General features: G+C 40.4%; 1 protein-coding gene across 1 annotated transcript; it reads right to left on the bottom strand.

Annotated features, from left to right (window-relative positions):
* Positions 1–4,338: 4,338 nt before the first annotated feature.
* Positions 4,339–50,565, bottom strand: LOC122334895 (kinesin-like protein KIF6). The gene is given in 13 exon segments (XM_043232779.1): positions 4,339–4,427; positions 10,178–10,283; positions 12,470–12,573; positions 18,950–19,036; positions 19,142–19,285; positions 20,260–20,466; positions 22,159–22,190; positions 22,193–22,290; positions 26,854–26,963; positions 27,137–27,284; positions 35,585–35,659; positions 49,938–50,044; positions 50,424–50,565. Coding segments are annotated over 13 exon segments (1,317 nt in total). The 5' UTR covers positions 50,511–50,565; the 3' UTR covers positions 4,339–4,415.
* Between the last annotated feature and the right edge of the window lie 21,524 nt (positions 50,566–72,089).

The raw sequence follows: 72,089 nt of genomic DNA on the forward strand, positions 1-72,089 counted from the left end.
GTCAATTAATTGATGGTAATCTCAGTCTTTAGTCTCCACTCCAGATCAGGACAAAGTGAACTGTGCAATTTCACTCCTACCAGTTGAAGGTGTGCAAATTTAGTTCCTGTGTCTGTCCAAACGGTGAAATTCACGCAAAGGTTTCAAAGATTCGCTTAAAGGAGGCTCGCCAGTCCAACTCCACACCGCAGTTATATGAAGAGTTGAGACAGTTCAAGAATAGTTCTCACTTCAGCCGATTCATCCAGGAAAGGAACTCACATGGAACAAGAGCAGAACAAAGGGAAGAAAACCTGGCCAAGGAACTAATATACATGTACATCAAATGAACCAGGACATTTGCAGATGAACCCTGTTTCAGACGTCACTCTCAATTGCCTTCAGCTTCTCTGACCTTAATCTCTTTCATTTCGGTGCCTTGAATCTTCCGAAACTGCATCTCACATCTGCTCACATGAGAGGCTCACGAGGAAAAGGAACGATAGCGAATCCTCTGCTCTCTAAAAATTGCCGCGATCGCGGACCCCTATGACGTCATTCACCCGCGACCTCATTGCCGAAGTGAAAGAATGCGCTATTGGTCACAATTATAATTTGACATTTTATATATTTTTTTCCACAGTCATGTTTATGTTTCGGTTCTTGTTTTTTTTTTTAAAAAAACAACTATTATTTAATTAATATTATTGCTGAGTTAATGTACTAGTATGCACTTGTTTATGCATTAGTAATCTGGGTTACATATGGTTCAAGAACATTGACCAATGCAGAGAGAAACTATCACCTGTATGGTGGAAAACCAAAAATGGGCTACAACAGAAAAGTTTTGCAATTTCCTATATTATATACCTACCTTCACAATGTACAGTGATAACAATCCCCGCACTTATGTATTGTCCTCTGCAAAACTAAATACCTCTACACGCAGATGGGTTGCTTAGCTTGCAAAATTCCATTTCACTATTCGCTATCACCCAGATAAAGAGAATGCTGACACTTTATCAAGAATGCCAGTTGATACAGAAGACCGCATTGAGGGAATGTACAGTGGAGCTTATGTCAGAATGTGTGGGAGCCACAATACAAGCTGTGGAAGGATAGCATGACCCAGATCCCAGACTACACCTCAAAACAACACAATCGAATACAGTTAGTGTTGCCTAAGTCTAAGAGTACCATCTTGATGAAACTGCATAATGAAATGGGTCACCGAAGTCTTGACCGCAGCCTCATCAATGGGATTGCTGTTGAGCCAGTCTCATGCATCAAGTTCCTGGGAACCCATATCTCGGAAGATCTGTCCTGGACCACCAACACCTCCAGCCTGGTCAAGAAGGCTCACCAGCGTATTTTCTTCCTGAGGAAACTTAAGAAGAACCAGCTATCCTCAGCCATCCTGGTGAACTTCTATCGCTGTACAATAGAGAGCATCCTAACGAACTGTGTCACAGTCTGGTATGGGAGCTGCTCTGTTGCTGAGTGTACTGCAGCGGGTGGTGAAAATTGCCCAGCGCATCACAGGAACTCCACTTTCATCCATTGAGGAGATCCAGAAGAGACACTGTTTGCGTCGAGCACGCAGTATTCTTAAGGACTCCTCTCACCCTGCCCACAAACTGTTTTCCCTCCTGCCATCCGGCAGGCAATTCAGATTCCCCCAGACTAGAACAAGTAGACTGAGGAACAGCTTTTTTACCAGAGCTATCTCACTACTGAATTCTACCCCACTGATTTCTGCCCCACCCACCCCCATCCCTACCCCATTAAATAAAAAAAAATAAAATAAAAACACAATGCACTGTTTAACATTCATCGCACTCCACTGTACATAAACATATTGTAAATGTATGTACATATCCTTTGTACATACTCTTGTAAATTTGTATACACATATCCTGTATATCCTGTTTGTACATAAACATCTGTAAATTGTTTATCACATATTATCACATATTTATCTTCTGTACATATTACCTATATGTGCACTTTATTTGTGTAATTTTCTATCGCCCATCAGGGATCTGAACTGGCTGCAATGGTGCTGGATGTGTCAGCTGAGTTTTATCATTAGACTAACAGGAGATGCAAATGGCGACTGTTGACTGTACCTGAGAGTCCATCTGTGGCCAACAGTAAAGCTCCTGTAATCTCTGTTTTGTACAGTCTACTCACTGATGAGCCTCATATGCCAAGGAAATCATAGTGTATCATAGAGCAACAGGGACTAATAGCCTCGTTCCTCTTAAAATGAAAGCATCTTTTACTGAAAGTTCACTTTGAAATATACAATCAGGTCCTGACTCACTGCTTTGATGGAGCGTGGCCAACCAGGTGTGATTTTTTTTTGTTTTGCAGTTTCTCCAGTTCAGGACAAAGCAGCACAGACAGTTTCAAAGTCATTTACTGAAAGGAAGCACAAAGTTGAAAAATTCATGCAACGATCAGCAGAGGAACCACCAGGTGCAGGTATTGGAAGACGAGACAAGCAGTCTGTTATGTAATTCAGGGAACCAGGCCAACACACAATGTAATCAAAACAATTGAGACATGATGCCCAGCGAGCCATCCGCATTACAGCTCTTCCCATTCCTCTTATAGTTAGTAAAGCGGTGAGTGCCTGGTGGTCTGTGCGTATGTTCGCCATTTCTCAGTAGCCCACTGTCACACATGTGGACTCCTTTTGTTGTTGTTTTGTCTTGTGCCATTTGTTTGTTGTGACCTAATTTCAGTGTATTGTCTAATTGTATTCAGCTGTTTCTTGTTTACGTATTTACATTGTGTATTTAAGACCAGTTTGTTTGAGATCATTTTGTCTGACTTCATCGTTGATATGTGTGTTTTTATTTTCTGTTTGCCCGTCTGTCTGCCTGCTTGTAAATATATTGTTTATTTCATATTTGGAAGATTAAAAGACTTGTGTATGTTATCTGCTCGTCTAGCGCTCCTTCTCTCACAAACCACACCATGACACCCACACACTTCCTTCTCTGCTACTGAATATTTTTTTCAGCATCAGTAAATTAGCGAGAAGCGAAAGCCACTGCTTTTTCTGTTCTATCTGACTGTATTTTGGTGAAAACTGCGCACAACCCATAGTCACCCATAGCAATTACTAGTGAAGTGTGGAGTCATAAATGGCAAGGAAAGGGCTGGATAGTAACATCTGTTTAACGTCCTCAAAACTACTTTGAGCCGTAGAAGTCCAAACAAACTGTCCTTTTTTTAGCACACTCACGTAATTGGGGCAATGACTATTGCAAACCTGCAGAGATGCTGCGTCTGATGGAGGTGGAGCTTTATGGACAGCATCCAGATGCTCCTGATCAGGTAAGATGCCATTAGCGTTGATTAAGGGTCCCAGGAAAAATCAGTGAAGTCTAAATGTTTAAAATTTAAGTGTTTAAAACACTTAGGGTCAAGTTATGCTCCTCTACTGTTCTTCCATACACTATGAGATCATCCAGGTAATTCTCCAGGGGATGCACATTTGAGCATATTCTGGGGCCAGCTGTGTGCCAGTGCATCCATGCAAAGAGTAGACACAGTCAGAGAATAAAACATAAACACCATCAAACTGATGTAAGCCTCCACTCTTCCAGTGTTTCTCTATGGCTGTCTGTGCAACAGGAGGAGCTTACTGGTAGGTTAACTGGTTAATGCAATGCTTCACCATTTTTTTTATGTTTTTTTCCTTTAAATACAGTGTCATTTATTTATAATGTTTTGAAGATACCTTTATACCACATCAACCACTAAAGTGAACACAAATTACACAAATTATTGTGAGGCGTGAGATGAAGCATGATGCAGAACACCTAGTTTCTCTGTGTGACAGTTTCCTAGTAACTGTCGCAACTGTAATGTGGAGACCAACAACGGAGCTGGGCATCCAAACACAAAGGCTTTATTTACAGATGTGGTTGAACAGACAGGGTCAATCACCAGCAAAACGGTATAATCCAGGCAAGGCAAAGGAGTATCCGATAAAACAAAATAGAGTCAGGGCAGGTGGCAAACAAAAAAAAAAAAAAAAAAAAAAAAAAAGGAAACGGTCACACAGAGAAACTAGGAAACACAGAATGAAAACGTCACAACTAGGAACTATACAAGGGAATGGTTGAACAATAATCAGCCTCAAGGAGTGGGTGTAGGCATATTTTCTGCTAGACACAGGGGAACACATGACAAAACCGACTAATGAGAGCAAGACACACAGAACCAGGGAAGCAATCAGAACATGACACATTTAACCTAAGAAACCAATGAGAACATCACACAGATGCAGATAGCAAATGACATGACATGACACGAGGGGAAAGGGGCACATGGGAAATGGAGTCCAAAACATATGACAGTTTAGGGTGGAGTGCCATCTGAGTTCATTGTCACTTCAGCAGGTGATTGTGACAGCAACCTTAAGGTTGAAGCTAAAATAAATATTTTCTTATTTTCAGTACGATTAAACAAAAAAATTAGAAATCATAGTAAATAAATGTTTAATGAGTGGCTGATCTGATTTCAAAGGCGTCCAGTGCGAGATATTTCTGCAGTCTTCCATTTTTAGCAAATAAAGAAAATACTGTCTGTTGACTTTGTTGCACAAGTCAAAATGTTATCATGTCAGAAAACTAAATATTCATCCTATGTAGCACAAGTGCTATACTCAAAAAATGTACAGCCCTGCCTAATGTGGAACAGCCCGTTTGTGTACAGAGCAATTTTTGTATTATTTAGGCCCATGTAGGTTCTTTGTAGGTAGCCCTGCAATGTAACTAAGAATACAAACATTGACTGACCATTCTTTACACAGTTGAATTGGGATGGCTGAAACCAAAAGAAACCTTTCCAGAAACTGTTAGATATGGCCCAGGGAACCTCAAATCTGGCTCAAAAAAAAACATTTATTTTCATAGTTTAGTGTTAACCTTAATCAAAGACACCTGAGTATGTTTTTAGGATGGCAGCCACAGTGCTTGACTCTCAAATGCTTGTATTGTTTTTGTTAGATTTTCCTGTTTTTTGGTGCTGGTCAAACTCTAAGGTCACGCAGACGGGGGAAGCTTGTGAAACAATGCGGATTCCGAACATCGTTGCCCAGCAAACCAGCGAACCTCCGCTCTCTACCCAACAAAATGGACAAACTTCTTCTGCTCACCCGGACTAATAGGGAATTTTCAAACTCTGCTGCTCTGTGTTTACAGAAACCTGGCTAAATGACACCATTCCAGACAGCGCATTAAGTCTGTTGGGCATTCAGCTGTTTAGAGCGGATCGCGACACAGAATTAACGGGGAAATCATGCGGCGGGGGATGTGCTTTTACATCATTGAAAGGTGGTGCACAGATGTAAAAGTATTAAAGAAGATGTACTGTGCTGATGTAGAAGTACTCTTTGCTAACTGTAAACCTTTCTACTCGCCGCAGGAGTTTTGCTCGAGTTTTGTTATTATGGTGTGAGTTTACATTCCTCCGCAAGTGCACATGAGCCTGGCTTTACAAAAATCCGCCGATCTGATCTCAGAAACTGAGTAACAACACCCGGACTCTGTTTTAATCATTCTCGGGGACTTTAATAAAGCCAGTCTCTCACATAAACTGCCAAAATTCAGACAGCACGTTACTTGTCCAACCAGAGACAGTAATATACTTGATCACTGCTACACCGTAATAAAGGATGCATATCATTCTGTCCAACTAGCTGCCTTGGGACTTTCTGATCCCTGTTTGGTCCATCTCATATCGACCTACAGGACTGTAAAAAGATGGACTAACGAAGCAGAGTGGGATTTACAAACCTGCATCTCTCTCACTGATTGGACTGTCTTTAAAGCTGCTGCCACAGATCTGGACGAGCTCACAGTAATATCATATATCAGTTTCTGTGAGGACATATAAGTTAAATGAGTTCTGATAGGAATGCATAACAACAACATACCATGGTTCACTGCTAAACTCAGTCAGCTCTGTCAAGCCAAAGATGATACTCGCAGGATAGGGCACAGAGTCTTGTATAAACAGGAAAAGTACACACTAGAAAAGGAGATCAGAGTGGCAAAGAGGAATTATTCTGAAAAGCTTCGCACTCAGTTCTCCTCTAGTGACACAGCTTCTGTGTGGAAAGGAAGCTTTCAAAGGACCCCAGCACTCAAATCAACAACTGGCAGACGACCTGAAAGATTCTACTGCAGGTTTGAAAAGATACCATTCTCAACTCCTGCAATCCCCCTTTCCCCCACACCTGCTCTTCAACTCAGCGAAGATGACGTGTGCCAGGTTTTCAGAAAAAACAAAAGAAGAAAGGCACCAGGCCCAGACGGTGTGACTCCAGCCTGTCTGAAAACCTGTGCTGACCAACTGGCCCCCATCTTCACACAGATCTTCAACAGATCACTGGAGCTGTGTGTAGTGCCTTCATGCTTCAAATGCTCCACCACCATCCCAAAGAAACCCAAAATTACTGGACTTAATGATTTCAGATCTGTGGCTCTAACGTCTGTGGTCATGAAATCATTTGAACAACTGGTCTTTGGTTATCTAAAGGACTTTACTGGACCCTTACTGGACCCCCTGCATGGGACTGCATTATGTTCTGCAACAACTAGACAGACCAGAGACTTATGAGAGGATCCTGTTTGTGGACTTTAGCTTGGCATTCTACACTATCATCCCAAACCTCCTCCACCCCAAATTAAGCCTGATCTTGGTGCCCACCTCCGTCTGTCAGTGGATAAGCAGCTTCCTGACAGACAGATAGCAGTTAGTGAGGCTAGGAAAATTCTCATCCAGCAAACAGCAACTTTAGCCTCTCAGGGTTGTGTCCTCTCCCCACTGCTCTTGTCCCTCTACATCAATGACTGCACCTCTAAAGACGCCTCTGTCAAACTCCTGAAGTTTGAGAACAACACCACAGTCATCGGCCTTATACAGGACGGTGACAAGTCTGCTTACAGACAGGAGGTTAAAGAGTTGGCTGTATGGTGCAGTCTAAACAACTTGGAGCTCAACACGCTCAAAACAGTGGAGATGATAGTGGACTTCAGGAGGAACCCCCCCTTCACTCACCATCATGGACAGCACTGTGGTAACAGTGGGACACTCACGTTAACTTTGAAAAAGGCCCAGCAGAGATTGTACAGGGAGTGCAGAATTATTAGGCAAATGAGTATTTTGACCACATCATCCTCTTTATGCATGTTGTCTTACTCCAAGCTGTATAGGCTCAAAAGCCTACTACCAATTAAGCATATTAGGTGATGTGCATGTCAGTAATGAGAAAGGTTGTGGTCTAATGACATCAACACCCTATATCAGGTGTGCATAATTATTAGGCAACTTCCTTTCCTTTGGCAAAATGGGTCAAAAGAAGGACTTGACAGGCTCCAAAAAGTCAAAAATAGTGAGATATCTTGCAGAGGGATGCAGCACTCTTAAAATTGCCAAGCTTCTGAAGCGTGCTCATCGAACAATCAAGCGTTTCATTCAAAATAGTCAACAGGGTCGCCAGAAGCGTGTGGAAAAACCAAGGCGCAAAATAACTGCCCGTGAACTGAGAAAAGTCAAGCGTGCAGCTGCCAAGATGCCACTTACCACCAGTTTTGCCATATTTCAGAGCTGCAACATCACTGGAGTGCCCAAAAGCACAAGGTGTACAATACTCAGAGACATGGCCAAGGTAAGAAAGGCTGAAAAACGACCACCACTGAACAAGACACAAGCTGAAACGTCAAGACTGGGCCAAGAAATATCTCAAGACTGATTTTTCTAAGGTTTTATGGACTGATGAAATGAGAGCGAGTCTTGATGGGCCCGTGGCTGGATCGGTAAAGGGCAGAGAGCTCCAGTCTGACTCAGACGCCAGCAAGGTGGAGGTGGAGTACTGGTTTGGGTTGGTATCATCAAAGATGAGCTTGTGGGGTCTTTTCGGGTTGATAATGGAGTCAAGCTCAACTCCCAGTCCTACTGCCAGTTTCTGGAAGACAACTTCTTCAAGCAGTGGTACAGGAAGAAGTCTGCATCCTTCAAGAAAAACATGATTTTCATGCAGGACAGTGCTCCATCAAAGCGCGTCCAAGTACTCCACAGCATGGCTGGCAAAAGGGTCTAAAAGAAGAAAAACTAATGACTTGGCCTCCTTGGTCACCTGATCTGAACCCCATAGGGAAAACAGTACACCTCTCTGAACAGTGTCTGGGAGGCTGTGGTTGCTGCTGCATGCAATGTTGATGGTGAACAGATCAAAACACTGACATAATCCATGGATGGCAGGCTTTTGAGTGTCCTTGCAAAGAAAGGTGGCTATATTGGTCACTGATTTGTTTTGGTTTTATTTTTGAATGTCAGAAATGTATATTTGTGAATGTTGAGATGTTATATTGGTTTCACTGGTGAAAATAAATAATTGAAATGGGTATATATTTAAGTTACATTTACATTTAGTCATTTTGCAGACGCTTTTATCCAAAGCGACTTACAATTGAGAGTACAATTGAGATTCATTTTTTTGAGAGACAAACAGACAGAGTAAGTGCTTGTAACACGCAGTCACAGGGAGTGTTCAAATTAGTACATGCCAGAAGGGAAGGAATAAACAAAGGGGAGGAGAAGTGAGTAATTTTTTTTTTTTTTTTTTTTTATGATGAGGTCAGGTATTGCTGATGTAAGTTTTCAGCTGTTTCCTAAAGATTGACAGAAATCCAGCATTCCGGTTATGTATGGGAAGATCGTTCCACCAGCCAGGAACAGAGAACGAGAAAGTTCTGGAGAGTGATTTCGAGCCTCTTTGAGATGGTACCACGAGCCGTCACTCGCTAGCAGATCTCAGACTTCTAGAGGGTGTGTAGATTTGTAATAGTGAGTGGAAGTAGGCCTGGACAAGTAGCTGTGCAGCTTGCTCTGTTAGAAAGGGCCTGATCTTTCTGATGTTGTGTAGTGCAAACCTGCAGGATCGAGCAGTCTTTGCAATGTGATCTTTGAAGGTTAATTGGTCATTGAGGATTACACCAAGAATGTCTAGTTGCCTAATACTTATGCACAGTAATAGCCACCTGCACACAGAGATATCCTCCTAAAATAGCTAAAACTAAAAACTACTTCCAAAAATATTCAGCTTTGATTTGATTCAGCTCAAAAATACTACTTGCCTAATAATTCTGCATTCCCTGTACTTCCTTTGTTAGCTGAGGAAGCTCAACCTGCTACAGGAACTGCTAAAACAGTTCTACTCGGCCATCATTGAATCCATACTCTGCACTTCTATAACTGTCTGGTTCAGCTCAGCTACCAGTTCTGACCTCAGAAGACTACAGAGGGTAGTCATGACTGCTGAGAGAATCATTGGTACTCATTGGTACATCCCTCCCCACTCTCCAGGAACTGTACTTATCCAGAATGAGCAAAAGGGCTAAGAAAATCATTCTAGACCCCTCACATCCAGCACACTCCATTTTTGAACTGTTGCCGTCTGGTCAACGGTACAGAGCACCGAGTACCAGGACAGCCAGACACAGGAACAGTTTCTTCCCCCAGACAGTCCATGTCATGAACACTTGAAAACACTATTATACACATTATTTAACATACAGACTTATTTACACTTCGATTTGCACATAACACTGTACAAAAACATAATTCCTGCTTATGTCTATAGTACATATTTTATTTTTCCTATTTTGTATATAATTATCTCTCTTGTCTTGTCATCCTGTTGCACTGTAGACCTTCTGTCACTAAAACAAATTCCTTGTATGTGTAAACATAACTGGCCTTAAAGTAGATTCTTGTTCTGATAATTAGAAAATCACAGGTGGGTGAATTTGATCAAACTCTGATTTAAACTGTGGGAAAACTGACCTGCGAACAAAAAGCTTCACTAAAGCTTCTCCAGCAATTTTCTGTAAAATGTCCTGCATTAAAGCCATGTGAATTCAATGTGAGAAGAGTCAATCTTCTTACAACAGCTTACATTAACATTCCAATTTTTTTTTTTTTTTTTTTTTTTGTGGATCATAGTTTCATCTGGCACCAGTAGTCATGTTGGAAGTACCAAACACAACAGAAGATGAAAGGCTAAAAAACTAGGAATGTAAAAAATTTGATTTGAGAGAGAATGAATGACATTGATGAGCAAAGCGCTACGCAGAAAATAATACTACAATTGATAATCAAAATGAAGCCATACCTTTAGCGTAGAGAAACAAAACTGGATTTTTCTCATATCAGGCCCAAGGTTTAAAGTTACTTCACTGTCAGGGTCCTCCAGATACACATTTATCTGCTCTTCCAACCTGCAAAACAGGAATAATACTCATGTCTTCCACTGTAAAACAATTGCTTAAACAAAACAATAGGAATACTAGCACCTTGTGGACAGTGCACCAACATATAACACTGTTTGGTCCCTGCTCATGGGTCATTCCAAATCCTATTACTCCTTTCCCCCTCCCCTTTTGCTTCCTAAATACTGTCCTATCAAAATAAAAGCAAAAAAGTCCCCTTCCCAAAATCATCTTGAAGTACAATAACAAACCATCAATTCATTAATTTTAGTGAGAACTGGCTACCTAAGGTGGCATGATCAGAGAGGTGGCCCAACAGGATCAGAAAGGGGGCCCAAAGCAATCACAATTCTAGGAACCTGAGACAGTTCGTTGTGCATGGGGCCCAAAAACCTGGCTGTATGTCTCTCCATCAATGTAGCAAATTTGGGAACAAAATGTTTGCTTTATGTAAATGTTACAGTTAAGTTAATGATCTTCATCTTGTCAAATACTGTGACAAAAGACAAGATGGCCAGGTGCACGTGTATGATAATACCTGGGGTAAAAAGACTTGCTGTGATAAATGGAATCATGAATTCTGCTGTCTACAAAAATCCTGAAGGATAATGTTCGACCATCTGTTTGTGACCTCAAGCGAACTTGGGTTGTGCAGCCAAACAATGATCCAAAACACACAAGCATGTCCACCTCTGAAGGGCTGAAGAAAAACAAAATGAAGACTTTGGAGAGGCCTAGTAAAAGTCCTAACCTTAATCCTATTGAGATGTTGTTACCTGACCTTAAAAAGACAGTTCATGTAAAAAAATCCTCCAATGTAGCTGAATTACAACAATTCTGCAAATATGAGTGGGCCAAAATTTCTCCACAGCATTGTAAGATATCACAAATGCTTGATTGCAGTTGATGCTGCTAAGGGTGGCCCAACCAGTTAGGGGACTAGCACTTTTTCCACACAGGGCCATGTGGGTTTAGATTTTGTTTTCCCTTCGTAAAAAAACTTAAATTTAAAAACTGCATGTGTTTAGTTGTATTATCTTTGATTAATATTTACATTTGTGTGTACAAGTGTGACAAACAGGCAAAAAATAAAATAAAAAAACAAGAAGGGGGACTTTTTTCACTTCATTGTAGTTGGAAATTAGCACAAGACCACGAGAACCAGACGAGCTCTCTGCTCAATATGACTATTGTTTCAGCTTGGAATTATTATCACATAACGCTGTTGTGTCTTGCCATAGGAGAACTGGTCCGCTGATTTAGTGTGGTTTCTCCCAAGATTTTTTTCCCATTTCTAGATAGCGTTTTGGTTCCTTGCCACTGTTGTCTTTGTATTGCTTAATTTGGAATAACTAGTCTATTGAATTAAATTAAACTTAAAAAAAAAAAAAAAAAAAAAAAAAAAAAACTATGGTTGTCATGTGTTGAATTAACAAATTCAAACTATGGTGGTACCACCTCACTGGAAAGGATTAACTGCCGATAATTAATTGCCAGATAAAAAAGGACACATTCTGAGGTCTTGTTAAGGTAATCCTTTTATTTTATTTTATTACGAAATATTTATTATTTCACAACTTAAAACATTGATCTAACCTTTTATTGGATAATGATGTTTCATCATCATGAAATAAATGAAATATTTTGATATATTTGACAATTATTGGAACCCCTATACATTTTTAAATATCAAAATATCAAATATTTATTACCATTAATATTCACAAATTTGAGCAGTATCAGTGAGTATGAACATTATGCAACCATGGTTTCCTGTTTCACAGAAATATGAATAGGAGAGAAAACAAAGCCAAGACTACCTTAATCATCTATTATAATTAGAAAAACCAAAGAATATAATTCTGATGTGTAGCAAAAGATACCTAAGCTTTACAAATCACAAAGTAGCTTTAACAAAAGTGGGGTTATAACACAGGGCCATGCTTGGATCTTCTAATCATACAATAATCAAAAACAACACAAATGGGTCACTGAGCAAAAAAAAGCTTCTGCTATGCCCATTCCAGTCCTCTGAACTGAACCCTATAGAAAATGAGTGTGATAAACGGAAGAGAAACAGCACCAACATGAACTGGGAATCTAAAGGGTCTGGAGTGATTCTGAATGAAAGAACGTTCTCTAATCTCTTGTCAGGTGTTCTATAACAGAAATTGTAAGGAAGTTCAGGTACATACTGCTGGACTTCTTCTTGAGTTAGCTTGTCACTCCTTTGTTCTCCAATAACCAGAGCCAGCTCTTCCTTCAAAGACTGGATTTCCTTCTTCAACTGGACAATCAGCTGCCAGACATACAACAACAACAAAAAAAAAATGTTAGCTGTGTGTCGCGTATCTGGACTCTTTTGTTGTTGTTTTGTTTGTCCCACGTGCTCTGTGTGCCCTACTTTTCATTCCTCTGTTAATTGTATCATTGTCTTCAGATGTGTCTCATTAATTTAGTCAATTACTTTGTGTATTTATTCCCTGTGTGTTTAAGTTCAGTTTGTCCGATCTCTTTGTTAATATGTGGTTTTGGCCTGTCTGCAGCTATATTGTTTATTTCGTCTGTAGAAGATTAAAAGACTATTCATTTTCTCATCGAGTGCTCCCTCTTTACAACCACAGCGTGACAGAAGAGCAGACCTTTAAAAAGTTTAAATAACGGTGTGTTTTCCCTTTTTGTTTTTTATTTTGCCCTAATGTTTTCCCTGTACGTTGACCCTAATTTTCGCATCCTCCTGCAGGGGGATCGCTTTCTCGAGGGCTACACAGAGGAGTTCATCGCCCTCACGAACCTAACGCCCTAACGAACGCGTTACCCGGACAGCTTCCTGTGCTCCACTTTTCACAGAATCAACACCTCCACACGAGCAAAGCTGTCCAGGAACGGCCCTTGAGAGAGCGTCGCCACTTACATTGGAGAATTGCATGACACCAGCACCCCCTCAAACCAGCCCCACTCCGGATCCACAGCCCACCACTTCACCGCAGAGCCTCAGCCAGTGCCCACCGTTGACAGGGGTACAGAGTTAGCCGCGACCAACGAGCCATCGCCTGAGAGAGCGATAGAAACGAAGATCGCTGCTAGACCTGAGCCAATTAAGTCAGACCAGATGCGCGAGAAAAAGCGTGAGAGTATAGCATGAGCGCGGAGTGGAGCTCCACCCACTGCACAACGGCTGAGGGTGAGCTGATAATCCTTCTGGGGCTGCTGGATCTATGGGAGGAGCTGGATAACTGCACTGTGGGGTTAGACCTGGCAACTCCCCTTTGTCCTGAATCCCCACTGGTCCCATCTGGCCATCCTGAAACCCCGCTGGCCCTGTCCAGCCGTCCTGAATCCTCGCTGGTCCTGTCCAGCCGTTCTGAGCCCCTGCCTCAAGGGCACACTCCAGAGACTGTTCCCCAAGGGCGCCCTCCAGTGCCCACGCAGCCCGCGCCTCCTCCAGTGACCACACACAAATTACCTTTTGTATTTATTCCCTTTGCATCAATTCAGTTTGTTCAATTTCGTCATTAATATGTGGTTTTGTTCTGTCTGCCTGCCTGCAGCTCGAGTGCTCCCTCTTTATAACCACAGCATGACAATAAGAGAGTGGGAGTCTCACATTGTTTTTAAGAAAATTATAAATAAATGTACAAGATTTCACACAATGTTTGTCTACCCCCACTTGTTTTTACAAAGCTTTTCAAGCCTTATTAATTGTACGTCATGTTTTATTTCATTTTTTTTTACCATTCCATTAACTGTATTATAATAAGTAAAGGAATAAGTGATGGGGAAAAATTATACTTGTTGATTTAAAACTAAAATTGGTAGTAGGTGGCAGTAAGTCACCGTTTAAATTAACAAGGCCTCATGTCATTCATTCATTCAGCAAGGAGGGTGTAGTTATGGGTTATTAATTACTGAATTTCCAGTTTGTTCAATGTGATTCACAAAAGCACAGCTGTTTCTTAGAGATGCACACCAGTTCTGTTTTTGAACTGAATCCCACATTAAAAACATAAAACACATCATATTACACTTTTTGTTGGTATTAAAAATCAAATGTCACATTTGAAGTCTTCCAGGACCAGAAAGGTCTTTAACTCCCACCTCTGGCAGAGCTTTGGTCAGTTCCCAAGGGAGGTTGGAGACATTGAGTCCTTAAAGTTGCCTGTTGTGACAGCAACCCCAGAACCTGATGGTGGACACCGGAAGTAAGGGGTGCTGTAAAGCTGAAAAAGGAGTCCTATGGCTGGCTGGCTCGTGGGACTGAAGCAGCTGATAGGCACCAATGGACCAAGCGGACTGCTGGTTTGCTCAACCAGTCTACATGTGCTTTGTGGATTTATAGAGGCATTTGACCATGTCCCTCCCAGTATTCTGTAGGGGGTGCTCTGGGAGTATGGGGTCCGTGGCTCTTTGCTATGGTTTTCCCGATTACTGTATAACCAGAGCAGGATATTGTTGCGTATTTTTGGCAAAATGTCAGGCTTATTCCTGGAGTGTGTTGGGCTCCGGCAGGGCTGCCCTTTGTCACCAGTCCTGTTCATTATCTTTATGGGCAGAGCACTCTTAGAGAGAGCTTGGTCACTTGGGAGGAGTTCAGAGTAGACCTGTTGCTCCTCCACATCGAGAAATGCCAGCTGAGGTGGCTCGGGCATCTGTTCCAGAAGCCTCCTAGGGGAAGTATTCCGGGGATGTCTTAGGTCTTGCCTGTGGCCTCCTCCCAACAGCTAGGACATGCTAAGACCTAGGACATGCTGGAGGAACTATGTCTCTGAGCTGGCCTGGCAACGCCTCGCTGTTTCCCCAAACAAGAGCTGGAGAAAGTGTTTGAGAGTGGGTGGGGAGGGTGAGTATGTTCCTGTATTTCTATATCTCAATCTACAGTCTGCCAATATTTGTTCATTATGCTATTAAGTGATACAAATTAGCATATTTAGATGCATCCTATTATATGCACGCTGCTTGTGTAGATGCAATATTTTTTTTGACTCTATTACTCCTGTCTGCTGAGAGGTTCATTTGTTTGTAGCTCCGTGTAGCTTTGCTCTTCAATTTATCACCTTCTGTTCTCTAGCGATCAAATATAATTTAATTGTCTACATACTTCTGATACTATCAAACTAATCTAACTATTTTGACTGCTGTTAGTTCGCTCATTTTAATCTACAATTTATAACAGTATTCTCAGTACTTCTCAGAGGGCAGGATTTAAGTATAACTCCTTTGAAGTTTTGGTGCTGCATATAACATTATCTATAGAATCATGTGCTAGTGATAAATCCCCTGTCATGTTTGTACTGGCCACTGTATACAGGCCACAGCTCAGATTTCATTAAAGAATTTGCTGATTTTCTAACTGAGTTAGTACTGGCCGCAGATAAAGTCTTAATTGTTGGCAATTTTAATAGCCATGTTGACAGTGAAAAAGACGCATTAGGATCAGCTTTCTTAGACATTCTGAACTCTGTTGGGGTTAGACAACACGTTTCTGGACCTACACATTGTCGAAATCATACTCTAGATCTAATACTGTCACATGGAATGGATGTTAAAATGGTTGAAGTTCAAGCAAAGTGATGACATTTCAGATCACTAGTCTTGATTGAACTCTGTATAGTTAAACCTGTAAACTCTGCACCTTATTACAAGTATGGTAGAACCATCACTTCCACCACAAAAGAATGCTTTCTAAGTAATCTTTATTCCTGACTTATCTCAATTGCTTAGCACATTCAATACGATGCAAAAACTTGATGATATAACTCGAAACTATGCACTCTCTTTTTCTAGCACTTTAGATACAGTTGCTCCTTTGCACTTAAAAAAGACACAATCTGACTCCAAGGTATAATGAAAACAATCGCAACCTAAGAGCAGCCCGGAAAATGGAGCGCAGGTGGAGAAAAACTAAATTAGAAGCATTTCGTATTGTCTGGCGGGAGAGTATCCTGTCATACAGAAAACCATTAAAAATGGCAAGATCTGATTATTTATTATATCTCTTTTAGAAGAAAACAAACACAACCCCCTGTATTTATTCAATACAGTGACTAAATTAACGAGAAAAAAAAACGTCAACAGGTGCTAACATTTCCCAAGCAGTAATGACTTCATGAATTTCTTTACTTCTAAGATTGATACCATCAGAGATAAAATTGTAACTATGCAGCCATCAACTACAGTTTCACATCAGTTGGTGAGCTATAGATCCCCTGAGGAAAAATTACACTCATTCTCTATTATAGGAGAGGAAGACTACAAACTTGTTAAATCATCTAAACCAGCAACATGTATGTTAGACCCTATTCCATCTAAACTATAAAAAGATTTGCTTTCAGAAGTCATAGATCCTATTTTGACCATTATTAATTCATCATTGTCATTAGGATATGTTCCCAAAACATTCAAACTGGCTGTAGTTACGACTTAGTTACGAAACCACATCTTGATCCCAAAGACTTAGTAAATTACAGACCAATCTCTAATATCCCTTTTCTGTCAAAGATACTAGAAAAGGTAATATCCTCACAACTGTATTCCTTTTTAGAAAAAAAATGGTATCTGCGAAGATTTCCAATCAGGATTTAGATTACTGGGACTGCTCTCATTAGAGTTACTAATGACCTGCTTCTATCATCGGATCGTGGTTTTATCTCGTTATTAGTGCTATTAGATCTTAGCGCAGCATTCGATATTATCAATCACAACATTCTCTTGGATAGACTAGAAAACTATGTTGGCATTAGAGGAAGCGCCTTAGCATGGTTTAAATCATATCTATCTGACCGCTATCAGTTTGTAGCACTAAATTAGGAGGTATCATATCGGTCACAAGGGAAATATGGAGTTCCTCAAGGCTCAATGCTAGGACCGTTACTTTTCAACCTCTGGGAGATATTATCAGAAGACATGGTGTTAGCTTTTACTTCTATGCTGATGATACTCAGCTCTATATTTCAGCGCAGCCTGGTGATACACACCAAATTGAGAATCTAACAGAATGCATAGTCGATATAAAAAACTGGATGATGAGTAACTTCCTAATGCTAAATTCTGAAAAAACAGAGGTGCTAATAATTGAAGCTAAAAACCCCACATATAATAATCTAGAATACAGTCTAACACTTGATGGCTGCTGTGTTAATTATTCATCATCAGTTAGGAACCTAGGTGTGCTGTTGGACAGCAATCTTTCCTTCGACAACCATGTTTCCAGCATCTGTTTTTTTTCCATCTTAAAAATATATCTAAATTACGACCTATGCTTTCAACCTCTAATGGAAAATTATTAATTCATGCATTTATGACCTCGAGGTTAGATTATTGTAATGCTTTATTGGGTGGTTGTTCTGCATACTTGATAAACTTCAGCTAGTCCAACACGCAGCAGCTAGAGTCCTTACTAGAACTAGGAAGTATGATCATATTAGCCCAGTTCAACACTGCACTAACTCCCTATCAAACATCGGATAGATTTTAAAATCGTATTAATTACCTATAAAGCCTTGAATGGTTTAGCTCCTCAATACTTGAGCAAGCTCTTATCACATTATAGTCCTGCACGTCCACTGCGTTCTCAAAACTCTGGCCATTTGATAATACCTTATGAATATCAAAATCGACTGCAGGTGGCAGATCCTTTTCCTATCTAGCACCTAAACTCTGGAACAATCTCCCTAACTCTGTTCGGGAAGCAGACACACTGCCAGTTTAAATCTAGATTAAAGACATCTTTTTAACCTAGCCTACACATAACACACCAACACACTTTTATTATTCAAATCTGTTAAAAGATTTTTAGGCTGCATTACTTAGATCCGCTGGAACCAGGAACACTACTCCTAAAGCACAATGTACTTGTGACATCGTAAAAAGAATGGCATCTAAGCTAATATTAGTCCTGTTTCTTTCTTAATCTGTTTCACAGTTTGTATCCAGACTAGATGGTGGATCAGCACCCAAAGATTATATTCATCAGAGACCAGAACACCTAGATGCGCTCTGTGGACCGATCACCAGATCCTGACACGCACACACACACACACACACACACACTGACACAGCTGCGTTTAAAACTGAACTGGAAGTTAAGTGCTGGGTGACCGGTCAGAGGAGAACTGTCCCCAACTGAGTCTGGTTTCTCCCAAGGTTTTTTTTTCTCTATTCTGTATGGATGGGGTTTTGGTTCCTTGCCGCTGTCACCTCTGACTTGCTTTGTTGGGAATACTTCACATCTAGTTATTATAGTCGAATTGATTACAGAGACCATCTCTGCATTTAATAACAAATTATTCACTGTCGTCATTATACATCCCTGTCATTGTATTCTTCTGCTTTATACTGTTCAGTGCTTTGATGCAACCTGTGTTGTTAAAAGCGCTACATAAATAAAAATAATTGATTGATTGACCACTTACAGCACTCCAGTTTTCCAGTGTTATACTAGAAACGGCATGTTGCTTTTGTAAGAAATAAATGATTGGTTTTAATGTTACTTTAGGGTGGGGTAGAATTAAATGACTGGCAAAACTCATCATTTTGTTCACATACTCCCTCCGTTCATCTCAAATACCCCCCATTTGAGAACCACTGGATTAGACAACGACTGCCCCAAATTACAATTTGGGATTACAGGATATTTTTTGAAGTACAAAAAAGCCATATTATAATGTCTAAATTACCAGAGAAGGATCCAGTTCTTCATTGAGTAAAGCATCATTCTTAATCAAAGCCACCCTTTGAGCAAAACGGCAGGTGGATATAGACTCCTGAAAAAAAAAAGTGAGTGATGTGCAGGAGTGCTGTGAATACTTCAAACCCATACATTGTCTTGCACAAATAAAAAATTTAATTGAGATTAAAAAGAAATGTACATCAATATTCCTCCTCTCTGCACACACAGTAGCAATCATGGTGGTCATGCAGTTACCGCCCAAACTGTCTCTAAGCACAGAGGTCATCATGGAATTGCGATAAGGGATGTGGGATCTATTCTTCTCCGACAAGGCTATGATGACCTAAAACAGAAAGCAATTTTTTAAAATTTAAACTCATCAGTATACTTTCAGTATACTATGGAGATTCAGGTAAACACTCTGTTAGCTCAATGGTTTATATTTTGAATTACTAGACCAGACTTGAAGTCAATTTTAAAAATTATTTTTAAACACATTGTAAATGTTACAAATGCATTGCTAAAACATGTTACAAAGGCTGAACTACATAGTACTTAATTTTGGAGTTAAACAATTAAACGGTTTTTCACAATTTTCGTGATCACGATTTATTGGGAAGGTATAAATTGGAGTTTGGTGACGCAATGGAGCCACGTGCACAGCCTCTCCTGTGAAAATTTAAGAGCTGTGTTCGACTTGAAGCAGCACTAACTGATCACTGTGTGACATCAGTAAAGTGAGAGCAGATGCTCATTATGCTTTAAATAGCTTTCGCGGTACTTTGATGTCAATCAATGATTGTTCTGTGCAGTGTTGTCGAACACACACATAATAAAAAGAAAAACACAATAGCTTCAAAGGGGAGCTGTAACAGAGATATTTTTATGTCTAATGTTACAGCTCACACTCATCCAAGCCAGGCCACTGCAAATCTCCCAGTGCTCCTGATGGCCAATCTGCCCCTGATTAATATATACACCCCATTCCTCAGCATCTACTTCTATCATCGTATAACATCCAGCCAGCACAGGGAGCCCTCGGCCTGGGGTGGAACATCGGGCAAATTACGATATGACATTTACGCTAATTGGTTAATAACACATTTTTCTGTGGTATGACAAACTCAGAACACAGATTTAATATTGACTTTACACTGACTTTAACTTCAAATTATCGCAGTTATCAATGTAAGGAAGCTGAAAGCACAACATAAAACATTAAAAGTAACTTCAAATTCAATGTTTTAGTAATTTTCCATAGTGCACCTTACAAAAAAAAAAAAAAAAAAAAAAACTCTGTAAAGAAGGTTTTCTGACCTGCTCCAAGTAGTGCAGAGAGAGGTTAATATATTTTGCTTCTGTTAGAATTTGACCACCCACACCTGTCTTTCCCACTCTTTCAGACCCAGCCAGATCCACCAGGTGCAGCTTTGAGTGCCGTACCATGGCTGAACCCAGCTCCTTGCTGCACAGGTGAATGGTAAAGATGCAGTGAGAGCGTGTAGAAGCCTGGTTCATAGGCGTCTACATAAAGACGTCAAAAAGAGATACAATGAGTTAAATGTTTACAAATAATAAATAACAGCAAATTCCAATTTCAAAGCAAAAAGCATATTTCTGTCTTAAATGAAGGTGTTGTCTTAAAGGAGACAAAACCCAGAGAAAAGAAAGTCAAAAATTGATTACATATAGACAGTAACAATGTATTGAACAAATCAACAAGCACACTCACAAATGTTATAATAATTATACAAATTAAATTACAATTAATTTATTTTAAGATTAACTGAAATTTATCTTGTTTAAATGTTTCAATTCTCTGTTATTAATCTATAAAAATATGTTTGTAGTATTGTAACAGAAGGGACAGTAGGCAAGTAAAATGTCTTCAGTTTATTTTGACACACAGATGAGCAGACGTTAATCAAGCTGGAGAATCAACAGATAAGGTACACTCATTTCACAATAGGGGATTCTGGAGTAACAATTCTTTGTCTCTTATAGGGAAGACGAGAAAACTTTGAGAATTCATCTGAAACCAAGATACATTTGTTATCGTTACAGGGAGGTAATGAAATCCAATCCTAGGTGTGACCAGGGATGATTAAGCACAGCCAAAGGGAGGTGTTTGCCAGATGGTAGATGACAAGGGCTTTGAGTCCATCTAGAAATCCCAGGACAAACTTTCTCACTTCCCTAGCCAAGTCTGACCACTGTTCTTGTAACAGCAAGTGGATTGTGTCACTTTTCCAGAGCCAGCTTAATAGCAAAAAACTCCCTGTTGCCGATCTCATAGTTAATCTCCACTGAGATTCAGAGAAAAGATGGATGGAGTCTAGCTGAGTTCTACTGCTGATCACACTCCTCCTACACCTCCACATTCCTCATCCTCTTCCTATTCATCCCTAATATTTGGAACAATAAACTTTTACGTATTCAGTTGTGGCTTGGTCTCTTCTCATCTAATGCAAAACATTTGTCTATATTGTTTTCTGTGGATAAGTAAACTAATAAATGATTGATGACATAATTTTGTAGCAAAAGCTCCAGTCTACTAAATCCAGTTCTCAAAAGTCTTGTGAACACATGTGTATGTGTTTCATGGCCTTGTTTCAGTGACTTAAATTTTTATATTTTTACTAACTATGCATAAACATTGTTTTCTCAAGAACACAAATATGAATTAATTCATATGCAAAATAAATTCATGTTTATATATGATTGTAGCTCAGTTTGCACTGATTACGTGTGTAATCAGACTTTAGTAATATATTTTTAAGATACTGAATAAAACACAAATGTCATGACATTTGTCCAGGGACCCAAAACCCCACAGACACCAGAAGATTAAAGTGCAAAAAATAAATAGGTGTGTTGTTTTCTTGTTGTTAGATTAGATCTCAATTCATGTTTTTCTTGTGACTATCCTTTTCATTTTTGTTTTATAATTCCTGTTATTATCCATATAGGACAAGTAAAGCATGAATGGGTACAAATTGCCATTATAGGTTTAATGACAAATCTAATAAGTAAAATTTACTAAACTAACAGACATTTTGTACACCCTTTAGGAGAATAAAAATGCAAAAGATGAAAAACTATTTTTATGAATAAAACCCTACAAAAATATTTATCAACACTCACTATTTAAACAAGTTCAGAGTAGTATGTAAACAGAAAGCTGAATCAACCAAACATACAGACTGATGTACTTACCTCTGCGATCATCATACGATTAGTGTCTCCTAAAAGAGCAAATCCAAAGCTTCCTCTTCATTTGCCGATTGTTTTAATGATAGGTTCTTGAGATGAATATTCTGGTCTGGATCTTCCATGACTGTCACCTTTCTAAGTCAATGACAAAAATGTTAATTTATGGTTCTTTTTTTCCTTTTTTTTTTTTTTTTTCAAAAGATTTGTAGAAATGCACTTTCCTTTTCAGTTATCACTCCACTTATGTTAACATTGAGTCCTTACCTTTCAGTATTATAATGGTTTTAGGCTCTATAAACAACCCCTATGACATGCTGTTAACAGAGCTTCAATACCTGAACTAAATTCACAACTTTAATTATTGAATTCAGAATAAAAATGGAGAGTTGAATTTAATATTAAACTAGGTTATATCTAAAACTATTAAATGCCTCTGTTACAACAAAAACTAAGACATCTGATGTGACGAGCTGAAGTGATAAATTACAAGAAAAACACCAAAGCAGGTAATCACATTGGGAAAAAAAAAACATATGCAAACACTCATAGGATCAAAGAGTTCATGGTTCGTTATTCACTAAATAAAAAAGAGAGAGATGGATTTCAGGATAGTGAATCAAAGTAGGTGGACTTGAAGAATGGTGTGTATATTCACAATAGAAATAAAATTCTTGAAAGTTTAACGTGTGTGGTGAGAAGTGGGCATAATATATTTTCAGACATGTGCTATTTGTGAGACTCCAGGTTTTGAGTTAAAAGTTAGTGTAAAGAAAGAGACAGCAGAGTAATTACAATGAAGTCTAAAAGTCTGTATTAGTCGTATGTATTACTCCAGCATGATTTTAACCAGATTTTTTTAACAATTTGAAGGGGAGCAAAGAAGAATTAAAACACTACATTAGACTCTGAAACAGATGCCCTATCTGGGCCAAACTAGGGAACAGAAACTCTCTCTGGGTTAAACAAGAGAACTGGAGTCCTCTCTGAGCTAGACTTGGGAACAAGAGTCTTCTCTGAGTAAAACTCAGAAACCGTTCCTCTCAGGGCTAAATTGGGGCTCAGGTGCTGGAGCAGACACTGGAGTGAATTTATTTCTGGATTCTGTTATAGATAGACTGGAGCTGATACTGGAGTCAACTTTGGGTAGTAGCTAGGAGCTGGACTTGCAGAGACTAGTTTTTCCTTTTTGTGCCTCTTTTTCGCTGAGGTGAAAATGAGTGCTATGGTCTTATTACTTTCACTTTGGGGCAAGCTCAAAGACTGGAGCGGACTTGAAATGAGTCTGATAGGTAGTTTAAAGGACAGAATGGAGTGGATATCAGAACAGAAATCCACAATATACAATTCATACAGATTTGGAAGCATAAGCATTCTTGGCGTAGTAGGAGGAACAGGTACTCCTGCGAAGAGTCATTGTAGTAATCTTTATGGGGGGTGGGGGTAAGTATAAACAGTTCAGAAATTCAGGTAAAGGAACTTAGCCGAGGGAGTAGTCTTTAGGTGGTGATGGAGCAATGGGATTTCAAGAATGAAGGAGAAAACTGATGGGACCACAGGTAGTTATGAGGAGTATTAACCATATACACTATATTACATATACATCTCCTTCTAATGAAGAGTTTTCACTACTTCCATGAGTACAAATCTTGATGTTAAAGCATATAATGTTATTCTATGCAATTGTGTGCTTCTGATTTCATAGCAACAATTTGGACTAATATCAGACTGAGTCAGTGTGGAAGACTGATCTGCATAAAGTCAACTCCTACACCTAGCTGAACAACTCTGGTGTTACTTTAAATGCAGTCCTTGAGCCAAAAACTCATCACTTAACACCAATGACTTGTACAAATGGGTGCAGTCATTTGAGACACTTCCAAAACTGTTGCAACAGAGATAAAAATAAATATTTAAATACATGACTCCCAGACTCCCTCCTGGTTCACACCTGCTCATTTTCCCAATCACCAGGCTACTAATCGCTTGCACATCTCTGTGGCTGGAGATGCAGACTACACAAACAGTCTTCAATAAATCCAAGAAATACAAATGGGAATGTCCACACTGGAGCTGTGAGCAGTAAACTAACAAACAAGTAGATCTGACGGGAGAAATGCACAGATAGGAACCAAAATGCACTAATGACTAATGAGGGACAAAAAGAGGAGACACACCTGGAATCAAATTAACAACACAACACAGAAACTGGGTAAGGCAACACATGTGGGAATTGTAGAACAAACACAGATTCTGTAACAGAAACAATGTTTTTTTTGGTATACATGATATACGTGAAGGAAATTTCCACAAACTGGTTCTTTTCAGACAATTCTGATGTCAGCAAGCAATAATGTGGGTGTTTTTGGATAACAAAAGAGGAATACAAAGTTGTGCAAAAATATGAGTATGCAAAATAATACAATCCAAAGTTTTCCATTTACATTTTTCAATGCCTGGTTTGGTGACCACTGGATCTCATCATCTTTTTGCAGATGATGTTGTCCTGTTGGCTGCATCTAGCCAAGCCCTACAGCATGCACCTGGACGGTTAGCAGCCGAGTGAGAGGTAAGTCTGTGCGTCCATACTTAAGACTACTGACCCCGTGACCTGGTAGTTAAAGTGTCTTAACAGCTTCACTATTGTTATGTATTGAATTTAAAGTTAAAGAATCATTAAACATAAAATAGTCTACCATTTGTCACAGCTATGTGATATTTCCCCAGTAAAACAATTTTAACTATATTGTCCATTTTCAGTAGACCAGTATCAAAATCTAAAAAAGAGACGCCTTCCTTAATCGTAGTAATAAAGCCATTCCATTAATAATATTTATGTTTTAAAATGACTTTATTAGGAATTAGATATTTATTTATATCTGACCTTTAGGGCTGTACACAGGTTTTTATAATTGCTGAGGTCCCAAAATGGAGATTGTAAAGGGAATCAGGAGCATACTTTCCCTAGGAAATGTAGATTTTCCTGACTTACATGTGTGCATTTTAAGATGTTTTAATGCTCATGAATTGGATAATAGTATAGGTTTAAAATTGAAATTTAAGATTCTTAAACATGGGAATCAGATTAAATGTTGCAATGAATGATCCACAAAATGGAAATAGACAAGATATATTTTATGTTTATGAATTTAATAAACTCAATTTATAATTATCCTGGTAGCATTTAGTAAAAATGATTAAATTAATATTTTTATATATTTTTAATTTTTATTATTATTATTATTATTATTATTATTAATAATAATAATTTATTTTAATTCACACTGACAGAATTACAATATGTTTAAACTGATTTTTTTTAATATCAATTATGTTTTGAGTCAAATTCTTATAGTACCATATTTTGACTAACCCATGAATAGGTACACAGTCATTCAAACTGTCGATTTATTCAGAAATGACATATCATTATGTTTCTCAGAAAAACAAAACAGGCTGTGTTTGGAATGATTTTTGTTGGTGAAACAGAGCAAAAACAGGCAATATGGTGTCTAAACATAACATTTGTAATCAAGAACATTTTTGACATGTTAAATTTTTATTGGTATAAATAAATACGTTTTCTGCCCCATGTCTTGAATTTGTGATCATTCTACATGCATTTTAATAGATTGAATCATGCAGTGAAAGAACACACTATTGACACGCACTACACTTCACATAATGTATGCTTTCTCTCTAGAGGGGAGTCTTGAATGCTTTTTGCAAAATACGTCTGTTATCACTGATGATATAATCACACACCTGTATTGCTAAGGCATCTTATTATGAAGATATTATTTTCCGGACCTCAGCGACTTCAATGGTGGGTACGGTCGCTGACCATGGATTTCAAGCAAAGTAACTTTGTATTACATTGTAACAGCTTAATGCCATGCTGTATCGATAAACATTCAAATAAAGTCATTTGTGTCAACTAAATTAAAATTAAAATAAATTAAAAATGTAAATAAATTCAAATAAAAACTTAATTGTATAAACTCACATAGCTGATTATTGCCTTTAATGGTGTTTGTGATAAGTTTCATTCGCAGATCTTTTAACAGATACGACTAATATTGATTAGCCTACATCTTGGATAAGATTCCTAAAAGTTACACATACACCTACAGCACACATTACAGACACTGATGCACAAACATGAGTATGTTCTATATGTCTACACTATAAAGAAAGAATAAACCAGTGACTGACTACATCTTCTCTTCCAAATGAACACATCCTTTAACTAGTTTAGCTGCTATATGCCAGAATTACACATTAGACGAAACTATTCGTTCACATAACTCAATATATTACGTTTTAAATCCCTTTTTCCACTTGTGTGGAACCATTAACAATACAATGGACATTGGTTATTCTTACTTGGCAGATCTCTGAGATATCTAGTAAATACTGACTTTCTGGGGAACACTAATGAAAACCGATATCCCAACTTCTAGCAAAAGTGGAAGTTTGTCGCTATGAGTCTAAAAATGCCAGTCGGTCAATCCAAATAAAGACACAACCCATAGCAATTTTTTATGAAAGTGGCATAAATATAAACAATAAATGAATGATAAACATTAGATAAATTAATCTAATGAGTAATCACTACAATAGGGCACATCAAATAAACTAAACACAGTAGCTCACAGATTATGAGAAGGAAAATGAGGGAGGGTCAAAACAGAGACTTACTGCAAGTCTTCCAGACGAGATGTCTCATGTTGGGGATTCAGTAGATCAAAGCCTGTCTCATTGTAGATTTCCAGGTACGATATATGAGTTGTATAGATCATGCTGTTGTTCTGCAAAAAGGTATAAAACTAATTCAATAAGGTTTACCAGAGAAGATTAAAACAGTCCAAGGTTCACCAGCTAAATACTGATTCTGGCCTGCTTCCAGACTACTTCCTCATCAACATTTTTTCCCTTTTGCTAAATGCATGCCTTCAGAAGTAATATGAAAATGTCTACTGACCTTGCTGAAATGCTGATAAAGGTAAGAAAGAGTTCTGGGGATGATCCCTCGGTCAGTGTAGTGCTCTGCGCCTCCAGTTATTGTAAAGGTCTTTCCACTTCCAGTTTGTCCATAGGCAAAAATAGTCCCATTATAACCTGCCAGCACACTATTAAATGGTGCAAGGTTAACAATAATCCAATGCCATTTGTGTCGTGTGTCACTATGATTTAGTACTGTTATATAAAGACACAATAATTGATAAATAATTACTTAATAGATGAAATCAATTATAATTTTGCAATTAGAAGTTAGAAGAGCCAAGTAGCACGTCCATTCTGTGCTTTTCTCAACAGTGAGAAACACACTGAGAAAATTCAGTCAGCCAAAAAAACTGCCTGATGACCAACCGTCAATTTGGTACGTTCCGTGCTTAAGTGAAAAACCTCTGTGTATATGCTGGTATGTGCTCATGTTGTGATTAATTGCTAATGCTTTTAAGTTATTTATATTCAAGGTGTATGGTATTATAACAATATTGAAACTTAGTGTCATGAAACAGCATAAAAGTTTTAAACTTTTTTCTTAAAAACAAAAAATACCTGAACAATTAACTACAATACTAAATTCTAAAGGCAGATATCACTTTACAAAAAGGTCTCATTAGTTTACATTAGAAAAAAAAAACCTCTAAAAATATGAGAAACAGTCCAAGATCAGTACTCAGGATGACAACAGGGGATAATAAATGCTCAGATTTGTAGCCGGTGCAAAACAAGACTTCGTAATGAGTGAGTTTGTAAACACTGCTTAAATAGGGGAGCTGATGGGGAACACCTGTGCAGGTAATTAGTCTCAAGTACAGGGTGTTAAGGGAAATGGAGTCTGAGGTCTAGTGTGATCTCAAACATCCTGATCTTGGATTCCTCCTGCTCGATTGCTCCTGTCTGCTGAAAGGTTGGTTTGTTTGTAGCTGCGTGTAGCTTCGCTCTTCAATTTATCACCTCTTCTCTAGCGATCAAATATAATTTAACTGTCTACATACCGTTGATACTATCAAATTAATCTAACTAATTAGACTGCTGTTAGTTCATTCGCTTTATTCTAAAACTCGGCGGTGAGTTAGTACTCGTTAGCCGATTCACTTTCGCTCCCACCCGTGTTTTCGCGCCTATTGTTGGCTTTTTTCCACTCCTGTTCATTTGTTCCTCACGTTCGTTCGCTCCGTTTTCACAGGCTCATCAAAACAAGAGTGGTAAGTGAATCCTTACGGGGAGTAAATGGCTTCTCCCTGCATCGTCACTTGCACCGTCTGCCACATGTATAGCTTATCCTTCTCTGTTAGCGATCAGGGATTCACGTGTGATAAATGCAGGGAAATAGCTAGGCTGACAGAGAAGGTTTTAGAATTATAGACAAGCATCCAAACTTTAATTGAGGACAGTAAGAATGCGAGGGCTGTAGACACTGCTTTGGATGCGACTAGTACAGTGAATCATGTACATTGTTCAAACCCTGATTGCTGTTGAGCCAGTACCATGCATCAAGTTCCTGGGAACCCACATCTCAGAAGATCTGTCCTGGACCACCAACACCTCCAGCCTGGTCAAGAAGGCTCACCAGCGTCTTTTCTTCCTGAGGAAACTTAAGAAGAACCAGCTGTCCTCAGCCATCCTGGTGAACTTCTATTGCTGTACAATAGAGAGCATCCTAACGAACTGTGTCACAGTCTGGTATGGGAGCTGCTCTGTTGCTGAGCGTACTGCAGCGGGTGGTGAAAATTGCCCAGCGCATCACAGGAACTCCACTTCCATCCATTGAGGAGATCCAGAAGAGACACTGTTTGCGTCGAGCATGCAGTATTCTTAAGGACTCCTCTCACCCTGCCCACAAACTGTTTTCCCTCCTGCCATCCGGCAGGCGATTCAGATTCCCCCGGACTAGAACAAGTAGACTGAGGAACAGCTTTTTTACCAGAGCTATCTCACTACTGAATTCTACCCCCACTGACTTCTGCCCGACCCACCCCCATCCCCACCCCATTAAAATAAAATAAAAATAAAAAAATATACAATGCACTGTTTAACATTCATCGCACTCCACTGTACATAAACATATTGTAAATGTATGTACATATCCTTTGTACATACTCTTGTAAATTTGTATACACATATCCCGTATATCCTGTTTGTACATAAACACCTGTAAATTGTTTATCACATATTTATCTTCTGTACATATTACCTATATGTGCACTTTATTTGTGTAATTTATATTGTACCTGTATCCTGCACTTGCTGCTTATTGCACTCCTGGTTAGACCTAAACTGCATTTCATTACTTTGTACTTGTGTAATGACAATAAAGTTGAATCTAATCTAATCTTGTTCGGTTCCTGCTTCAGAGCCCCTGCAGCAGGGCAATTGGGTGACCGTGAGGCGGGCTAGTCGCGGGTCAAAACACCACTCATCCGTTCCGATCAGAACATCAAACAGGTTCTCCCCACTCAGTGACGCACCCACTGAGAAACCTGATCAAAGTGCCCAAGTAATTGGCGATTTTACTGTACAGAACGTGAAAATAGAGACACCAGCCACCGTAGTCCAATGCTTACCGGGAGCCAGAGCGTCTGACATCTTGTCAAATTTAAAAGTGCTGGCTAATGCTAAACGTAAATTTCGTAAGATTGTTATTCACGTCGGCGCTAATGATGTTCGACTTCGCCAGTCGGAGATCACTAAAAATAATATTAAAGAGGTGTGTGAATTTGCAAGCACGATGTCGGACAATGTAATATGCTCTGGTCCCCTTCCTGCTTACCGGGGTAATGAGATTTACAGCAGACTGCTGGGTCTCAATGGCTGGATGTCTAAGTGGTGCCCGCAAAACAACATAGGCTTTATAGACAATTGGATGAGTTTCTGGGGCAGACCTGACCTGTTAAAAAGAAATGGGCTTCATCCCTCCTGGGGTGGTGCTGCTCTTCTATCTAGAAATATGGCATATAGTATTATAGCTCCAACATGACAAACTAATGCACAGGTCAGGAAGCAAACAGACCGGCTAAACCGACCATCTGCTAGCTGCCTTACGTCACAGAAGGCAGTTAATTCTCAGCACATAGAGACTCTTTCACCTAGATATCACACTATAGAGACTGTGTCTGTTCCCCGAATTAGAATATGCATAGAACGTCCAAACCAAATCAAAAGCAATAATTTAATTAATATCCAACAAATTAAAACTACATATAATTCAAATAAGCAAACGATAAAACTTGGCTTGCTGAATATTAGATCACTTTCCACAAAATCACTTTATATATATGATTTGATCAAAGATAAGAACCTAGATTTGCTTTGTTTGACAGAAACCTGGCTAAAACCAGATGAATATATTACTCTAAATGAATCTACCCCCCAAAATTATTGCTATAAAAATGAGCCACGTTTAAAAGGTAAAGGGGGAGGTGTTGCTACAATTTATAACAACATTCTTAGTACTTCTCAGAGGGCAGGCTTTAAGTATAACTCATTTGAAGTTTTGGTGCTGCATATAACATTATCTACAGAATCATGTGCTAGTGATAAATCTTCTGTCATGTTTGTACTGGCTACTGTATATAGGCCACCAGGGCACAGCACAGATTTCATTAAAGAATTTGCTGATTTTCTAATTGAGTTAGTACTGGTCGCAGATAAAGTCTTAATTGTTGGTAATTTTAATATCCATGTTGATAATGAAAAAGACGCATTAGGATCAGCTTTCTTAGACATTCTGAACTCCGTTGGGGTTAGACAACACGTATCTGGACCTACTCATTGTCGAAATCATACTCTAGATCTAATACTGTCACATGGAATGGATGTTAAAATGGTTGAAGTTCTGCAGCAAAGTGATGACATTTCAGATCACTATCTAGTCTTGTGTGAACTCTGTATAGTTAAACCTGTAAACTCTGCACCTTATTACAAGTATGGTAGAACCATCACTTCCACCACAAAAGAAAGCTTTCTAAGTAATGTTCCTGACTTATCTCAATTCCTTAGCACATCCAATACGACGCAAAAACTTGATGATATAACAGAAACTATGCACTCTCTTTTTTTCTAGCTCTTTAAATACAGTTGCTCCTTTCCACTTTAAAAAGCTAAAAGAAAACAATCTGACTCCATGGTATAATGACAACACACGCACCCTAAAGAGAGCAGCCCGGAAAATGGAGCGCAGGTGGAGAAAACTAAATTAGAAGTATTCCGTATTGCCTGACAGGAGAGTATCCTGTCATACAGAAAAGCATTACAAATTGCAAGATCTGATTATTTTTCATCCCTTTTAGGAGAAAACAAACACAACCCCCGGTATTTATTCAGTACAGTAACTAAATTAACAAAAAATAAAACGTCAACAGGTGCTAATATTCCCCAAGAGTATAGCTCATGAATTTCTTTACTTCTAAGATTGATACCATCAGAGATAAAATTGTAACTATGCAGCCGTCAACTACAGTTTCACATCAGATAGTGAGCTTTAGATCCCCTGAGGAAAAATTACACTCTTTCTCCACTATAGGAGAAGACTTGTACAAACTTGTTAAATCATCTAAACCAGCAACATGTATGTTAGACCCTATTCCATCTAAACTATTAAAAGATTTGCTTCCAGAAGTCATAGATCCTATTTTGAACATTATTAATTCATCATTGTCATTAGGACATGTTGCCAAAACCTTCAAACTGGCTGTAGTTAAGCCTCTTATTAAGAAACCACATCTTGATCCCAAAGACTTGATCTTATCTCTGACAAAGATACTAGAAAAGGTAGTATCCTCACAACTGTATTCCTTTTTAGAAAAAAATGGTGTCTGTGAGAATTTCCAATCAGGTTTTAGACCGTACCATAGTACTGAGACTGCTCTCATTAGAGTTACTAATGACCTGCTTTTATCATCGGATCGTGGTTTTATCTCGTTATTAGTGCTATTAGATCTTAGCGCAGCATTCGATACTATCGATCACAACATTCTCTTGGATAGACTAGAAAACTATTATGGCATTAGAGGAAGTGCCTTAGCATGGTTTAAATCATATCTATCTGACCGCTATCAGTTTGTAGCACTAAATGAGGAGGTATCATATCGCTCAAAAGTGAAATATGGAGCTCCTCAAGGCTCAGTGCTAGCACCGTTACTTTTCAACCTATACATGTTACCTCTGGGAGATATTATCAGGAGTCATGGTGTGAGCTTTCACTGCTATGCTGATGATACTCAGCTCTATATTTCAGCGCAGCCTGGTGATGCACACCAAATTGAGAATCTAACAGAATGCATAGTCGATATAAAAAACTGGATGATGAGTAACTTCCTAATGCTAAATTCTGAAAAAACAGAGGTGCTAATAATTGGACCTAAAAACCCCACATATAATAATCTAGAACACAGTCTAACACTTGATGGCTGCTCTGTTAATTCTTCATCATCAGTTAAGAACCTAGCTGTGCTGCTTGACAGCAATCTTTCCTTCGAAAATCATGTTTCTAGCATCTTTAAAACTGCATTTTTCCATCTTAAAAATACATCTAAATTACCACCTATGCTTTCAACCTCTAATGTAGAAATATTAATTCATGTGTTTATGACCTTGAGGTTAGATTATTGTAATGCTTTATTGGGTGGTTGTTCTGCATGCTTGATAAACAAACTTCAGCTAGTCCAAAACGCAGCAGCCAGAGTCCTTACTAGAACTAGGAAGTATAATCATATTAGCCTCATATTAGCCTCTAGGTTCTGTCAATACTGCACTGGCTCCCTATCAAACATCGGATAGATTTTAAAATCTTATTAATTACCTATAAAGCCCTGAATGGTTTAGCTCCTCAATACTTGAGCGAGCTCTTATCACATTATAGTCCAGCACGTCCGCTGCGTTCTCAAAACTCTGGCAATTTGATAATACCTAGAACAGTGGTTCCCAACCTTTTTTAACTCACAGCCCACACAACCAAACACATATGTTTCCACGGCCCACTGCAAAAAAATTTAAATGAACCTGTTATTTGTGTCGCTGCTATATTTTCTTCTTTTAGGTTTATTTTGAGTCTTTTCTGTGTCCTGCTTACTTGTAGATGAAGTATTTTCCCTTTTCAGCGATCCCGTTGTCAACCATTTATCCATGTTTACATCTGTTTTGGCATGTATGCAGCAAAAATATGTTACATAGCCTAAATCGGCGGGTTGTTTTTAAACCAATCAACGACCTGGAATAGTGAACGCATAGTAACAGTTTATTATTATTTTTTGTTATTTAATTAATTATGATATTTAATTATTACTACACATTTTTACGTACATTAGCAATATTATTATTTCTATTGATAATAACTGGCGGCCCCCCCTGAAATACCGTTGCGGCCCACTGGGAGGCCACGGCCCACAGGTTGAAAACCACTGACCTAGAATATCAAAATCAACTGCGGGCGGCAGATCATTTTCCTAACTAGCACCTAAACTCTGGAACAATCTCCCTAACTCTATTCGGGAAGCAGACACACTCTGCCAGTTTAAATCTAGATTAAAGACACATCTTTTTAACTTGGCCTACACATTACACACCAACACACTTTTATTATTCAAATCCGTTAAAGGATTTTTAGGCAGCATTACTTAGATTTGCTGGAACTGGGAAAACTACTCCTAAAATATGATGTACTTGTGACATCGTAAAAAGAATGGCATCTACGCTAATATTAGTCCTGTCTCTTTCTCAATCTGTTTTCACAGTTTGTATCCAGACTAGATGGTGGATCAGCACACAGAGATTATGTTCATCAGAGACCAGAAAACCTAGATGCGCCCGTGGACAGATCACCAGATCCTGATGCACACACACACATTAAGTAATTTACACTATCTGACACAGCTGCGTTTAAAATTGAACTGGAAGTTAAGTGCTGGGCGTCCGGTCAGAGGAGAACTGACCGCAACTGAGTCTGGTTTCTCCCAAGGTTTTTTTTTCTCCATTCTGTATGCATGGGGTTTTGTTTCCTTGCTGCTGTCGCCTCTGGCTTGCTTGGTTGGGACACTTAACTTCTAGTGATTTAACATCGAATTGAAAAGCTGCTGGATCCTGGTGTGAGGTTGTATTCTGTCATAATTGAGGGGTCTGAGGTGTGCGGATCCATACGCAGGCTTTTATTGAACAAAGGCATGGTCAAAGCAGGCAGACGTCGAAACACAGCAAACAGGAGTAAAAAAGGCAAGGCAAAAACAGAATCCAAAAACAGGCAGAGGTCGGGTCAGGCAGAAAACAATCAAAGTATCAAAAGACAGGCAGGGTCAAAACCAAAGAATCTAAGACTCGGGAAACACAAGGCTAGGCTAACTAGGAACAACAATCAGTATTTATAGTCCCACAACAGGAAGTAGCAGCAGAGGAGGGAACACTGATCATCCGGAGGTAAGGGCTCCCTCTGCTGGCTTGGTGCCAACCACCATAATGAATATACAAATTTGAATGATTGTTTAAATAATTCAAATTGTTTCTGTCACAACTAAATGTTGTGCCCATGTTAGCCAATAGAGGGCACTATATTAATCTTTTGAGTGAAGAAATGTGTGGCCAAGTATGGTGACTCATATTTGAAAATTTGCTTTCTGGATTTGGTGCTTTGTTTAAGGACCTCATCTCAGTTGTTGTTTTGAAAATGAACAAAGCACTGGTTGTTCACTCTCTATCCCAGGGCTATTCAGTTAGTTTAATTTGAGAGATTGATTAGATTTCATTATCAAATTGAAATTCTGAAGGGGGCCAAGGGAGTGGGTGTCTTTCTGAGCAGCCTATAAATTTAAATGCAAAATTAATTAATATTATTATTTAACTCTATAAATTAAAAGGTTTACATTAGGTAAGAAAAAACAAACAAAATGACAACTCATTTGTGTAACCCTCTTTCCCTGAAGGAAAAAAGAGTTTTTGGTTTTTCACATAGCGGACAAAGAGCTGTTTGGAGTTTCTAAAACTAAGTAAAGTTTATTTTGTTCTTCACTCTTTTGTTGAATTTGATGGCTTCCATTGTCCTCATTTTAAGTTGCATTGGATGAAAGTGTCTTGTAAATGATTACATGTACATGTAAATATGGTAAAGCTGTATTTTTAAGAGCATTATTAAGAGCATAGCATTTTTCTGAGGTCCAAGGTTTTTTGGGTTTTTTTACTGTATGTGGATAAATGCAGGTGTCCAAAATGTGCAGTGTTGGGAAGTTCCCAGAACATGGTTAAGAACTAGTTATTGTACTGAACCACAGCATTAACTACAGCATGTTTCATGACTTCTGTCAACCAGAATACTTTCTAATAGTACACATATCTATAGTTTTTTCAGTTTGTAAAGACATGTATTTCTAGACTGTATGCTTGCACAATCATGCCTTTCAAGCAGCACTTTACAGAGAAAAGAAAATTAACTTACTTGTCAGCAACAGGTTTTGCAATGGCCTGAAAGATTTCCTCTTGATTGGCTGTTTGGTCAAAAACCCTCTGAAACCTGTAGTGAAAAATTAGCTTAGTGGAATTTTTTTTTTTATATTAAAATTTGGCCATATATTTGTATGCTTAAAGTTGGCATAATACGCACAATCTCATGTTAATCTTGAGTATTTATAGAGTAGTGCTGTATCCTTTATATCTCCAAAAAGTCTTTTGTTTTATCATATTTATAAAAGAAAGATACAGCTTTACGATTCAAAAACAGCAGTGTCCCTGGAGGCGTGGGACTCTGTCTTTCAGTATCAAACAGTGTGAAAACCCAGCGTCGAAACCATGCCTTGTTTATAAAATGTTCATAGAAAAAAACTGGAAACCTGGAAAAACAAAAGACATCCACTATTCATGTAACGCTGGGTTCTTTTGGAAAGCTTAACAAGAGCAGGCACATGCTTCAGGAACTACACATATTCCACCCTTAACTACATCATGCAGAACAACAATAGAAAAAAAACTGAAAACCTGCAAGTAAGATTTTTAAAAACTGGCTGTATAGCTCGCACATGCTTGCACATATTCATATGAAGCTTGGTACACATATAGATCTCATTGTCCTAAACACCTGCAAGCCTCTAACTTTTTGGCTCCACCTGATAGGAAGTGTGCTATTCAGGGTTGTTTAAAAAGCGCATGCTGTGGAATAAGTTATGCTCCTCTAAATGCCTTCCAAACCATAGCCAAGATCTCAAGACATTGGGGTTGCTAAATTGGGAAAGGGATTTTTGATATTTAAACTGTTTGCCCAATGAAACTATGGTGAAAAATTTTAAACTGGAAGTGTCTAATAACATTCACATACATTATCAGATTTTTCTCAAACTTAATTGGTTTGTTTGTTGTATGATGCAGATCACATAGATGCGACTATTAGGAGTCAAACCTGTAGCACCACCAACTGGCAGCAGGAAGTGTGCAACATTTAGTTTTTATTCAATTTGATTCAAACTTCATCAGAATAATGTCAAAACACAGCCAATGTAAAACTGCCAAACGGATAATGATAATGTAAAAGCTGTTGCCATGGCAACTTGTTAAACTTTAACATTTGCTTTGCTGCATTTTTGAGGCAGATAACATGCTTAACATTTCATGAAACTCAACACAAATCTCAGTATTTTTCATAGTTACACACTGTAAAAAGCTTATAAACGGGTGTGGAAGAGCTGCTCTAAAGTGGGGGGTTAGTTTTAGCTACAGTCACCAAACTTGGTATATGTGTATAACTTTCTAATTTACACTCATTAGCTACGACAAACAGGAAGACATTTTAGTTGACCGCCAGGACATCGGACGGTTCATCAGACCACAGGAACAGGGGAGGCCGGAAACCGAGTACACACTGAAAGGGAGTGAGACCAGTCCTAGGTTGTCAATGGGAGTTCTGGAAGTACTCAGTTCTGGAAGAACTGGTTCCAAGAGTTCTGGTGACCATGGTAGAAGTTACAGAGGAATTTCCCCACCTCCAGGATTTTCTTCTCCTTCTGTCTGTTAGATTAGGGATAATATCCAGAGGAGAGGCTGCTGGTCACACCTAGGAGAGAGAAGAAGGCATTGCATAGTATGGATATGAATTGGGGTCCTTGGTCCGACACAATGTCTCCAGGGAGTCTGTACAACCGGAACACTTGTTTAAATAGCAGCTGTTTCCAGGGCAGTGGGTAAACCTATGAGAGATAATAAACGTCAGAATTAAGGATAAAAGCATTACCTTCAGAGAGTGGCAGGGCTGTGATGAAATCTACTCCTAGGTGTGAGCAGGGGCAATTCGGCATGGCCAGGGGACACAGTTTACCAATTAGTAAGTGTTGCAGGATTTTCAACATGGCGCAATCCTTGGCCAGCAGAAGCGGTCTTGTACCAACAAGAAAGTGTTGACCCCTGGGTGGCCAGTGACCAAGAAGGTGTGAGTAGTATGGATGAGAGTGGTGCGCTGTGACCAGAGTACAAATTGTCGATCTGGGAGGCAGCCCGGTGGATTCTCAAGAGCTGGCTCAAAGGCGACTGGAGGGGAAACCCACTGAATGGGGCTAACAAAGAGTTCTTCAGGAAGGATGTTTTCTGGATTCTCTAGACTTTCAGTTTAAGTATCAATGTGAGACATCAGCGTTAACATTCTTATGTCCAGGACAATAGGAGATAGTGAAGGTGAAATGAGTTAAGAATAAAGCCCATTGAGCCTGTCTTGGGTTCAATCTCTTCGCATCTCAACTCAAGTCAAGTGGCTTTTTATTGTCATTTCAACTACATATAGCTGTGCAGTACAGAAACCTTTCTCCAGAAACTGGTGCTACATAAAGTCACAACACTATACAAGACAAAAAAAGTCACATACTGAGCTAAGACAGTGCCTTAGCTATATAAAGTAATAAGCAAACTAGTACAAACAGTGCAAAGACAAAATCAGTGCAAGAACACAAAATACAAACAACTATAAATATGAAGTGCAAAGAATGCCTATGGAACAGAAAGTCCATTCATGTGGGATTGAGGAATTTGATGGCTTGTGGGAAGAAACTGTTCAGCAGTCTGGTTGAGAGGGCTCGAATGCACCAGTACCTCTTTCCAGATGGCAGGGGGTGAATAATGTGTTTGAAGGGTGTGTGGGGTCATGTGCTATCTTGTGGGCTTTTCGGACGCAGCATGTGGTGTAAATGTCCATGATAGAGGGCAAAGAGACACCAATGACCTTTTCAGCTGTCCTCAATATCCACTGAAGGGTCTTGCAATCCAATACAGTACAATTCCCAAACCAGGCAGTGATGCAGCTGCACAGGATGTTCTCAATGGTCCCTCTATAAAACATGGGTCAGGATGGGTAGAGGGAGATGGGCTTTCCTCAGCCTCCTCAGGAAGTAGAGGTTATGGTATATTGGTATATCATTATGATTCGTCCATACCACAAAGAGATGTGCAGCACCCTCCAGCCAATGCCTCCACTTTTCTAGAACCAGTTTGATAGCTAGGAGCTCTCTGTTGCTGATGTCAAAGTTTATCTCTGCCAAGCTGAGCTTCCTGGAGAATGCCCCCTTGGAGGCTCCTGTCTGCTGAGAGGTTCGTTTGTTTGTAGCTCTGTGTAGCTTCGCTCTTCAATTTATCACCTTCTGTTCTCCAGCAATCAAATATAATTTAATTGTCTACATGTCGCTGATACTATCTATCAAACTAATTTAACTAATTCGACTGCTGTTAGTTCTCTCGCTTTAATCTGAAACTTAGCGTGCGTTAGTACTCGATAGCCAATCAGCTTATCACTTTCATTCCCACCCGTGTTTATGCACCTATTATTGGCTTCTTTTCCGCTCCTTTTCATTTGTGCCTTGCGCTCATTCGCACCATTTTCACAAGCTCTTCAAACAAGAGTGGTAAGTGAATGTTCCATCACTTACGTTGAGTAAATGGCTTCTCCTTCCATCGTGACTTGCACTGCTTGCCACATGTATAGTTTATCTTTCTCTGTCAGTGATCAGGTATTCACGTGTGATAAATGCAGGGAAATAGCTAGGCTGACAGAGAAGGTTTTAGAATTAGAGACAAGCATCCAAATGTTAATTGAGGACAGTAATACGAGGCCTGTAGATACTGCTTTGGATGCGACTAGCACAGTGAATCATGTATGTTGTTCAGTTCTGGCTTTAAAGCATGTGCAGCAGGGCAATTGGGTGACCGTGAGGGGCATTAGTCGCGGGTCAAAAACACCGCTCTTCCGTTCTAATCAGAACATCAAACTGATCAGGTTCTCCCCACTCAGTGACGCAACCACTGAGAAACCTGATCAAAGTGCTCTAGTAATTGGCAATTCTATTGTACAGAATGTGAAAATAGAGACAGCAGCCACCATAGTCCAATGTTTACGGGAGCCAGAGCATTTGACATGTTGTCAAATTTAAAAGTGCTGGCCAATGCTAATTAATTCCGTAAGATTGTTATTCATGTCGGCGCTAATGATATTCTACTTCACTAAAAATAATATTAAAGAGGTGTGTGAATTTGCAAGTACGATGTCGGACAAGGTAATATGATCTCCCTGCTAACCAGGGTGATGAGATTTACAGCAGACTGCTGGGTCTCAATGGCTGGATGTCATGCAGAACAAAATAGATTTTTTAGACAATTGGATTTGGAGTTTCTGGGGCAGACCTGACCTGTTGAAAAGAGATGGTCTTCATCCCTCCTGGGGTGGTGTCACTCTTCTATCTAGAAATATGGCATATAGTCTTAGAGCTCCAACTTGACCAACTAGTGCCCAGGTCAGGAAGCAAACAGACTGGCTAAAGCGACCGTGTGTTAGCTGCCTCACGTCACAGGAGGCAGTTAATTCTCAACACATAATCAATTAATCAATCAATCAATCAATCATTTTTTATTTATATAGCGCTTTTAACAACACAGGTTGCATCAAAGCACTGAACAGTATAAAGCAGAAGAATACAATGACAGGGATGTATAATGACGAGTGTGTTATTAAATGCAGAGACGGTCTCTGAATTTAATTTGACGATAATCACTAGAAGTTAAGTGTCCCCAACAAAACAAGCTAGTGGCGACAGCAGCAAGGAACCAAAACCCCATTCATACAGAATGGAGAAAAAAAAACCTTGGGAGAAACCAGACTCAGTTGGGGCCAGTTCTCCTCTGACCGGATGCCCAGCACTTAACTTCCAGTTCAGTTTTAAACACAGCTGTGTCAGATAGTGTAAATGTGTGTCTTAATGTGTGTGTGTGAATCAGGATCTGGTGATCAGTCCACAGAGCGCATCTAGGTGTTCTGGTCTCTGATGAACATAATCTCTGTGTGCTGATCCACCATCTAGTCTGGATACAAACTGCGAAACAGATTAAGAAAGAAACAAGACTAATATTAGCATAGATGCCATTCTTTTTACAATGTCACAAGTACATTGTGTTTTAGGAGTAGTGTTCCCGGTTACAGCGGATCTAAGTAATGCAGCCTAAAAATCCTTTAACAGATTTGAATAATAAAAGTGTGTTGGTGTGTTATGTGTGGGCTAAATTAAAAAGATTTGTCTTTAATCTAGATTTAAACTGGCAGAGTGTGTCTGCTTCCCGAACAGAGTTAGGGAGATTGTTCCAGAGTTTAGGTGCTAGATAGGAAAAGGATCTGCTGCCCGCAGTCGATTTTTATATTCTAGGTATTATCAAATGGCCAGAGTTTTGAGAATGCAGCGGATGTGCAGGACTATAATGTGATAAGAGCTTGCTCAAGTATTGAGGAGCTAAACCATTTAGGGCTATATAGGTAATTAATAAGATTTTAAAATCTATCCGATGTTTAATAGGGAGTCAGTGCAGTGTTGACAGAACCGGGCTAATATGATCATACTTCCTTGTTCTAATAAGGACTATAGCTGCTGCAATTTGGACCAGCTGAAATTTGTTTATCAAGCATGCAGAAAAACCACCCAATAAAGCAATAATCTAACCTCGAGGTCATAAACGCATGAATTAATATTTCTGCATTAGAGGTTGAAAGCATAGGTCGTAATTTAGATATATTTTTAAGATGGAAAAACACAGTTTTACAGATGCTGGAAACATGGTTGGCGAAAGAAAGATTGCTGTCAAACAGCATCCTTATGTTGGCATTAGAAGTAGCGCCTTAGCATGGATCAAATCATATCTATCTGACCGCTATCAGTTTGTAGCACTAAATGAGGTGGTATCATATCATTCACAAGTGAAATATGGAGTTCCTCAAGGCTCAGTGCAAGGACCGTTACTTTTTAACCTATACATCTTACCTCTGGGAGGTATTATCAGGAGACATGGTGTTAGTTTTCACTGCTATGCTGATGATACTCAGCTCTATATTTCAGCGCAGCCTGGTGTTACACACCAAATTGAGAATCTAACAGAATGCATAGTCGATATAAAAAGCTGGATGATGAGTAACGTCTCGGGTTACTTGACTGTAACCCTGTTCCCTGAAAAAGCGGGAACGAGATGCTGCGCTAAATGCGCTAATGAGAATGTCTTTTGTTCGACCGGTTGTTGAAGCATGTGTGTCAAACACGCCAAAGTTTGGCTTATATAACCTCGGTCAGGTGACGTCACCTGATCACGAACACCTGGAGGTTATAAATAGACGCGGAAACATCCTCAGGTCAAATTTTTGTCTGAAAGGACGTCCAGTCACGCCCACAGTGCGGCATTGAGGCGCAGCATCTCGTTCCGCTTTTTCAGGAACAGGGTTACAGTCAAGTAACCCGAGACGTTCCCTATCAAAAGCTACTCTCGATGCTGTGCTGAATGCGCTAATGGGAACGAGAATACCAACGCCGCACTAGGAGTGTCTGGACCCCAGGCGTTGTGTGTGTAGTGTGCGCGCGCAACACTGAAGAGGTCTCAGACATTACTCTGGGATGTCGACTCAAGGACATGCGAGCCCGGAGTAGCATGGACATCCAAACTATAAAATCTAACAAATGTGTGCGGAGAGGACCAACCTGCCGCATCACAGACTTGCTGCAAGGGCGCGCCTCTTGCTAAAGCCATCGACGATGCAACCCCTCTGGTTGAATGAGCTCTAACTCCTAGAGGCGAAGTTTGACCACGCGCCTCATAGGCTAGGGCAATAGCATCTCTCACCCAGTGTGACATAGTCTGTCTAGTGGCAGCCGCCCCCCGGTTGCGGCCACCATAGCATCTAAAAGCTGCTCTGACTTACGCCACTGGCTAGTGCGGTGGACGTAGATCTGGAGAGCACGTACTGGACACAGTAAGTGAAATTTCTCCTGCTCCGGTGTCATGAATGGCGGAGGGCAGAAGGCTTCAAGGATGACCGGATTTACAGTCGAGAATGGAACTTTCGGAAGATAACTAGGGTGAGGATGCAAAATAGCTTTTACCAGCCCAGGGGCAAAATCTAGGCAGGATGGCGAGACTGACAGAGCCTGCAAATCCCCAATTCTCTTCAGAGAAGTAATAGCTGTTAGAAAAACCATCTTTAGGGTTAGAAACCTGACAGGCGCTGACTCTAGTGGTTCGAAAGGGGTGTCCACCAAGCCCTCAAGCACTATAGCTAGATCCCATGAAGGAACTGTCGCCCTAGTGGGCGGCCTCAACCTCTTAGCTCCTCGAATGAAGCGAACAACTAGAGGGTGTTTCCCTACGGAAGCCCCTTCAATCAGAGCATGGCAAGCCGAAATGGCGGCCACGTAAGTTCTGAGAGTATTAGGACGTGTGCCTGAGGACATTTTCTCTTGCAGAAACTCTAGCACTGAAACAATCTGGCAGTGAACTGGGTCTACATGGTGTGTTGTACACCAACTTTCGAAGATGCGCCATTTCATGGCATATGTTCTTCTAGTGGAGGGAGCCCTAGCGCTAAGAATAGTCTCTATTACTTTGGCTGAAAGGCCAGCATCACTTAGTTGGTCCCTCTCAGGGGCCAGACGTGAAGATTCCAGAGCTCGGGACGGGGATGAAATATTGTCCCCTGTGCCTGAGAGAGAAGGTCCCTCCTCACTGGAATCGCCCACGGCGAGCCGTCGAGGAGAGATATTAGATCTGAGAACCATATTCTCGTTGGCCAACGGGGCGCTATGAGTAAGAGGCGAGACCCCTGTTGACGGACCTTGGCTAGGACTCCAGGGAGCAGAGCAATCGGAGGAAATGCATAAAAGCGCATTCTGGGCCACACATGGGCCATCGCGCCCAGACCCAGGGAGCTGGATGAGTCAGAGAGAAGTAGAGGGACATTGTGCTGTCTCCTGTGAAGCAAAGAGGTCCACCTCCGCTTCGTAAAACCTTTCCCAGATTTGACTGACTACTTCGGGGTGGAGTTTCCATTCCCCATGTGTCACAGCTTGTCTGGACAGCAAGTCTGCTCCCCTGTTCATGTGACCGGGAATATAAATCACCCAGATGGACAGGAACTTGTCCTGTGCCCAAAGCAGAACCTGCTGCGCTAGCTCGTTCAAGCGACGCGACCGCAGTCCGCCCTGGCGATTTATGTAAGAGACTACTGCCGTGTTGTCCACCCGCACTAGGACATGGTAGCCTCTCAACTGCTGGAGGAAGTATTTCAGGGCCAGAAATACAGCCTTCATTTCGAGGCAATTGATGTGCCATTCGAGAAGATGACCTCTCCAGATCCCTTGGGCTGGACGGCCATCTAAGACCGCTCCCCAACCCGTGAGTGATGCGTCTGTCGTTAGCATCTTGCGACGACAACACGGACCTAGAGTGGGACCCAAAGTCAGAAACCGGGGTCTGAACCACATAGATGGGGTACGAAGCCCTCGACGCGTAACCCTTATTTGCCTCTGGGGATTGGCCCTTGGATGAAATCCCCTGGCTCTGAGCCACAACTGAAACAATCTCATGTGCAGGAGGAAGCAGCTGCCATGAGACCTAGAACTCTCTGAAAGTGATGAAGAGTGACTTTCTGGCCTAGCTTGATGCTCTTTAGGGTGTTCAGAATGGATTCGAGGCGTGCAGGAGACAGCTGTGCCTGCATCGTGGTCGAATCCCATACGACCCCCAAATATGTTGTCCTCTGAACAGAGGAGAGAACGCTTTTCTTGGCGTTGAGTCTCAACCCCAACGATCCGAGATGAGCTAGGACGACATCCTGATGTCGAAGCGCAAGATCTTGAGACTGAGCCAGAATCAGCCAGTCGTCTATGTAATTTAGAATGCAGATGCCCTGGAGTCGTAAAGGAGCCAGAGCTGCATCCATGCATTTTGTGTATGTGCGGGGTGACAATGCTAGGCCGAAAGGAAGAACCCGATACTGGTAAGCTTCGCCCCCGAAAGCGAATCTCTGGAACTTCCTGTGTTGTGGCATTATTTCTATGTGAAAATATGCGTCCTTTAGATCGATTGTCACTAACCAATCGCCCGGTTGGATTTGAGAAACAATCATTTATATTGTTAACATCTTGAACTTGTATGTTCTGAGGTGATGGCTCAATCCTCGAAGATCTAAAATTGGACACAGCCCCCCCATCTTTCTTGGGAACGAGAAAATACCGGCTGTAATAGCCTGACTGTCTGTCTGGTAGAGGAACACGTTCTATGGCCCCTTTGTCCAGCAGAGTTTGCAACTCCTGTATCAACAAATGCGCCCGTTCCAGTTTCACTGAAGTGAAAATCACGCCGTTGAAACGCGGAGGACGATATGCGAACTGAATCCTGTAGCCTCTTTCTATGGTCTTTTGGACCCATGGGGAGATATTTGGCAGAAGCTTCCACGCTGCCAGCTTCTCTGAAAGGGGCACTAATTTTGACACTTCGTTTTGTTGGGGGGTTGTTAGATGTTCGGCGTCCTGAAACGTGGCAGGAGGCGACCGAACATCCAACGTTTCGTTGGAAACCGTTGCTCCCCGAAACACCAGTGGCAGCGGAGATTGAACAATGGCTTCCTGAGGGTGCCGGGAAGGAGCCTTTATTCTCTGTTGGAATTTTTCGCGCCCCTCCCCGGGGGGAGGCACCCCCACGGTCCTGAGTGCACCAGGGCTTCTTTTTCGCAGAGATTATGCTCCGCAGGTCCGGTCTCCTTGAGGCGGACTGTGAAGCGCGGCGAGCCGCACCCCAGTCTCTACGAGGGGGTGCTCGGCTCGCCACACTGTCCTTCTGTGCCTCACGCCTCAAAGGAACCAGACCTGGTCGGGACCGGGTGGCCGACGGTCCTGACTCTTGAGCACGGCGGGGAAGAAACCTCACAAACGCTTCCTCATAACGTTTCGCCTCCCAAAACCTAGTGGCGACGGTATTAACTGCGTCACCAAATAGGCTGGAAGGCGAGACAGGGGCATCAAGGAGGATGGCGCGGTCTTTGTCCTTGATGCCCGTGAGGTTGAGCCACAGATGTCTCTCCGTGGACACCATAGCAGCCATAGAACGGCCGATGGCACAGGCCGTCGAATAAATCGACGTCGAAGACACGGGACGAATAAGGCTTACTCCACGAGCGCACCAATTCCTCGTGGAGATCGTCAAAGAAGGGGAGAGACCGTCGCTGAGGCCCCTTCCCCCGGCCACCCGACAGAAATCTGTCGTCTAGTTTTGAGCGCTTGGGGTTCTCTCACTCGTGGGGCCAGTCTAGATTTAATCTTTGGACTGCGTGAGTTACCACCTCGAGTAGCTCCTCATACGATTTATTGTCGCGGGAGGAGCGCTCTGTGGTGGCACTTTCTGCTTCCCCAGAAGCAAGAGATGAAGTCTCCTCGGTCCGTTCAGAAGAAGCGCCGGGGCGCGATAGAGAAACGGACGCGAGGGCTTCACGATCCGGCGAGAGAAAGGGGCTGGTCTGTCTCACGCGGCTCAGCCGGACCAGCACGCGATCCACTCGATCCTCCTTTAAAAAAGGCGAGGCGAGCGCGAAGCACCTTGATAGAAAACAGATCACTGTGCTCGCACTCGCCCTCGAGCCCGAGGATCGCGTGCTCTTCTCCCAAGCACTCGAAACAAAATGTATGACGATCGTCCTCGGAGAGCTGCCATTATTTTTTTTTTTCTTTTTATATATATATATATATATATATATATATATATATATATATATATATATATATATATATATATATATATTTTTTTTTTTTTTTTTTTTTTTCTCTTCCTCCTCACACACTCTCACACACAATGCGGTCCTTGAAGACAAAAGACCTGAGGATGTTTCCGCGTCACATCTATTTATAACCTCCAGGTGTTCATGATCAGGTGACGTCACCTGACCAAGGTTATATAAGCCAAACTTTGGCGTGTTTGACACACATGCTTCAACAACCGGTCGAACAAAAGACGTTCTCATTAGCGCATTCAGCGCAGCATCGAGAGTAGCTTTTGATAGGGAACTTCCTAATGCTAAATTCTGAAAATTGGACCTAAAAACCCCACATATAATAATTTTAGATTTTTCTCTTTCACCACAAATGTCATTTATAATTATAGGGATAAAAATGATAGCAAAAAAATTATTTTATGATAAATTATATAAGCTTCTTAACTGCAAAACATAACTAGTAATTTTGATTTGAAGCAGCTTGTAAAAGAACCTACAAGTATAACCATCGTCTAAAACACAGATTAAACTTCAATATATTCATTTAAAGTAATAAATGAAGCTAGAATTTTTTTATATTTCAATAATACAGCAGGGAAAAGGAAACACTAAATTGATATTGGAAAATCTGTGAAATTTAAAAGGAAAAAAGTGACTATATTTCTATATTAGTGAGAATTATAGAACTATAGAATCATACTATGATAGAAAATTTTCTTACTACGCCTATTTGTCTAGATATCCCATGCAGAGCATTGATGGAATGTGTCCTGTCCAAGTATACTCTTAAGAAGGTGTCAATTAGAGAAGTTGATAGAATAATAAGTTCACTTACAGCTAAAAATAAACATGGATTAGATTATTATTTAAAAACACAAAATAATTAAAGAATTTAAATAATTAAAAAAATAAAAATAATTATTTAAAAACACAATTACTGCTGTTCATAAATCTGGAAGCTATACAAAAATGAGTAATTATAGACATATGTCAAATGTAAAAAAACTTTTGGCATTCCCCAGTTATGTTGCATAAAAACAAGTAGCAGAGCAAATAATTACGTATCTCGATAATAGTGCCTTTTCCTTTCATCCTATGCAATTTGGTTTTAGAACAAAATATTCTACAGAAACATCAAATTGCTTCATGTAAAAAAACGAAATCTTTGATAAATAAAGGAGTAGTTGGTGCCGTATTCCTGGATTTTAAGAAAGCATTTGAAACTGTAAATCATGAGATTTTTTTTTTAGTTATTAAATTAAATTTTTTTGACTGAGGCGGTTAAATGGTTCAAATCGCTAAATTAAGAAAATAGGAAACAGCGTGTACGGGTCATTAATGTGACAGATTTTTTGGATTATAATATTGGAGGTGTGCAAAGTTCTATTTTAGACCCATTATTGTTTAGTATTTATGTAAATTATTCACCTAATGTATGTCCTCCAGATGTAATGTGTCAAATGTATGCAAATAATGTTGCGTGTTGGATTCTCAACTTTCTTTAAAAATGTGAAGAAATTGGTAAACGTAGCAAAATCAAATTTAGCAAACTTTAGATTTATAAGAAATAGTTTGACCACTGATGTAGCCATTATATTCATGAAATCGATGATCATTCCACGTAATAAATATTGCATGACAACCTGGGCTCAAACAAGTAAACAACATACACATGCTGGCATTAGAGGTGATTGTAATATGCAATTAAGAAGAACTACCTCTGGTCAATTATCTTTTGCTTTTAGAGCAACACATGAGACTCCCAGCTGAAAACATGGTTAATGACCCATTAAACGTCAGATCATTTTTAGGGTGTTTTGAATATGGTAGTCTATAATTCTGTTAATATTATATATAGTATATATATATATATATATATATATATATATATATATATATATATATATATATATATATTTTTTTTTTTTTCATCAATCTTTCATCAAACATCAATCTGCAAAAGGGACCATGGATGAAAATTAGCCAGCATTTGCTAAATGTGGTGCATTTTACATATTGACTGTATTATTTAATGTGCACTGTCCCTGATTAAATACATTAAAAAAATTCAATAAAAAAAAATAATTTTAAAAAAGGAAAGAAAAATCCCCTAAGTATTTAATAAGACACGTGTGCTTAGATGTAGGTTTTTGTTTCAGTGAATTAGAATATTCATCTAAGAAAATGTATATGATAGTTTACACTCAATATGTTATTGCATACTGTTTTATAATGTACTAGAGTTCAAAAGTGAACATATCTATGCTGCTATTTTAGTTTAAACAGAATTTAGCATTATTTGCATTTAGTAAAACTAGAATATATCCCTTTTTCCACATAGTGCAACTGCAAAATATAATTGTTCAGTTAAAGACAGCTCAGTGTTGATTCAGTTCTGTCAAATATGTCAAGTTTATCAATCATAAAATGAGTTCAATTGACTCTGAAACATTTGTTGCTTACTGTATATGGTTTCACAAACTACTTTTCTCATTGCTGGTGCTTCTTCTCTTCACTTCATCCCAGTTAATTTCTATGTTAAGGTTAGAGAAGTGGGACAGCCATAACAGAAACTTAGGGTGTACTCATACAAAGCCCAATCCATTACATTACTCCATGCTGCACCAAGGTGCGGTTCAAGCCCTGGCTTGGTTGGAAGAGCGGTACGCAAGAAGTGTGAGTTTGGAACAGGTACTTTTTTTGTTTAATTAAATCAAGTATATTTAGATTTGTAACGGCTCTTGTTTTCACCTTACTGATAAACAGGAATTAAAGTGTGTCTATAAATCACTTTTATTTATATAGCGCTTTTAACAATTTGAATTGTATCAAAGCTCTGGAAAGTATCAAATAAGAGAATAGAGTGATAGTATATGTATAAGGTATAATGACAAGATTAAACACTTTTATTTTATTATTAAATGCAGAGACAGTCTCTGTAATCAAATCGGCAATTATCGCTAGAAATAAAGTGTCCTCAACTAAGCAAGCCAGAGGCGACATGGGCAATGAACCAAAAACCAATCCCTGAGAGAATGAAGAAAAAATTGACCTTGGGAGAAACCAGACTCTCCTCTGGTCGGATGCCCAGCACTTAAATTCCAGTTCAATTTTAAGCGCAGCTATGTCATATTGTGCAAATGACAATGTAAATTACGTACAGTGTGTGTGAGTAAACTTGCAAATATTTTCATTGATTTAAGTTGCCTCCTTCTCTGTTACATACAAAAGAAAATCGCTGCACGGCAAAAAATTCTACATTTATCACACAGAATATTAGTGAAAATGTTTATCGCACACATGATGTAACTGCAGAGCTGCCAACTTATGAGTGTGAAATCTTTACTGCAATACTGCAAAACAAGTAACTTGGATGCTTAATGCTAACTTATTTCTACATAACAGGGCATATAGCATATTAGTTACTGTTAATGTTAGTTAATGTTAAACAACCGACATGCATAGCATGGGACAAGGCTTAACAGATTAAAAAAAACTCTTTTGTAATCTGTTTGCTATTAACAAATAATATTTTATTTTAAAATTTAAATTAAAAAAATCCCGTAGTGTTGTGCTGAAACAGTAAAGCTAAATGTGTAAGAGTTGGCAATGTATCTGAAAAAGATGTCCACGACCTCAAGGAGAAAAATATGCTCACAATATTAAAGATTCAGCAGTATATTTAACCACTGAACTGGTGTACATCTTATCCCCGTTTGCACTAAACACATTTCTCTCCTTTTTCCCACATCACCTGAATTTGTAGTTTTCCCTCTTATTGTTGATAACACCATCTGCCAAGTCTCTGGGAACCACAAACTCCAAACTACCATCCTGCTCCTCACAGTGCACATAGTACTCCTGTATAAAGGGATGTGTGAAGCATTAGCACATATAATATTGCTATTGCAAAAATGTAAAAAGTATATCACCTTCTTTTATGATTAATATTTAATTGATGAATGCAAGTCTCACTATCAACATTGCAAAGAAAATGACAGACATGATAATAATGTAAACAAATTAAACAATGCTAATAATCTGAGATCTTTAATGTTGTGTTTATCTTTAGACTTAGGTTATAGTCATAAGCGTTAGAACAGATTATTTTTACACATTAGACTGCAACCCCCTTAGAAAACACGTGCATTTAAATCGCATTAACTCTTTAGATAATTAAGAAAACATAACATGTACTGTGTATTCGAAGTAATGAAGTATATAAACGCAGAACACTTACCGCGGTGGGTTTCTTCGTCGGTTTTACACGGGCAAAGACTTGAATTGTTTGCTTTACCATTATTCTATGATATATGTGATTTTCCATACAAAGCACCCGATTATCTTTACACGTTTCCTACTACTTTGTGTACAGGTTGCTAAGCGACTAGCGAAGTTAACCAAGCCCTGCATAACCGCAAGACCACACGTCATAGCCGTTTCAGGCCAGCAGTTTCAGGCCAGTCAACGCTTACTAATATGGCAAGCTGTTTTAGCATTTAAAGCAGGGGTGTCAAACTCAAATTCACAGAGGGCCAAAATTAAAAAAAGAACATTGTCGAGGGCCAGACCAATTTTTTTTAATTAATTTATTTATGTTTTTATAATCTTTAAGATACAGTAAACTACTGTATTAACCATCCTCATATATCACAACTAAATACTGAAACCAGAACAGGTTTAAGAAAATAATAAAAACAAAAACTGAAAAAAATATCAAGATTCTATATCTTTAACTTTATTCATTTTAATTGTAACCTAAATCTTTTCTTCACAGACCATCAAGGCCAAAAAATATCTCTTTCAACTTTGAATAGACCATGCCATCAGTAAATAAAATAATATTTATCCATTTTAAATAATAAAAAATTAAAAACGGCCACATAAAATGCCGACACTTCGAGCCCCGAGTATCGCCAATGCCGCGACATATTCGTCAATCAAAACAGTCAGTTCCGGCACTTGTAGAAAAATGCTGCCGCAATTGAGGGACGATTGCCACACATCGTGTCTGCTCCATTTAAAAGTGAATTAAGTTCAACTTATTATAACTTATTATAAAGAAAATAGAGGAAAAAGAAGAAGAAAAAGGAAAAAAAAATAATAAATTCTGTATCTATAACACAGGTATGGTCTCAATAAAAGAAAGCAGAGGATTCCACATTTTATAGAATGAATTGACAGAGTCACTGATAGAGTACTTGATTTTTTCCAAATGTAAGAAAGACATCAAATCTCTTAACCAAGAGAGGTTGGGAGGGGGGCATGAGGATTTCCAGTGTAACAGTATAAGTCTTTTGGCTATCAATGAGGCAAAGGCAATAATATCGGCATGGTGCTTCTTATAAGCCATCAACAGGAGATATTCCAAAAATTGCTGTTATTGGACAAGGTATCACAGAAACACTAACAGCTTTTGACATTGTATCAAAAAAAAGAGGACCAGTAAGAATTCAGACTAGGACAAGTGTAAAATGTATGGTCTGCTGGGGACAACAAGCATCTATTGCACCTATCATCTTCTGATAGACAGAGTTTTTTTAATTCTGCTTTGAAGAAGAAGAAGAAGTGAAATGGATTCTTTGAACAACTTTAAACTGAATGAGATTTAAGCGAGCACAGATACATACAGAGTTAATATTGGCTAAAACAGTGTCCCACAGCTCCTCGACAATTTCCTGTTCTAGCTCCATCTCCCAGGTTTGTTTGAGTGTAGAAAGAGGAGGAAGATGTGAGGACCGAAGCAGGTCATAAATGGAGGAAATGCGGTTCAGAAATTTTGGTATCAAGAATATTTCTTCAATTAAAGTATTCTTTGGCTGCTGGGGGAAAGTATCCAAATGTTTTTTGGCAAAATCACGTAATTGAAAATAAAGGAATAAGTTTGATTTAGAGATTTTATAATTACTCAGCAAATTGTTAAATGACCCAAATGTGTGATCAAAGAACAGATCCCCGAACTGTATTAAACACTTTTCACTTAGCTGTGTGAAAGTAGAATCAAAACTAGAAGGGACAAAAAGATGATTACAACAGATAGGTGCCAAAGTGGACAATGCTTTTAATTTGAAGTGATTTCGGAACTGTTTCCAGATTTTTAGTGAAGAGAGCACAAATTGATTTGTGGTGAGTTTAGTGGGGCATCGTAGATTGGGGTCAAAAACCAATGTGGGTAATGAGGATGATACGCAGGAATTGGCTTCTATCCTACACCAAGTGATATCTGGGGAATTACACCAAAGATATATTTTTTGAATATTAGCTGCCCAGTAATAAAAAAGAAAATTTGGAAGTGCAAGACCCCCATCCTGTTTGGTTCTTTGAAGTGTTAACTTCGAAACTCGTGGGGGTTTACCAGCCCAAATATATGAGGATATGATGGCATCAAGTGACTTAAAAAAGGATTTGGGGAGAAAAATAGGAAGCGTCTGAAACAGAAAAAGCTTAGGATTATTCCATTGTTGAAGATCTGCTTTAATATGGTCTATTAATTTAGTAAAAATTTTCTTTTTGCAAAGATTTGAAAGATTTTGATATTTGAATCCCTAAATAACGAAAACCAGTAAAAGTCTCTATTAATACCTGAAAACACTGAAGATGATTTCAAGGCTATAGAGAGAGGCTCAATAGCCAAAGCAAAGAGGAGAGGTGAGAGTACCCCGAGATAGAAAAAAATAAGTAGACATTACAGAGTTTGTTTTCACACATGCTGAGGGATTGGAGTACAATAAACGGATCCATGATATGAATTTATTAAATTTTGTAGGACTGTGAATAAGTAATCCCACTCCAAAAGCTTTCTCTGCATGCAGTGAAATGACCATTTCTGGCTTTGATGACCTGGATGGAGTAAGGACTATATTCAGCAGCCGGCGTATATTGGACGATAACTGGCGGCCCGTTATAAAACCAGTTTGGTCATCTGATATAATGGATGAAAGATGATACTCTAAACATTTGGCCAAAACCTTAGCTAATAGTTTAACGTCATTATTAATTAGGCTAATTGGTCTGTAACTACCACAAAGTTTAGGGTCTTTGTCCTTCTTTAATATTAATGAAATCAAAGCTTGGCTTAAGGATGGTGATAAGAATCCTTGGTCCAAAGAGTGATTGTACAATTCTAATAGAATGGGGGATAGCTGATTAGAAAACTTTTTGAAAAATTCAGTTGGGAAGCCATTAGGGCCAGGGGCCTTGTTGTTTTTCATGGTTGCGATGCAAGAAGTTATCTCTTCCAAACTAAGAGGTGCGTCCAGGCTACTGGCTGCTTCTGAGCTTAATTTCAGAATATCTAATTGAGAGAGAAAATCATGAATAGCATTATTGTCTGAGCAGGCTACTGATTTGTATAGCCTAGAATAAAAAGAAGCAAACTCCGAATTTATTTTGACTGGATCATTAATAAGATTATTTGAGGAGTCATAAACCTGTGAGATTAATTGAGAAGCCCGCTGATGTCAGAGCTGAGATGCCATGAGACGGCTAGCTCTCTCTCCATGTTCATAGTATGTTGCTCTTTTGCGATTTAGCAGAAGTTCTGCCTTATTGGTTGTCAGTAAGTCAAATTCAGTTTGTAGTTTCAGCCGCTCCGTCTCTAAAGCCGCGTTTGGTGACCTGGCATTTAATCTGTCCAACTCTAAAATTGTATCAATTAATTTCTGCTGTTTTGCTGTTTCTGATATTTGGTCCAATATGCATTAAAATAGATTATCCTTCCCTGTATGTATGCTTTGAATGTTTCCCATAGCAGTGATGGCGACACAGACTCAGATTTGTTGATGTCTAAAAAAAATCTATATTCTTGGAAATATATTCACAAAATTCCTTGTCAGCCAATAAGCTTCCAGTTTCCAGCATGTTTACAAGAAATTTGAGGGAACGAGAGATCCAAAATGTGTGGAGCATGGTTTGAGATAATTATTGCAGAATATTCTGTAGATTTGACTAAAGATAAAAATGCTTTATCTATAAAAAATAATCAATACGTGAATATACATGATGGACATTCGAAAATAAAGAAAACTCTTTTGCAGTTGGATTGAGAAATCGCCAGGGATCTACACACCCCAACTGATCCATTACAGATGAAAAGGTCCTAGACATTGAAGTAGGAGCTGATATCCTTGGCTGAGAACAGTCCAAATTCTGACTTATTGTGCAATTAAGATCCCCGCCCAAAATAAGGTGGTGAGTATCTAAATTTGGAAAGTGGGAATATAGTGTAGTCATAAAGGCTGGGTTATCAAAATTAGGGGCATAGACGCTTACTAATATAACAGGGCTCTGAGATAGAGTACCTGATACGTAACGCCCACCAGGATCAGAGATTACACTGTTTGGGACAAACTTTATGCGTTTGTGTATTACAATAGCAGTAACTCTAGATTTATTATTAAAATTTGAGTGAAAAACTTGACCAATCCATGGTTTATGTAATCTGTTCTGATCACACATCTTGAGGTGAGATTCCTGTAAAAAGGCAATATTCAAATTCAAATTTTATTTGTCATATACACATACTGTTGTGGATTCCCCGGATTAAAGAAGACTCCGAGCATTAGGTTTTGATAGTAAAAATTCAGACTTTTATTGATCAATACCAGCCGAGTCTGTCTAAGGTCCACACAGAACCACTCTATAGACAGCACTCCCGCTTACCACTATTCAGGGGTTCACAGTAATATATGGTGGCCTCCTGAATTACCCTTGTTAATGAGGATCACAGGTGTAAGACAACAGATGTAAAATGCCAAACACAGATGGGTTCTAAATAGTGGGGGTTTTAGCTTATGTCTGACTGCAGTTATAATAGTAACTAAATTATATAAGATTTACTTTATATTTTGATTAACAAAAACTTCTTCAATACACACATGGTACGACATGCAGTGAAATGTTTTTTACAACCGTCCAGCGTCAGAATAGACAACAAAATATATATCTATAGAAGAAACAAGAAAGAAAACAATATATATATATATATATATATATATATATATATATATATATATATATATATATATATATATATATATATATATATATATGAGCGTCGTCCCGAGGATTGATCAGCGTTGCCCTGGGAACAAACACAGAACACCTACACCAGCCACTCAATGACGGATTCGCCACACCTGGAGCTCATCAGCCGCGGGCCAGATAAGCCCGGCCAGGCGACGGCTTCAGTGAGCCACGAGACTCCGGAAACACAAGCTAACCTGTTGTCTCTTTCTTTGTCTCCCAGAAGCTACAACGTGACGGGCCTGCCTGAGCTACTTCCCCTACTACCTCACAGTGGACTCCCTCACGTTCCTAAGCACGGGAAACACCGAGACGACTTACCGCTGCACTCACCGGATTCACCGCTACACCACCCCCGGACTCACCGCCCCACTCCTCGCACGGACTCACCGCTCACCTTCTGTGTATTGTCTAATAAATACACCCTCCGGGGGTTTCACTGCACCTGTTTCTCTTGTGCTTCCTCTGCCTCGCTACAAGTGGTGGAGAATGCGAGCGGTTTTTAAGCGCAAGAGAACAGAGGAAACAAAGAGAAAAAGGAAGAGCGCTGTCGCCGCCTCTATTAAAGGTTCCCCACAACATCAACTTCTCTCTTTGTTTTCCCCCCAGGCAAGCGCTCGCTTCCCGGCGAAGATGGAGGAATTCCTCCAACGCCTCTCAGAGGTTTCCATTCGCCAGCAACAGATCGTCGAGCATTTGGCTACCCGCCAGAAACGAGACCGAGCAGGAGCTCGCTGCTCTCGCGCCGCCACTCAACCACGCCCGTCGTGCCTGATCCCCGGATGCAAGCCACACAGCTGCTACCCAAAATGTCCGCCAGCGATGACCCCGAAATATATCTCGAGATGTTCGAGAGCGCCGCAACCACGGAGGATGGGACCGGAGGGATTGGGCACGCGCGTTGGCCCCGCTGCTGTCAGGAGAGCCCCAGCGCGCCTACTTCAGCATGCCGGCCGACCTGGCGAATGTATATGACGACCTAAAGAGGGAAATCTTGGGCAGGGTCGGTCTATCACCGGTCTGCGCAGCCCAAGCCTTCAAGAGTGGGTCTTCCAGTCTCGCCAGCCGGCAAGGACCCAGGCCGCCGAACTTACCGGCTAAGCGCAACACTGGCTCCTGGACGGGACACCAACCCCCGCCATCATTGTGGAAAGGGTGGTGATAGACCGGCTCCTGCGGGCTCTCCCCCGGAATTATCGCCAGGTGGTCGGTATGAGAAACCCCAAGAAAGTCATGGAGTTGGTTGAGGCGGTCGAGCTGGCGGAAGCCGCACAGCGTCGAGAGGCCGGGGAGCGGGCGCCATCTTTTCCCCGGAGGGTGTCCCAGGAGCGGTGCGCGCCGGAGGGCACCGGCGACCGATGGAGAGGCGGCGTCCCGACCGTGAGAGATGAGCCGATGCCAACCGAAGAGGCTTCCAACTCCCCTAGAGCGTGGCTGGCAGGCTGCAGTCTCCACCGGGAGCTTCCCCGCGCCGCACCGGAAATCCCCGTCGGGGATTGTGAACGATATAATACCTCCTCATTTACTGCTACAAACTGATAATGGTCAGATAGATATGACTTGAATCATGCTAAGGTGCTTCCACTAATGCCAACATAGTTTTCTAGTTTCTTCAAGAGAACGATAGTGTCGAACACTGCGCTAGATCTAATAGCACTAATAATGAGATACAACCACGACCAGGTGATAGAAGCAGGTCATTAGTAACTCTAATGAGAGCAGTCCCAGTACTATGGTATGGTCTAAATCCTGATTGGCAATCCTTGCAGATACCATTTTTCTTTAAGAATTAATATAGTTGTAAGGATACTGCTTTTTCTAGTATCTTTGATGGAAAAGGGAGATTAGATATTGGCCTGTAATTTCTTTGGGGTCAAGTGGTTTCTTAATGAGAGGCTTAACTGGAGCCAGTTTGAAGTTTTTGGGGACATATCCTAATAACAATGAGGTATTAATAATGGTCAGATAATTTAATAGTTTAGATGGTGTAGGAGCCAGAAGTTGTTAATGTTGTTTTATAATGTTTGTTATAATGATTATGTGGATTGCATGTTTGTATGTGTTATTTTAGTATGCCTCTTGTGGTGGTTAAGGTTAATTACATCCATTTTGGCATTTCCTGTGGGTAGCCATCTTAAACAGGAAGTGATGTGGCAAGAAGGGGGGAAGGGAAACAGTTTTTTGACCTGCATATCAATTCTTTCAAATCACAGTTTGATTTTATTTTAAGGATTAATTCCTTTGTTACAATAAACACCAGTTTCAATCAAACAATTTTCTGGAGCAGCGTCAATTTTACTTTCCCACACGGAAGTGGCTATGAACGAATAGGAAGCCGCTACAGATGGAATAGGGTCTAGCATACATGTTGCTGTTTTAGTTGATTCAACAAGCACACTAACACATGATATAGATAATGTTATGTTGAGCACCAAATCTTCAAATTTATTATACTTAAAGCCAGCCTTCTGAGAAGTACTGAGAATATTGTTATAAATTGTAGCAACACCTCACCCTTTACCTTTTAGATGTGGCTCATTTTTATAGTAGTAATTTTTGTAAGTATTGTATTCTTCTAGTTTTAGCCAGGTTTCTGTCAGACAGAGCAAATCTAGGTTCTGATCTTTGATCAAATCATTTATATAAAGTGCTTTTGTAGAAAGAATTCTAAAATTCAGCAAGCCAAGTTTTATCATTTGTATTATAAATAGTTTTTTCTGTTGAACACCAATTAAATTGTGTTTAATTTGGTTTGGACATTCTCTGCATATTCTAATTCGGGGAACAGACACAGTCTCTATAGTGTGATACCTAGGTGAAAGAGTCTCTATGTGCTGAGAATTAACTACCTTCTGTGATGTGAGCTGGCTAGCAGATGTTCAATTTAGCCAGTTTTTCTGCTTCCTGACCTGGGCCCTAGATAATAGATAGTTTGACTTGGAATGGTTGGTTGTTAACTCAGTGTTTCACTTTGACAGGATTGCTGGAGCCGAAGACTAAACAAAGAGCTGAATGGAGCACACACCACTGGATGCAAGGATGAACTGGAAGACACAGGAGATAACTGGAACTTGAGAAAAGAACACAAGAGGTAAGTTTCAATGTGGGTATAAGCTGTGTTAGCATGAATCCACTTCTGTGGTGTGTGCTTAAATGCAGGTGCTTGATGAGGTGATGATTATATGCAGGTGTGGCTGATCAGAATTTGGGTGATTGTGAGTGTTGTGGTTGGATGTTGAGAGAGCCATTACAACTTGCAATTCAAATTCAAAATCAAATCTGCAATTAAAAATTATCCCTACACAATTAATTCTGAAGCCAGATAAAGCTTATGTATTAACGTATTAATTAGAGTAAATAAAACAGGTATTGTATTTAACACTAGGGATACAGTAGAAAGACTAAGAGAAGGAAGATTTCTCACAAAACTTGATTTAGAAAATGGATTTAATTAATTCCTTTAGTAGAGAAAAGTCAAGAGAATCTGTACTGTAAATAATAAATAATAATAATTTGTTTACCATAGATTACCAAAGAAATGTATTTATTGATTATAAATCATCAAAAAAAGAGCAAGTGCAAATTGTAAAAAAGTAATTACTTTCCTAGCTAAGGCAGGATTACAGCTGAACATTAAAAAAATATGAGGTAATAACAGGAATGGCAGAGTTTTTACACTGTACATTACACTGTATGGATCACATACTAGCACAGAGGATAGTTTAGAGCTTTTGGCATAAATAATGTGAATAAAGACATAAAAGAAATAAGTAAAAAAGGTTATGTTCCTGGCACAACTCAGTTTGCAGAGGTAATGGCTGTTTTAAAAGCTTTTGTAGAATTAAAAGACTAAACAGCTAAACAAGTTATTTTAATAATAGATAGCAAATATGTTGGAATAAAAACTTTATTCAGTTGTTCATGAGGCTGGACAAACCACTGATGACACAAACAGTGCTAGGGAATAGAGAAAATGGATATTTGTAAAAAAAAAAAAACAGATGTAAAATTGTAATCAAAGAAGCTAAAATAAAACCATTTAAAAAGGATATTAAACATCCTATTATAAACCTAATGGGCAAAGTCTTATCAGATAAATATATTTCCAGTTGGAATCTTTAAAAAGAAACAGCAGCAAAAACTATTATAAAAGCAATAGAAGATTTAATTCAAGTTGGGGAAGCAGCGGTGGCGGGCCCTCTCTCTCGACAACCACAGAACAGAAGATCCATATGCAGTAAGTTCTTTTAATGAAGTTCATCGTTTTTACTGGGGATGAACTGCTAAACATTCGGCAGACCACTCCACAAAATATTTAACTGGTTTTTGATTATTCTGACGTTTTGCTGAACATCGTAGTTAGTGGAGCAGCTGTGCTGGTCAAATGCCTAAGGTTGCGCAGACAGGGAAAACGGGCCGGCGCGCTTGTGAAACTCAGACAACGCGGACTCCGAACGCCATTGCCCAGCATTCACTTGGCGAACCTCCTCTCTCTACCCAACAAAATGAACAAACTTCTTCTGCTCACCTGGACTAACAGGGATTTTTCAAACTCTGCTGCTCTGTGTTTCACGGAAACCTGGCTAAACGATGCCATTCCAGACAGCGCATTAAGTCTGTTGGGCTTTCAGCTGTTTAGATCTACCTGCCACAGGAACTGCTAAAACAGTTCTACTCGGCCATCATAGAATCCATCCTCTGCACTTTTTTTTCTGGTTCAGCTCAGCTACCAATTCTGACCTCAGAAGACTAGAGAGGGTATTCTCTCACTGCTAATATCATTGGTACAACCCTCCCCACTCTCCAAGAACTGTACCTATCCAGAATGAACAAAAGGGCTAAGAAAATCACTCTGGACCCCTCAAATTCAACACACCCCATCTTTGAACTGTTGCAGTCTTTGTCGACGGTACAGAGCACTAAGTACCAGGACAGCCAGACACAGGAACAGTTTCCACAGTCCATGTCATGAACACTTGAGAACACTTATTTATTTAACATACAGATTTGCACATAATACTACACAAACATAATTCCTGCTTACACTTGAATGTCTATAGTATATATTGTATTTTTGCTATTTTGTACTTTTATATTTTGTATATTTGTATATAATTATTTTTATTATCTGTCTTGTCTTGTTATCCTGTTGCACTGTAGAGCTTCTGTCACTAAAACAAATTCCTCGTATGTGTAAACATACCTGGCAATAAAGTTGATTCTGATCTCGAGTGGACTCTCAGGATTCCTGGACTTAAGGGGACTCTGAGGGTTCCCAGACTGGAGCCAGATCTTGAGTGGACTCTGAGGGTTCCTGGTCTGGAGCCAGATCTTGAGTGGATTCTGAGGGTTCCCAAACTGGAGCAGGGTTCTCAGGGTTCCCAGACTGGAGCCCAATCTTGAGTGGACTCTGAGGGTTACAGGACTGGAGCCAGATTGTGTTCAAGATGGCGCCGTTGAGTTCGGCTGCCGTCACGACCGCTCCTGCAAAACTTTTTATTTTTATTTTAATTGTTAGTATTTTGGATAGTCTGTGCGGTTTTCTTTATATAAGATGGCTATTACTACATACGACCGAGCCACTCTTATATCTATTGGTGTACAATGCACCCAACTTTTGCCGTTTTTAAACCCGGACCCATGTTAGCCAAACGAGATCCTGACGAAGACAAAAGGCGCGACCGCACCGGCGTCCACAAGGGAAACAAGCCGGCATCAGGAACAGGTTGAGGCACGCTCACACCGCTCCCCTACCTAGTGTCCTGTTAGCCAACGTCCAGTCTCTGGAAAACAAGCTCGATGACCTCAGGGCAAGGATCAAGTTCCAGAGAGACATTCGGGACTGCAAACTCCTCTGCTTCACCGAGACATGGCTGAACCCAGCGGTACCGGACCACGCCATACAACCGGCCGAGTTTTTCTCTGTTTACCGCATGGACAGAACAATGGAGTCGGGAAGACACAGGAGGTGGAGTGTGTCTGATGGTAAACAGCCGCTGGTGCGACAGCGCGAGCGTTGTTCCTCTCTCACGCTTCTGCACACCAAACCTGGAACTTCTGATCAAATGTCGCCCTTTCTATCTTCCACAGGAATTCAGCTCGGTCATAGTCAGCGCCGTTTACATTCCACCTCAAGCGGAAACGGACACTGCAATATGGGACTTGACCACATCACAACACGCCAGTCACAGCACCGGGACGCCGCACTCATTGTGCTGGGGGATTTTAACAGTGCAAACCTCAAGCGCGCACTGCCGAACTTCCACCAGCACATCACCTGCCCCACCAGGGGCGAAAGGACACTGGATCACTGCTACACACCCTTCAGAGACAGCTACAAGGCAAAATCATGCCCACCGTTTGGTAAATCGGACCATGCCGCCATTTTTCTTGTACCTGTTTACAAACAGAGGCTGAAACAGGAAGCCCCGGTACAGAGGGAGGTGTCACGCTGGTCTGACCATTCGGTGGCCAAATAACTTCTATGCTCGTTTCGAGGCTGCAGCTAATCATGCTAATCACGCTAGCGCCGCTAGAACAGCACGCATGCCGAGAGAGCTGGAGAGGAAATCGCCTTCACCATTTCGGAGCACGACGTAAGGAGGGCATTCAGGAGAATGAACACCAGGAAGGCAGCAGGACCTGACGGCATCACAGGTCGGGTTCTGAGAGCCTGTGCTGACCAGCAAGCACCGGTGTTCACTGAGATATTTAATCTCTCCATGAAACAGTCTATAGTCCCCTTGTGTTTCAAAGAGTCCATCATCTTCAGAAGATCAACAACCTGGAGAGATGCTGTCAGGAGAACAATCTGCTCCTGAACGTCAGCAAAACAAAGGAGTTAATAGTGGACTTCAGCACGAAGCAGGTGCGCTCTTATCATCCCATCAAGATCAACGGGACCCCAGTGGAGAGAGTGGACAGTTTTCGGTACCTGGGTGTTCACATCACGCAGGACCTGTCTTGGTCCTGTCACATCAACACCCTGGTGAAGAAGGCCCGGCAGCGTCTATACCATCTGAGGTGCTTAAGGGACTTCAGACTCCCATCTCAGGTGCTCAGGAACTTTTACACCTGCACCATCGAGAGTGTCCTGACGGGAAACATCACCTCCTGGTTCGGGAACAGCACCATGCAGGACAGGCGAGCCCTTCAGAGGGTGGTGCGGTCAGCTGAGCGCACCATCCGCACTGAGCTTCCTGTGCTGCAGCACATCTACAACAAGCGGTGCTGTACCAGGGCCAGGAAGATCGTGGAAGACCTCAGCCATCCCAACAATGGACTCTTTTCTCTGCTGCGTTCAGGAAAGCGCTTTCGTTCCCTGAAGGCAAACACGGAGAGAATGAGGAGGAGCTTCTTCCCGCAGGCCATTCGGAGTCTGAACCAGAGAACACCCAGTACCTAATCACCGGGATTCCCATGTTTACCCCTCTTTCCCCAGATACTCACCACTTACATTTGGACAATTGCACTAGTCACTTTGCACTGGACATTTGCACAGCCACTTTACACTTTATATCTTATACTTATATTTATATTCTATACTTTATTTTATTTAATTTTTTTATATTCTACTTTGCACACACTTCTTTTTTTATACATATTTTTATATTTTTTATTTTTATTTTTATATATACATTTAAATTTTGTTTTCTATTTTGATGCTGGACGGTTGTAAAGAACATTTCACTGCATGTATGTATGTGTATGTGACAAATAAAATTTGAATTTGAATTTGAGATCTTGAGAGAGGCGGGCTTTGAGGGTTCTTGGACAGGAGTGGGCTCTGGAGCGGACTCTGAGGGTTCACAGACTGGAGTGGGCTCTGGAGTGGACTCTGTAGACTCCGGAACTGGAGCAAGATCTTGAGTGGACTCAGACTGGGCTCTCAGACTGGGGACTACCAGAGCCGGGTTCTCCAAGACCACAGGAGTCAGGTCCTCCAGGACCACCAGATGCAGTGTTGACAGAATTGATCATAATATGATCATACTTCCTAGTTCTAGTAAAGACTCTAGCTGCTGTGTTTTTGACTAGCTGAAGTTTATCAAGCGCGCAGAACTACCACCTAATACAGCATTACAATAATCTAACCTCGAGATCATAAGCGCATTAATTAATTTCTGCATTAGACGTTGAAAGCATAGGTCATAATTTGGATATATTTTTAAGATGGAAAAACACAGTTTTACAGATACAGATATCAAATTTATAAGACCACTTATGTATCATTGGATCATTTTATGTTGTAAATAACATAATTATTAACCTAATTATGTAAAATTATGTTGTCAGTTCCCTACAAATTAACTCTCTTTAGTCTCTCTCTTTCCCTCTCTTTCTCTCACCCATTCTTCCTCTGTATCCCACCCCACACAGACAGATCATGTTCACCACATTTGGTGGCTATGGTTTGGAAGACATCAGAGGAGTATATTAAATTCCACAACATGAGCTTTTTAAACAACCCTGAATAGCCTTCCTGTTGGATGGAGCCAGGACTTAAATTACTTTCTGACAGTTTGGATTTAAGGGATACAGAAATGAAATGGTTCATCGAAACCAGTATTCATTAATGTTAGTCCATTTCTGTTTTGTTTTTTTTAGTTATTTTAAAGTTATTTTTAAAATGTATTAATACATTATTTAAATTTAAAGCTGTATTGAAATTTAAGTTTATGTACTGTGAATTAACAATACCAAGAATTTATTAATTATGTCCTTAAGTTGTGTAATTCCAATTAGATTACTTTATAGGATTCCAATCCTTCTCCCATCTGGAAGACAGAGGACACTCCAGCTCACAGTCAGCCAGATTCCTTCACAATAAGCCCACTCCTTCCCCATCCATGGCTCAAGCAAGCCAGTCAGCACCTCCATCCGCGGCTAAACCCAATGGGGCCAAAAGCCTCCAGAACATTATAAAGATATAAAACTAACCATACTTCAGAAGAATTACTTTTGTTCTTTTAGTAAAATGTTTTGAAGAGTTTGGATAATGCACTTTAATGATATAAGACAATTACTATCTACTACTACTACTATTAAAAGACTCACTTAAAAAAAAATTGCAACACCGTTCAAGCTACCAAAAAGCCTTTCACAATTTAAATTCCTGCGTATATTTGCAACATGTCGACAAGGTTTGGTGAGTATTCCTTGAAATCTCTCAGAAGTATTAAAAAATCTGTATCGTTTTAGTCCCTGAAATGCACGTTCAGACAATAATAGCCAATTTCCTGCTTATCGTAGCTAATGAGTGTAAATTTGAAAGATGTCCAGATTTATGAGATATATACCAACATACATATAGTGAGTTTGGTGAAGCCCCAGAAAGCCGCTGAGAGCTATCCTGCTCTCCAAAGAGAAATATTAGCGCGGCTAGGTTTGTCTCCCATAACAGCCGTGCAACATTTTCACACCTGGAAGTATAATCCCCAACTGCCAGCACGTGCCCAAGCAGCAAAACTTACTCGCCTTGCCCAACATTGGTTACATTGGGATCCCTATGAACCAATCAGGTAGCAGAACAGGTTGTCATAGATCGCTTCCTGCGAGCCCTCCCGCGGTCCCATCGCCAAGCAGTCTGGATGCGGAACCCAGTGACCACAGCCGAACTGGTCTAGGCTGCATTGTACATCAAGAACCTTCCCTAGGAGCTCCCGAGATGGAGGTGAAGGTAAATGGAAAGCCCTACCGAGCCCTCATCACGCTCATCCGGGCAAGCCTTCTGGCTCCTTGACCCGAGTCCAAGGTCTTCCTCCCTATAACGTGTGTGCATTGTGAAACACGGCAAATACCCGCCAGACGAGTGAACCTATCAGCCCTTTCATCCTCCTGGCCCCTGGAAGTCGGCCTGGTCAAGGATCTACCCGTAGCGGTGCTGCTCGGATGAGACTGGCCCGGCTTTGACCGTCTGCTAGCCGCCATCTCCCAGCCTGCCAACCGTGGAGGAAACGCGAGACAACGGAAGCCAACCAGAGGGCCAAACACCATCCAGCACTGCTGGCTTCCGACAGTGGGAGAGAAGGTGAGTCCCCCTCACAAAACTCTAATGTCTTTTATGATGTGTTCCAGCAGGTTATGGGAGGGGGCCCAGAAGGAGCATGACAGGCTAAAACACTGTTGGCCCCAGGTCCGGGTGATCGAGGGCAAGGATGTACAGCCTGGGCCCCATCTTCTGCCACACTTTGTTGTCCAAAATGGCCTGTTGTACTGTGTTGCCCAGCAAAGGGGGAAGGAGAAATTATTGGTAGTGGTTCCCCGGTCGAAGACAGAAGCTGTCCTGGAGCTCGCGCACACATCCGATGGCCAGGCACTTGGGGGTTGCCAACACGTGTCAAAGGATCCGGGATCGATTCCACTGGCCCGGCATGGATGCCGAGGTGCAGCACTTCTGCCAGGCTTGCCACACAAGCCAGTTGACAGCTCCCCAGACTCCTCCTCCCAGCCCGCTAATTCCGCTTCCCATCATTGAGGTGCCCTTTGTGCGCATTGGGATGGATCTGGTAGGGCCACTGCCGAAGTCTGCCCGGGGACACAAACACATCCTCATCATCATGGACTATGCCACCCGATACCCGGAAGCCGTGCCGTTATGCCATTAGTCCAGGAACACCTGAGCCAGGCGCAGCAAGCTCAACAGCAGCACTATAATTGGGCAGCCCAACCACGGGAGTTTCAACCAGGGGACAAAGTTCTGGTCCTTGTTCCCACTGCCACTTGTAATTTCCTCGCAACCTTGCAAGGCCCCTAAACAGTGATGGAACGAATAGGCCATGTCACCTATCGACTGCACCAGCTTAGTCGGCGTTGTGTGGACCAGCTCTACCACATCAACCTGCTAAAGAGATGGAGATGGAACGAGGGCCAGGTGACTGCCTTCACATCCTCTGATCCCGTGGTTGTTGATGTCAACCCCCATCTCTCGGCTGCCCAGAAGGGGGAGCTCCAGCACCTGGTCAGTCAGTTCTCTGATGTTTTCTCATGCCCCGAATGTCAAATGTCATCTAGCACGAGATCCGAATGGCCCTAGGAATCATCGTCCAGCAGCGGCCTTATCTGGTCCCAGAAGCTTCGTTGGCAAGTTATTGAGGAGGAAATACAACAGATGCTTAAGTTAGGGGTGATCGAACCGTCTCGTAGCCCTTGGTCCAGCCCGATCATGATGGTCCCAAAACCTGACGGCACCCTCCGCTTTTGTAATGACTTCCGCCGACTGAATGAGGTGTATGACTTTGACGAGTACCCGATGCCCAGGGTGGATGAGCTGTTGGACCGACTGGGAAGGGCTCGGTACATTTCCACACTCAACCTAACAAAAGGAGAACCGGCAAAAAAGCAACCAGAGAAAGTGGTGTGGACACCTGAAGGCGTTCAGAAAAATCAAGGAGTCGTTGACATCGGAACCTGTCCTGCGAGCCCCGGATTTCCAATGCCCCTTCCTGCTCCAGACAGATGCTTCTGACACGGGTCTGGGCGCGGTCTTGTCCCAGATCCAGGAGGGAGAAGAACATCCGATCCTGTTCATCAGTTGAAAGCTGACCTCGGCCGGGAGAAATTACACGGCGGTGGAAAAGGAGGCCCTGGCCGTCAAGTGGGCAGTCCTGGAGCTGCACTACTACCTCCTTGGCTGGAAGTACTGGAAGTAATGGCATGGTCCCCACAGAGCCTGTGACACTCATAGAGTGTTTTTGGGATTACATGAGGAGACAGAAGGATGTGATAAAAGCCAAAATCCACAGAAGATATGTGGTTAGTTCTCCAAGATGTTTTGAACAACCTACCAGCCGAGTTCCTTCAAAAACTAGAAGAATTGCTGCTGTTTTGAAAGCAAAGGGTGGTCACACCAGATATAGATTTGATTTAGATTTCTTATGTTCATTCACAACACTTTCATTTTGTTCACAGCATTTTTTTCACACCTGCCTAAAACTTTTACACAGTACTGTATATATATATATATATATATATATATATATATATATATATATATATATATATATATATACATACATATGACTTTTGTGACTTTTTATCTCACAATTCTGCCTTTTTTTCAGCTTTGCGAGATATAAAGTCGCAATTGCGAGATGTTTCAGTGTTACTGAGATGACCTTCAATGTACTGGACAGGATGTGTTAACGGGTAGGGTAGGATTTAGTATTCTATAGCCTGTAACAATGTAAACTATTATAGAAGATTATTTTGGCACGGTTTCACTTATAGAGAAATCTTAATTTTATTGGAGGAATCACACAACATAAAGGTTAGTTTACAGACTCTTGAGTTAAACGTTATGCAGGAATCATTTTATGGCGGAGATGCAATAAAACAGACGAGGCTGAAGTGGCACGTTTTATACACCAGCAGCTTCAGACATCGGGATGACAACATGGATATCGCTGGATGCACCAAAACTGTTGGCTGTCTGGCATTATTACAGACAGAGAAACTGCCTGTCAGTTGATGCAACTGATGGATGGACACGGAGTTAATCTGCATGCTCGTGGTCATGTACAATAGTCATGGGCCAAATAATGTTTGGCATATTGACGGATATAAGTTAAAACCTTACAGAATATGTATAAATGGATGCATTGATTGATTCTGCAGAAAAATGATCTGGCTTGAAGCATACAAAACGAACAATGACCCACGAGTAATTGCAGGTTATTATCTACATGCTGTTGCTAAGAATAACGAATTTCCACACAAAGAATTCACATTCACCATACACATTTAGCAGATATGCGTGAGTGCAGAATGTATCAATCTTCGTCCAAGCACTGGGAACTTGAATGAATTGAACGATGGTGGTCCACATTGAGAAGCCAGTGCATACAATTTTGGATGGATCATTTTGACCAACTTAAAGAAGATGGACACTTTGTTGGTACTTTCATTGACAAATCTCTCATCAGTTTTGCTTCCAACATTTTATACAAGTACCTCATTTTCAGAGATATTACCTCACTATCAGAGATATTTTTAGATTTAATTTCATCTTTAATAAGAGTATTATAAGTTCAATAAATATTACGTTATAATTAATGAAGACTACAATGTGCATTTTAATTCATTTAGCAAGACTTCTTTTTTTAATAAAGGAAGAGCTTGATGAAATAGTAAATGCCTGATCCTTCAAGGACTGGATTTGGAGGACTAGATTCTGTTTTTTTATATATATATATATATATATATATATATATATATATATATATACGTGGACAAAATTGTTGGTACCCTTTGGTCAATGAAAGAAAAAGTCACAATGGTCACAGAAATAACTGTTATCTGACAAAAGTAATAATAAATAAAAATTCTATAAATGTTAACCAATGAAAGTCAGACATTGTTTTTCAACCATGCTTCAACAGAATTATTTAAAAAAATAAACTCACGAAACAGGCATGGACAAAAATGATGGTACCCCTAGAAAACACTGAAAATAATGTGACCAAAGGGACATGTTAATTCAAGGTGTGTCCACTAATTAGCATCACAGGTGTCTACAACCTTGTAATCAGCCATTGGGCCTATATATATGGCTCCAGGTAATCACTGTGTTGTTTGGTGATATGGTGTGTACCACACTCGACATGGACCAGAGGAAGCAAAGGAAAGAGTTGTCTCAAGAGATCAGAAAGAAAATTATAGACAAGCATGTTAAAGGTAAAGGCTATAAGACCATCTCCAAGCAACTAGATGTTCCTGTGACTACAGTTGCACATATTATTCAGAAGTTTAAGATCCATGGGACTGTAGCCAACCTCCTGGACGTGGCACGCAGGAGGAAAATTGATGACAAATCTAAGAGACGGATAATCCGAATGGTAACAAAAGAGCCTAGAAAGACTTCTAAAGAGATTCAAGGTGAACTTCATGCTCAAGGAACATCAGTGTCAGATCGCACCATCCGTCGTTGTTTGAGCCAAAGTGGACTACATGGGAGACGACCAAGGAGGACACCATTGTTGAAAACGAATCATAAAAAGCAAGACTGGAATATGCCAAACTACATGTTGACAAGCCACAAAGCTTCTGGGAGAATGTCCTGTGAACAGATGAGACAAAAATCAGAAGTTTTGCCAAGGCACATCAGCTGTATGTTCACAGACGAAAAAATGAAGCATATCAAGAAAAGAACACTGTCCCTACTGTGAAACATGGAGGAGGCTCTGTTATGTTCTGGGGCTGCTTTGCTGCGTCTGGCACAGGGTGTCTTGAATCTGTGCAGGGTACAATGAAATCTCAAGACTATCAAGGAATTCTAGAGAGAAATGTACTAGCCAGTGTCAGAAAGCTTGGTCTCAGTCGCAGGTCATGGGTCTTGCAACAGGACAATGACCCAAAACACACCGCTAAAAACACCCAAGAATGGCTAAGAGGAAAAAATTGGACTATTGTAAAGTGGCCTTCTATGAGCCCTGACCTCAATCCTATTGAGCATCTTTGGAAGGAGCTGAAACATGCAGTCTGGAAAAGGCACCCTTCAAACCGGACACAACTGGAGCAGTTTGCTCATGAGAGTGGGCCAAAATACCTGCTGAGAGGTGCAGAAGTCTCATTGACAGTTACAGGAAGCGTTTGATTGCAGTGATTGACTCAAAGGTTGCGCAACAAAATATTAAGTTAGGGGTACCATCATTTTTGTCCAGGTCTGTTTCATGAGTTTATTTTTTTAATAATTCTGTTGAAGCATGGTTGAAAAACAATGTCTGACTTTCATTGGTTAACATTTATAGAATTTTATTTATTATTACTTTTGTCAGATTAAAGTTATTTCTGTGACCATTGTGAGTTTTCTTTCATTGACCAAAGGGTACCAACAATTTTGTCCACGTCTATATATATATATATATATATATATATCTCCATGGTTGGCATTGATCTAAAATCCAAATCTAATCTTAATTTGTATAAATATAAAGTCTGTTTAAAAAATCATACTGTCTATCACGCAATTACATACATTCTATTCACAATTACAGCTGTAGTGGACATATGACACCATTACTTGAAAAAAAAACCAAAAAAACATTCTTTCTTCCATGTGCTCCCAGAGCCTTTATTGTAATAAACTTTGAAGTCTTGGTGAACCTTATAGTCCCCTTTGTATATTGCTTATAACTGACAGATGTAACCATTACCCACTGTATAAAGCAATGCTACCTTTAAAGTGGCTGAGATGCATGGCCAAAAAAACCCACTGATGATGCAATAGGCAATTTATTGTGAAAGATTGAATGTTTCAGTAGGTGCATCCCATTTCATATACTTATGCACTATTTTATGCTAATTTGTAATCTAAATATTTTGTACACCCTTAAAATTTCCAACAAGGAGTGTATTTCAAATACACAAATAAGACTGTGCACACAATTAACCAATAAAACACAGAATGTGTGATACTTAGTCATTGCACCTTTAATTGTGTAATTGATGACAAGCAAGTTGTCTAAATGTCATACACTACACACAGTGCATAATTTAAGTTGTTGTGTGTAATTTGGGACAGCTACTGACATATTTCTACATTCCATATTTCTATATTCAAATTTATATAACATAATTAAAAACATTAACCTTATAACATTATTGATGCTACCACTTATGCTACCGCATAATATGCCACTTTTGGTGCAGCTGTGCCACCTAAGCAAATCAGAGATGGATTTTGTTGACACTGATTGCATTTGATTGCAATCATTTGCAATTCTGTCTTGTATTTTCAGACTCCATGAGCCAACTCCAAGTATCCAGATGGAAAAACATTTGCATCTCATCATTTTATATACCCCTTCAGATCACCTTGCCTATTAGAGACATCGGTCAAGGTATTGTAAATAATCTCCATTATAATTCTCTGTGCATGATGAAACTAAATCAGTGATGTTGCTTTGTGTTTTCAGAGGGCAGAAATCATTTGTTCCATATCCCATACCATCTTCATATCTATCCTCACGTGCAAAGGAGGCCAGCATGCTGTCAAATTGACAACTTGTTATCTGTTCTGTATATCATAGAATATATATATATATACCCACTGCACTGCACCCAAGGAAGTCACAGAGACACTGCACCATGTGCACCGGGACTCTGTTTGGACAATTTCACTTGTTTGTTCACCACCTTTCAATAAATCCACCCCCTCAGGACTTTTCATTGAGCTCTCCTTGTCCTTACACTGGTGGAGAATGTGTGCAAGAGTGAGAAGAATCACCGACAAGTGATCTCTTCTCACCCCAGATTTTTTTTTTTCTCTGTGTCCATTTTCCTGGATTCCACGGATCGGAGGGATGGAAGAGGTACTGCAGCAGCTCACCAAAGTCAGCATCCACCAACAGCAGATAGTGGAACACCTGACCACTCGGCAGAGCGCAACGGAACATCGCTGTCCTCTGCACAGCTGCAGCCCAATGTGTTCCGCTGCCAGATCTTCGTGCCCAAGCTACCAGGCTGCTGCCAAAAATAACGGCGCACGACAACAAGTCAACGGCCTGAGTCAAAGGATGGCACACCGATGACTGTGTACGGTTACTGGCACCCCTCCTCACTGGTGAGGCTCAGCGTACTTACTCCCCCGCGGGAATCTGCGGAGAGCTACACAGAGGTGAACAGAGAAATTCTCGCGCGTCTGGGTTTATTGTCCATCTCTGCCGCCCAGCTCTTCCATGAATGGGAATACAAGCCTCAAGTCCCAGCCCGAAACCAGGCAGCTGAGCTAACCAGGTTAGCGCAACACTGGCTCTTGGAGGGGGGTCCATCAGCCAGCCTGGTAGTGGAGCTAGTGGTGGTCAACCGATTTGTGAGTGCGGTTCAACACCGGGAGCCAGGGGAGAGAGCGCTGCCATTTACCCGGAGGGTGGTCCAGGAGCGA

This window comes from Puntigrus tetrazona, unplaced genomic scaffold, assembly GCF_018831695.1.
Source record: "Puntigrus tetrazona isolate hp1 unplaced genomic scaffold, ASM1883169v1 S000000671, whole genome shotgun sequence".
Lineage (NCBI taxonomy): Eukaryota > Metazoa > Chordata > Actinopteri > Cypriniformes > Cyprinidae > Puntigrus > Puntigrus tetrazona.